Source organism: Lithobates pipiens, unplaced genomic scaffold (genome assembly GCF_037356315.1).
Source record: "Lithobates pipiens isolate NorthernLeopardFrog02 unplaced genomic scaffold, aLitPip1_a1.2 Scaffold_23, whole genome shotgun sequence".
Classification (NCBI taxonomy): Eukaryota; Metazoa; Chordata; class Amphibia; order Anura; family Ranidae; genus Lithobates; species Lithobates pipiens.
In genome coordinates, this window is record NW_027507785.1 from 20,499,151 (window position 1) to 20,571,239 (window position 72,089).

The 72,089-nt window shown below is 45.2% G+C and overlaps 4 protein-coding genes across 4 annotated transcripts in view; 3 read left to right on the top strand and 1 right to left on the bottom strand.

Annotated features, from left to right (window-relative positions):
* Positions 1-5,088: 5,088 nt before the first annotated feature.
* Positions 5,089-16,714, top strand: LOC143926879 (olfactory receptor 1L6-like). The gene is made up of 2 exons (XM_077450919.1): positions 5,089-5,166; positions 15,678-16,714. Exon 2 carries the CDS (start codon positions 15,763-15,765, stop codon positions 16,693-16,695), a length of 933 nt encoding a protein of 310 aa, XP_077307045.1. The 5' UTR covers positions 5,089-5,166; positions 15,678-15,762; the 3' UTR covers positions 16,696-16,714.
* Positions 16,715-35,060: 18,346 nt separating this feature from the next.
* LOC143927242 (uncharacterized) lies at positions 35,061-39,527 on the bottom strand. The gene is made up of 2 exons (XM_077451243.1): positions 38,221-39,527; positions 35,061-37,631 (listed from the first exon to the last, which is right to left on the bottom strand). The coding sequence occupies exons 1-2, from the start codon at positions 39,184-39,186 to the stop codon at positions 37,572-37,574; spliced, it is 1,026 nt and encodes a 341-aa protein (XP_077307369.1). The 5' UTR covers positions 39,187-39,527; the 3' UTR covers positions 35,061-37,571.
* A 17,812-nt stretch (positions 39,528-57,339) lies between these two features.
* On the top strand, positions 57,340-58,615 carry LOC143926880 (olfactory receptor 1f45-like). The gene has a single exon (XM_077450920.1). It carries the CDS (start codon positions 57,424-57,426, stop codon positions 58,354-58,356), a length of 933 nt encoding a protein of 310 aa, XP_077307046.1. The 5' UTR covers positions 57,340-57,423; the 3' UTR covers positions 58,357-58,615.
* Positions 58,616-65,612: 6,997 nt separating this feature from the next.
* Positions 65,613-72,089, top strand: part of LOC143926881 (olfactory receptor 1f45-like) — a 15,508-nt gene continuing 9,031 nt past the window's right edge. Inside the window, exon 1 of the mRNA XM_077450921.1 lies at positions 65,613-65,697. The gene's annotated coding sequence lies outside the window, so the exon portion shown is untranslated. The remainder of the gene's footprint in view (positions 65,698-72,089) is intronic.

Here is a 72,089-nt window from a genome sequence, read left to right on the forward strand (position 1 = left end):
CCGAATTTCCGATCGTGTGTACGCGGCATTACACATTCCCCATTATCTCTAAACTAGATTATGTTATTGAGAAGGATTATATTCACATTGTTTTTGCATCTGCAAAATTGACTCTGTAATCCTCCTCTGTAAAACTTTCCTATCCATTCAAACATTAAAGTGGATCTTTACTCTCCCAATCAACATTGATTATTTTTAATACTAATGCTGCTCGCATTAGAGAATAGATAGGAATGAATATATTTATATAAAAATAATATATTTTTTTGTTTTACATTTTTTTTTTTTTTTTTACATTTCTTGTTACTTCTTGATTTCTTGCCAAAGCATACATCTTCAGGAGTGGAGGAGAAGAGGGATTTTCTCATCTAAGCACACACTTTTGTATTTATGCTTGAGCTAAGGGCAGATAGACTCCAGGAAGTTGATGCTACATGAATCATTTGCCCTGACTCTAGATGGCCACGGACAGAAATGCTAGGGGAGGGGGGGTTCAAAGTGATTTCTCAGTAAAATAAACCATAGAGACATGGATGGATTTGGTAGGGGGTTTGCTTTGAATAATAAAGATGAATTAAAGTGGTTGTACACCCAGTTACACCACTTTTACCTACAGGTAAAAGGCTTACTTGTAGGCACTGGAATGGTTTAGGAGACATTTACCATATACACACTGAAGAAAGGGCACCATCATCGATTCTAAAGGGCTTGTGCCGGGATCGGCGGCTTCAGCACGTATTTGTGGGAGTGACGTCACGTGACTCCAGTCTCCAGTTACAGAGCCAGAGTCCACGGCCCTGGAAGGAAAAGGGGTGAAGATGGTTGCGGCCACCAGTGGGGACATTGCGGGCTTCATTTGAAGGTAAGTGCAACATAATGGGCTATATGCTTTTACTTTTGTCAGAAACCCTGAAATCAGACCGAGACAGAAGTACAGTTAAATTACACTTGTTTAATAATAAAATATAAATAGAACAAACGTATTCATAGCCAAAGTTCAGGAACCTGGAACAGATAGTCAGACAAGCCAAATGTCAGGGAGCCGGAGATGAGCGTAGTAAAACAGCAAGTAGGATCTGGAGCCAGAAGAGATGTCAGCCAAGCAAGTCTTTTAGCAGGAATGCAGGAAAGCATCTCCGTGATGTTGACCAAGGCGAAGGTAGAGATCCACTGGGCTGGACGGCTTGAGTAGACAGGACTGACGAGCAGGATATCATCAATAGCTGAGTACCTGTGGACAGATAGGAGCTGGCAATTAGCCGACAGAGAAGGAGAAGGAACGGCTGAGCCCAGCCTTGACAACTTTGCAGAGGAAAAAATAGGAAGTAAAACGCATCAGGGTTTACTTACGCTTTAAATAGTGTTTTTGGATAGTGGTGCTCAGATGCAGTGAAGATCCGCTTTAAGCTTGACCGGCTACATCTCAGATTTCCAGCTAGACCTTTATCTCCAACCAATGCTCTTCTATCATGGATTGTTCTAGAATGGACGTCTCAGAGCTACTATCCAGGTCAAAACATTTATATTACACTCAAGTCCTGCACAGTGTACAAAGTTATTACCTAGACCAAAATATCTCAACCAAAGTTCTCAAACCATAGTTTATAACAAAATGAACAATGAACATCTTGAACTAAAGCAGATTTCGCCAACATCTGACACTACAATACCTCCCACAACTGGCATCATAGACACCCAAACATTGTCTTTCATAACTTCTTGCAGAACTGATATTTTAAGATTACCAGACAGGACTTTTCCTGCAGCTCTGACATAAAGTGGAGTAGAAATTAAATGAATCCATGCACTTGAGTAGAGGCTTTATTGAGATTGTCACATTATAGTACAGGAAAAGTCTTGATATGTTTTGCACAAACTCGCTTAATCGTAAGACTAAAAAACTCCACACAAGGACCAAGGTTATTTTTTTTCTCTATATGTTCTATCAAAGAAAAGCAACTCAAGGTTGTTTAAAATCAACAACCAATAACATAAAGTTACATCACTCATTTACTTATATTCTTAGAAAATGCCTCCCCTGAGTCCTGAATAGTCACTTTAATGGCACGTACACACGATCAAACAATCGGGTGGAAAAGTCCGGCAAACTTAAGTCCGCCGGACAATCCCCCCATGTGTAGCCTCCGGCAGACTTTTTTTACCCGAAAGTACGGCGGACTTAGAAAGTAGTTTTGCACTCCAATCTTCCCGTCGGACTTGCATTTTCGGCGGACAATCCGGCCGTGCGCATGCCAGTCCCCCGTACTTTTGAAATGAATGGACTTTTCCCGCCCGGAGAAAAGTCCGCTCATTTTGAGCACATCTCCAGGTAGGCGGAGCCCGTGAAGGATGCGTCGCTGGCCCCGTCACCTGGTATGGACTTAAAGGGGAACCCCAATGCCGAAAAAAATTGGCTTGGGGTCCCCCCAGGTCCACATCAGACCCTTGTCCGAGCACACTACCCGGCCGGCCAGGAAAGGGGGGGACGAGCGAGCGGCCCCCCTCCTGAGCCGTACCAGGCCGCGTGCCCTCAACATGGGGGGGTGCCTTATCGGAATACCCCCGGGCCCCCGGATACTGGCCCCCCACCCTATGTGAATGAGTATGGGGTACAATGTATCCCTACCCATTCACCTGTAAAATAAAGTAGAAAAAAAAACCACAACACACAAGGGTTAAAATAGTTTATTGCACAGCTCCGGGGGTTTTCCGTCTTCGGGGGTCTTCTCGCCAGACTCCTTCGCTATCTTCTGCTAGCTCTTTTACTAGTGGAGGAGCCCGGCATTCTTCTTCACCGCCGCCCTCTTCTTCCGACTTCGGGGGTCTTGTCCCCCTCTTTGGTTCTTCTTGCCGGGCCACCGCGCCTTCTTCTAGCTCTTTTACAGACGGTGGCCTGGTCTTCTGTCGCCGCCGCCGCCGTCGTCGTCGTCGCCGTCGTCGTCGTCGCCGTCTTCTGTTCTTCTCTTCTTCTGTTCTTCTGTTCTTCTCTTCAGATGTTGCCTCGTTGCTCTCTCTACTAACAATGACGGGGACCGGGCGTGCGGCGACTTATATAGGGACATCACTGGATAATGTCCCCGCCCAGTATGATGTCACAGTCCCAGAGGATGCTGGGAAGAGGCCCTTCTCCTCATCACTATGGAGACAAGGTGCTTTGGGGTGGGGGGGCCACACGGCCCCCCTTCCCTAAGGCACCCCCCCATGTTGAGGGCACGCAGCCTGGTACGGCTCAGGAGGGGGGCCGCACGCTCGTCCCCCCCTTTCCTGGCCGGCTGGGTACCGTGATCAGACAAGGGTCTGATGTGGACCTGGGGGGGACCCCCACGCTGATTTTTTTCAGCGTTGGGGTTCCCCTTTAAGTCCATACCAGGTGGCGGGGCCAGCGACGCATCCTTCGCGGGCCCCGCCTACCTGGAGACGTGCTCAAAATGAGCGGACTTTCCTCCGCGTGTGTGGGCGAGTCCGTTCATTTCAAAAGTACGCCGTATTAGTCCGCTGAAAAAGTGCTGTGTGTCGGCGGGAAGTCCGGCGGACTTAGTCCGCTACGTGTGTACGTGGCATTAGATGAAAAGTGCAGCAATCCCCGACCATTGGATGGATGAATCAGGTAGGCGCCCATGTCACATCCGTTTATATTTGTATAGCCTGCCAATCTTTTCAGGCAGGTGTGGATGGTCAGGACATATCGGGAGTCTCCTGGCTGTCATTCAGCCTTTGCAGTCATTGATGGATGGTAGAGGCCAGAAGTCTGTATAGCCTGTGTCCTCTCACTGTAGAAGAATGCTTCGGAGGGGCATTAATATGATCAGTGGCCACAGGGAAGGGGGACATAGTGGCCATCAGTCTTATGAAACAGAAATCAGGGTGATTAACCCAGGGAAATATTCTTTGGCTGCTTCAATAATTGAACAGTTGAATATTTACTTAAAATTGCAAAGTAGGAGATCTCATTCATAAAAGTGCTTTTACATTTCTTCCCAGAGTTTGGCTTTGACCATAACTAACGTGAGTCAATAGCAATCTATAGATAAAAGCAACTTTTTCAGCATTCTATTACTAGCACATTTTGAGAAAATTACCTTAGAACGAAGTCCTACAGTGCTGTGATGTCACCGCCTTGATGGCTGACATCTTCCACCGGCTTTCCTTCCAGGCTTGCTGCCTCCGGCTACATGAGTGGCCGGGAGCGCGATGACTTCACACTTGCGCATGCACACGGGAGCCACCATTTCCAGCACGGGCTCTGAAGGTCCAGCACTGGTCTGATGATGCCATTGGCTGCATGCACTCTGAATATTTCCTAAACTGTGCAAGATTAAGAGATAATCACAGTACCTACAGGTAAGCCTTAATATATGCGTACTTGTAGGTACAAGTGGTTTAACAGAGTTTACTGCCATTTTAACAGGTACAAATAAACATTACACTATACTTTACTACTTCAATATAACATATCTTACTCAAGGACATTTATGAGGTCAGGTTCTGATGTTGGATGAGAAGACTGGCTCAAAATGGGTGTTCTAATTTTTCCCAAAGGTGATCAGTAGGGTTGAGGGGTTGAGGTCAGGGCTCAGTGCAGGACACTTGAGTTCCTCCACACCAAACTGGTCACACCATGCCTATATGGTGATGGCTTTGTACACAGGGGCTCAGTCATGCTGGAACAGAAAACAGCATTCCGTAAACTGCTACTGCAAAAAGATGTCTAAAATGTCTTTGTATTCTGTGGCATTAGCTATGAAAATATGGAACTCAATCATTTGGAGGGGGGCCCACATAATTTGCCATTATAGCATTTCTATTGATATTGATCAAGGTTCAAATCATTATCATATTCAAAATAATGAAACTTTTCTGAAGAAAAAATAAACCATGATAATTTAAAATTGCATAATAATAATAATAATAATGAAATTATTATAATTTTTAGTATTCATAACAATTCTCCTTGTAAAAACGCAAGAGAATTCGGAAAACATAATTAAGAAAAGCAACATTCCCTTGTGACTCCCAGTTCTCTGAAATGAAGAAGCCGTGTATTATATATGGTATATGGAGAGCTGCCCATGACTAGCAGATCTCTGCCTTGCTCCGTACACTGAGAAAAGAAAGGGTGAGATTGCGCTATGGAATGATAGTGGAGTGATACTAGGATAATGATAGGTAAGAGCTGCCTCTACTTGATACGCCCCCCCCCCCCCCCCCCCCACAGTCAGATGAGGCCTATTGAAGTGTGAAAAGAAAATTGGGTAGAATTGGCGCTATACCTTTTAAATCAACTATAAATTTCAACTCACAAAGTCCTATAATCATTGGTGCTGTGAAATTGCTGCTGTGTGAAATATTTAAAAGTTATTAAATTATTAATATATACATGCCCTTTAGCAAGGGCTCCCTGCTAATATAAATTTCAAGTGCACCTTGTGTAAAAAAAATAAAAAAATAAAATGTATATAAAAAAATAATATATATATATATATATATATATATATATATATATATATATATATATATATATATGCGTATGTGAATTCCTAAATGTTATAAACCATTAATCAACATTTATAACCCGTGCCAGTGATTGTGCCGAAAACCAAATGAAAGAATAAAAATAAAAAATTTTTTTTTGTAAACACCACCTCTGACAGTAGGAAATGAGATGCCGCTCTGTGCAATATCCTTGCACAAAGCAGGTAAGTATAACATGTCTATTATTTTAATAAGAAAAGAAAAAAAAAACGTAATAGCTAAATTTACTATATCCTACTTTTCTCAACTTAACGTTTTCTGATGATTTTTTTTCTTCATTTTTTTAAACCATAATATTTAAAAGTTTTTATTATTTTTATTAATTTTTTTATTTTTTTATTTTTTTTTAGTGAGGCATTAAACATTATTTAATTTAATTTGTAAATAAATCCTCCATGCTTTGTACCAAATAATATTATAATAATGTAATAAAAAAAATTACATTTCAAGGCAGATCACCAATTCTGTACTTATTTATTTTTTTTTTTAAAGATTGGCATGAAAATCTGAAGCTGTTTTGCTTGAAGCCTCAGCAAAACTTGCTTCCCTTCCAACATGTTTTATGTTCAGATGAGGCATATTATAGCAAATGGTATATAGGCAAAGAACAAATAAAGAATTAATAAGCAAGAAATGATTGGTTAAACTGAGAAGTGCTTTTTCTTACCACTACTTTTTCAAAATTACAAATTAAATATTTAACACGCTAGATGAATGGTTTGGTCCTGTAAAACACTTTTTTTTTATAAAACACCTATTTTTTATAGTTGTCTACACATCAAAGCAAAATGAGGGATAACGGAGGGTAAGTTGCTCATTTCATCTCAGCCCTTGTACACACGGTCGGACATTCTGACAACAAAATCCGTCGGATTTTGTCCGACAGATTTTGTCCGAAACTTGTGTTGCATACACACGGTCAGACAAAGTTGTCAGACAATCCGATCGTTGATGACGTTATTTCGTTACGACGGGACTACGTTCAGGCTAGTAGCCAATGGCTTTGGTCTAGGAATTTGATCTGAGCATGCGTGGCACTTTGTCCGATCCGAATTCTCTACACATGATCGGTCAAAGTCCGATCGGATCATGTTGTCGGAAAATTTTATAGCCCAGCTCTAAAACTTTGTCGGTCAGATATTCCGACGGAAACAGTCCGATGGAGCCCACACATGGTCGGATTATCCGACAACATGGTCCGATCGGTCATCTTCCGTTGGAATGTCTGACCGTGTGTACAAGGGCTCAGAATCGGAGAGCAAGGGACAGTATACTGGCCCAATCACAGGCTGGAGGTGAATAAGGTTTAATCATTACTTGCAAAAAAGTGGGCTGTGCTGTCTAGAAAGCAGTAAAAAAAACAAAAAAAACAAAAAACGGGCTTAATGAGCATCTCAATCTTGAAAGACACGATTGAAATTTAAGTATAGGTGATGTTTGTTTCTGTCCAGCCAGTCCCGATTTTTACAGCTTGCTAGGCAGCACCCCACTTTTCTTTACCGCAACTAAGCAATACAGCTTTGACACTTTCAGAATCACTGCCTCTTATTGGATGATGGCTCAGCATATTGAAAAAACAAGATTTAACATCCATAATCCTTATAGGGAACAATTAAGTTGATTGCCAAGACAAACAAAAAAATAAACAAAATGGCACCACCCCAATTTATAATTAGCTTTTATAGTAAGGTACACATGGAAGAACTTTTTTTTTTCACTAGCTGATAGGCAGGCCTGGACTGGCCATAGGGCTCACAGGGCATTGGCCTGGTGGGCCTGGGTTGCCAGGCTGAATGTCCCAGGGTCGAGACCAGGGCTAATGCAGGGTGATGTGCTGTGATGGTATGCTATGGGTGCTGAGCGGTGAGGCCGGAGGTGCTGGAGAGGTGAGTGGCTGGGCAGTGAAACTGTGAGGCTGGATTGGACCAGGAGGAGAGGGGGCATCACAGCGGGTGTTCGGTGAACATCTTGACTGTGACTGTCAGTGGTGGAGGAGAGTGTGGATCGTGGATGATGGAGAAGATATCCCCATTGGAGAAGATGAGATCGCAGCTTGAGGAGAGGAGATTGTGGCTGGAGGAGAGGAGATCATGGCTGGAGGAGAGGGGATCAGGGCTGGAGGAGAGGAGATCATGGCTAGAGTAGAGGGGAGATTTAGGCTGCAGGAGAGTGAGTGGGCATTGCAGTGGGAGCCTTGTGGACATCTCTCCTTTGCATTGACATAAAGAAGGTGGGGGAGAAAGCAGCACCTCCAGAGGTAAGCGCAGCAAGAGTTGGAGGGATGCAGCAGACAGCTGTCACCTTCACCGATGCAGAAGCTGCACTGAAGGAAACCAACAAACTTAATTGAAGTGCACTGATAGGCAGAATTGATGGGCACTGAGAGGCACTGATAGGCAGCACTGATGGGCACTGATGGGGCTGCACTGATAATCAGAGCAAGGGGGCATGGTTCCTGTAGCTCTGGGGCTGCTCAGCCTAAAATGCCCAGGTCTATTTTTTGTCCCAGTAAGGGCCTGCTGGTAGGGAATTTGATCAAATTAGCTCTATATATGAGGGATGCAGCAGACAGACAGTTAGTGTTAGGTACCACAGATATTGGGGTGCCTTGACGGGGCTCTGTGGCTTACGCATGCATTTGCAAATGCGTGCAGACTAAACCCCTGTTTTTAACGCATACTGTTAGACAGGTTACTTGGTGATCTGTGGGCTGGTGGTAAGAAAAGCTTGGTTTTAACTCGGTTTATCCTTGGGTTTGTTTGTATCTCTTGCTAGCCTCCCAAGGTTCTTACTGATAGCCCGCTATAGGTGTGAGCGGGTGGCGTCTTTTTGCGTCACTTTAGTGTTTTTTGGTCAGGCATCTCACTGACACCTGTGTTGCCATTGTGCTGGGTGTTCAGTGTGCTCCTGTACCTTTAAGAAGGGGTGGCTCCCCTTCAGTCCACCTACTCTCACCTAGCCATCAGAATGCATGTGCCTCCACTGTGGGGACACTTACAAGTTAGTGTTAGGTTCCACAGATATTGGGGTGCCTTGACGGGGCTCTGTGGCTTATGCATGCATTTGCAAATGTGTGCAGACTAAACCCCTGTTTTTAACGCATACTATTAGACAGGTTACTTGGTGGTCTGTGGGCTGGTGGTAAGGAAAGCTTGGTTTTTCCTCGGTTTATCCTTGGGTTTGTTTGTATCTGTGTCTAGAGGCAACAGTGCTGGTCGTGGACACAATACATCCTCATCAGCACGCTTGTCCTTATTTTCGGCAGCTGGACGCGTTGATCCGCAACATGTCAAAGACTTTGTAGAGTGGATGACCAAGCCATCCTTATCCTCCTCATCTTCTCTCACCCAGGCTCAGGGAACTGGCAAAGCAGCTGCCAACGTGGCCTCTTCCCTCAGCTCAATGGCATCAGTCACTCCTTCCCTAGCCCCACCATGTCCTCCATGAGGAGTCCCCCGATCTGTTTGAGCACAGTGTTGGGTACATGCTCCATGAGGATGCCCAGCGTTTTGAAGGCTCTGATGATGATACCCAGCTAGAGGAAAGCAGTAACATGAGCCCAGAGAGAGGGGATGCCCAACAAGGACAGCAATCTGGCAGTCATGTTCCCCCAGCTGCAGCTAACTGCCAGGTTTGCTCCAGTGATGAGGAGGGAGGGGATGATGAGGTCACTGACTTTACATGGGTGCCTGATAGGTGAGAGGAGGAGGATGAGGCACATCTCCAATGAGGCAGGATGCCCCCCAGGGGCCAGCTTAAGGGAATCACACCGACTGCATCACATCGCAGAGCTCCGCATGTGTAGGGTGCTGCCTCTGCGTGTTATTCCAAAAGTTCCTTGATGTGGGCTTTTTTGAGACAAGGGCATCAGATCGCACCGCTGCTATTTGCAACATATGTCTCAAGCATATCTCACGTGGCCAAAACATCAGCTGCTTGGGCACCACATGCTTGACCAGACATATGTCGACCTGCCATGCAGTTCATTGGTAAGCATACCTAAAAGACCCACACCAAAGAACAAAGCGGACCTCTCCTTGCTCCTCATCAGCTGGGATCTCCAACCCCACTAGACCTTCAGTCCTCTCTGAAACCTGCACTGAGAGGAATGAAGGTGTAGAATTAGGTGTGTCACAGCCAAGTACTTGCGGGCAATCTGCTATCGGTACACCGACGTCTGATTGTACCAGGCAAATTTCCCTGCCCCAGTTGCTGCACCGTCGAAAGAAGTTCACTCCCAGCCATCCACATGCCCAGCGGTTGAATGCTAGCTTGGCTAAATTGCTAGCACTTCAACTGCTGCCTTTTCAGTTGGTAGACCCTGCCCCCATCTGGGAAGGATGCAGGACAAGGTGCAGCAGTGTTGGAGGTTGTTCCACCACCATGCCTGCAAAATGCTACTACAATTCTGACACACCTCTCTCCTCTACCCCTTCCTCTTATTCTTCCTCAATGGCCTCTTCCTGTGCTTTGTCCTCGGAACCAGCGGTGCTCCGTAGGCATTCAAGGGGCTACGCAAGTAGTCAGTAAAAAAGATGCCATGCGGTGCTTGCACTGGTGTGCTTGGGGGACAGGAGCCACACTGGGGCAGATATTCTGTCAGCTCTGCAGGGACAAGCTGAGAGGTGGTTGACGCCATGGCAGCTTAAGCCAGGAATGGTGGTTTGCGACAATGGCAGCAACCTCCTCTCCGCCTTCTGACAGGGACAACTGACCCATGTGCCCTGTGTGGCTCACATCTAGGCATGAGCCAAGCACCCCCCGGTTCGGTTCGCACCAGAACCTGCGAACGGACTGAAAATTTGCGTGAACTTTAAACTAATTTTTTTGTTCTGCAAATGTCTATGATGTATCCTCTGCAGCATCCTAATTCTTACCGTGCAGTATTCTAATCCTCTTGTACTCTTTGCTTATTTTGTTGTAAAATCATATGTTCATTTGAACACTGTATTTCAATTATTTCTAGCCCTCTCCTATAAATCTAAATGATCTTGAAGTTTGTAAATTTACTTCTCCAGGGAATGTCTTATTTATTTACTGTATGTACTGTATGTACAGTGGGGAAAATAACTATTTGATCTCCAGCAGATTTTGTACGTTGCCCACTTACAACGAAATGAAGAGTCTCTCATTTTTATTATAGGTGTAATTTAAATTATAGAGACAGAATATCAACCAAACATTAAGAAAAAACACAAAAATGCTATAAATTATGTTGCAGTTCATTGAGTAAAATAAGTATTTGATTCCCAAGCAAAACGTGACTTACCGGTAGTACTTGGTGGAGAAACCCTTGTTGGCAAGCACAGAGGTCAGACTTTTCTTGTAGTTGGTGACCAGGTTTGCACACATCTCCAGAGGGATTTGGGTCCACTCTTCTTTACAGATCTTCTCTAAATCCTTAAGATTTCTTGGCAACTCCAAGTTTCAGCTCTTTCTAATGCCCCGTACACACGAGCGGACTTTTCGACATCCAAACTCCGACGGACTGAGTCCGGCGGACTATCCGATCGTGTGTGGGCTGCAATGGACTTTAGCGAAGCTAAAGTCTGACGGAATTTAGAAATGAAGCATGCTTTAAATTTTCCCGACGGAACTCCGCCGGACCCGGTCCCCTTTGAAAAATCCGCTCGTGTGTGTGCTACTCCGACGGACTAAAACCGACGCTAGGGCAGCTATTGGCTACTGTCTATGAACTTCCTACGTCGAATCCAGTCGTACGTCATCACGTTCGACTCCGTCGGAGTTTGGTGTGATGGTGTGTGGTCAAGTCCGTTCGGTCGAAAAGTCCGCCAGAACTCCGTCGGAACTCCAGCGGAACTCCGGCAGAACTCCTTTGGAGGTCTGTCAGACTTAATTCCTCTCGTGTGTACGGGGCATAAGAATTTTCTATAGGATTAAGGTCTGGAGACTGACTAGGCCATTCCATGACCTTAATGTGCATCTTCTTGAGCCACTCCTTTGTTGCCTTGGCAGTATGTTTTGGGTCATTGTCATGCTGAAAGACTCATCCATGTTCTATCTTCAGTGTTCTGGCTGAGGAAAGAAGGTTCTCATCCAAGATTTTACAATAGATGGCCCTGTCCAATGTGCCCTCAAAGTGTCTCCTTTTGTAACTTTATAAGAAGATTCTATAATGTCCAATGTGTCTCTAAAAAGAGTATATAATGTCCAAGTGTCTTCTTTTGTAACTTTATTGTGGAAAATATCTTATTTACAGCGCCGCTGGGCGCTCAAGTGATCCACTAGAGCTCTTCTTCCCCGCTCCAAGAACTGCCGAGGGAGGGGCCGAGATGCCCGCTGACGTCAGCCCCACTCCAAGCACTGCAGAGTGAGGGGCTGCTGACATCGGCCGGGAGGAGAGGAGAAGATCTCCGGCGGGTCATGTGAGTGCCCAGCGGCATCGTAAATAATTTTTCTTTTCGGCAATAAAGTTACAAATGGAGACACTTGGACATTATATACTCTTTTTACAAAACAGATTATATATTTTTTCAAGGACTCACTAGGGCTTATTTTTGGGGTAGGGCTTATTTTCAGGGGAAACACAGTATGTGAATATCCCCACACATTTATTCCTTGACCTCTGGGACACATAGTCACTATGCCCTGTGAGTAGCACTGCTGTGTCAAAAACTTCACAGAGCCTGCCTTCTGACCCACAGAGGTGCTGAGAGGAGATGTTTCAGGAGGCCAGGTCAGCACAGGAATCGCTGCTTGCAGACAGCCAGGTACCATGGGATATGTAGTCCTTAGAAATGGAGGAGATGTTGCAAAGCATGCAGGGAATCCAGAAAGTTGTGGAAAGAGATGGCCAGCAGACAGGCAGAGTTCACATGAAATGCGATTTTTCAAGTAAGCTTACATTGGTTTGTCAAATATAACTATTGTTTTTATTGGTATTACAATGCTGGTGTTATAAAATGAAAGAGTATGTTGTGACCAAAGAACTACTTATTATTTAAAGTGTTATGCCGCATACACAAGAGCAGATTTTCTGTTGGAAAAATCTCGGATGATTTTTCCAACCGAATTCCGCTCAAGCTTGGCTTGCATACACACGGTCACACAAAAGTTCGCTGAACTTTCGACTGTCAAGAATGCACAACACTGCGACGAGCCGAGAAAATGAAGTTCAATGCTTCCGAGCATGCGTCAAATTGTTTCCGTGCATGTGTAGGAATTTTGCGTGTCGGAATTGCTACAGATGATCGGAATTTCTGATCAAAACCTTTTCCGACTGAAAAATTGAGAACCTGCTCTCAATCTTTTGCTGGCGGGAATTGGGCCAGCAAAAGTCCGATGGAGCATACACGTGGTCGCATTTTCCGACCATAAGCTCTTATCGGTCTTTTGCTGGCCGAATTTTCGATCATGTGTACGGGGCATTACTAAACCCAGGACTCTGCATTCTTATATCTGGTCTCCCCCAGTACACAGAACATGGAAATGCAAATATTTTAGTAAATACAAACTGCTAAATACATTTTCTCATCAGCAGTTAGAGCAGTTTTCTGGCTTTTATCAGTGTCTGGTTAAAGCTTGTAGGAGGCGTTTTCATTCTCCTCTGTCTGATCTATGAGGCTGCAGAACCTCTGACCCTCTGTCTGGACAGAGCTGATTGGCCCTGTACCAATCACATGCACTCGCCAAAGGAAAAAAAACCTCTCTAGCAATACACACCAAACTGAGCATGTACAGAGTGACTCCAAAGGCTCTGTCTTATCAGGAGATGGATTGGGGACTGTGGAAGAAAAGGAGGATCAGAGAAGACAGGATCAAACCACCTTTTACACAATGCGGAGGATTAACCCCTTAGGTTCCACAGTGAGTATAACAAGCATGCTTTACTGCATATACACACTGATTTTACTGTTGTGGGTTTGGTAGCACTTTAAAGAATAAGAGAAGGTAGTAGGCAGAATAGTAGATGGGGGATCTATGTAGTGGAATGCAGTCTTGGTATATCTACTTGTCAAGCCATGTAGATGCATTTGCATAAGTTGAACAGGCACACCTCTCAACTTGACTTTTTTTTTTCACGCTGGTTCACTTCTATGTTTTTTTTTTAAGGCTATTTGCACACAGGTCATGTTAGCATTAAGAAAAAAATAAGAATAAAAAAATGCCCTTCAGGTCTGGTATGGATTTTAAGGGGAACCCTGCACCAAAAAAAAAGGCATGGGGGTCCCCCTCAAAATCCATACCAGGCCCTTCAGGTCTGGCATGGATTTTAAGGGGAACCCTGCCCCCCCAAAAAAAGGCGTGGGGGTCCCCCTCAAGGCCCATACCAGATCCTTATCTGAGCACGCAACCTGGCAGGCTGCAGAAAAGAGGGGGGGACGAGAGAGCGCCCCCCCTTCCCGAACCGTACCAGACCACATGCTCTCAACATTGGGAGGGTGCTTTGGGGTACAAGGGCCTCATCCACACAACCCTAGCCGGTGGTTGTGGGGGTCTGCGGGCGGGGGGCTTATTGGAATCTGGAAGCCCCTTTTAACAAGGGGACCCCCAGATCCCGGCCTCCCCCTGTGTGAAGTGGTAAGGGGGAACAAAAGTACCCCTACCATTTCACCAAAAAAGTGACAAAAGTGTTAAAAATGACAAGAGACAGTTTTTGACAAGTCCTTTATTAAAGTCTTCTTCTTTCCATCTTCTTCGGGTCTTCTTCCTTCCTTCATCCTTCGGTTTCTTCCTCCATCTTCTTCTTCCTCCATCTTCTTCTTTCTCCGATCCTCTGTTTCTTGCTCCAGTGTTCTCGTCCGGCATCTTCCTCCAGGGCGTCTTCTTCCCCGCTTCATTCTTGGGCCGCTCCGCATCAATGGAAGGCTCCCGTTGTGTGACGCTTCTCTTCTTCTGACAGTTCTTATATAACGGAGGGCCCGGTGACCAGGCCCCATCTGATGCACAGTTCCGTTATATAAGTGTCAGAAGAAGAGAAGTGTCACACAGCGGGAGCCTCCCATTACGCGGAGTGGCCCGAGAACGAAGCGAGGAAGAAGAGACGCTGTGGAGGAAGATGCCGGGCGAGAACACCGGAGCAAGAAGCAGAGGATCGGAGGAAGAAGAAGATGGAAGAAGAAGAAGGTGGAGGAAGAAACTGAAGGATGAAGAAAGGAAAAAGGAAGAAGACCCAAAGAAGATGGAAAGAAGAAGACTTTAATAAAGGAATTGTCAAAAACTGTCTCTGTGGCCCTAAAGCAAATCTTGGCTCCATGCTGTGCAGTGTGTGACATTAGATCCCCATCCCCTGCCTTCTGGAGTTTAGAAATGTTGAATAACTTATCTACTTTGAATGGTTGTAGAAGAGAGGGGGTGAAGATAAACAGGTAAAACATATGTAGGAGGATTTGATACATCTCTGTGAATCACCTGAGGCCAGTCACTTCACTGGGTATGTGTAAGGGTTTACAATCACCAAGGTAAAGGTACCTCTGGGACTTTCTATAGCAGTGGTTCTCCTGTGGAACTCCTGTCCTCAGGGCCCACTAACAGGCCAGGTTTGCAAGATAACTGAAATACATCACAGGTAATATCATTTGCTGCTCAGTGATTGCAGTATTCTAGTCTCCATCCTCCCAAGGTAATACATAAATCTGGCCTGTTGGTGGGTCCTGAGGACAGGCGGTTAGAACCACTGCTTTATAGTCCTGGGTCTCTCTATATTGCAACCAGTGACTGGCTTAAGTGGTCATTGTCTTAAGCCTAATGTACTGTGACTAGTGGTCTCACCATCTAATAATAAGACAGAAGGAGGGAGGCCACAGCCAATGACAATGGAATCAGAATCTGAATACTTTATAAATATAAAGAGAAATGATTGAATTAGACACAAGTTACAGAGCTTCTTGGGCTTCAGGGGTCCCCAGGCACTTTCTTGGACTCCAGAACTTGGAAGTACCTGCAGTTTGGGATGACTTGTAGTGTACTTTTTGTTTTTGGTCCATTAGTTCACTTTAATGTCACTGCATAAGGCACAAGGATGATGTAATGTAAAAATGTAGATACAAATGTGGATAGATTTTCCAAAGAAGCTGCATATCGCTGATAAGACAGATTGCTCCCTAGGTGTTTAATGCATTTTAAAAGAGTAAAAAAATAAATAAATAACAATGTAAAATACTGTACCCAATGTCCATTTCCAGGAATGGCATAACAGAGAAATCTGCAAATACAACAAGTAGAATCGGATTATGTGAATTTGGTATCATCACAAAGAACATTTTAGTGATGGATACAGTAAATCTTACCTCCGGTTTTGTTTTTCTGGCCTTCTCAGACCTTCACTACAACCATGCTCTTCTCTTCTCCACCCTTCTGGTCATATACACCCTCACATGGACTGCTAACATACTTTTAATAAGTTCTATTATACTTTCTGCACAGTTGCACACACCAATGTACTTTTTCTTAGGGAACCTGTCGGTAGTGGACATCTCCTTCTCTACAGTGACGGTTCCCAAGCTTCTGTCCTGCATTCTTCGAGGAGGAACCTCCATCTCCTTCCTTGGCTGTTTCCTGCAGATGTACTTCTTTGTGCTCCTGGGCACCAATGAATGTCTTCTCTTGTCAGCCATGGCATTTGATCGATATTTGGCTGTTTGTATCCCCTTACACTACGTACCATTGATGAATGATAGAGTTATGAACATGATGAATATCAGTTGTTGGATGGCATCATCTCTACATTCATTATTGCACACTTATATTCTGTCACAATTAAAATACTGTGAGAACCGACTAATCCACCACTTCTTCTGTGATGTGACATCGCTCCTCAAACTGTCCTGCTCCAGTACCACCCTAGCGGAGCTCCTAATATACACCGAAGGTTCTATGGTTATTACTATTCCGTTCCTTTTGATACTTATTTCCTATGTGAGCATTGCATTGTCTATAGTAAAAATAAAGACCAGTAGTAGCCGAAGCAAAGCCTTTTCCTCCTGTTCTTCTCATCTCATGGTCATATCTTTGTTCTATGGCACCATAATATTTATTTACATCCGCCCATCATCAGACTACTCCTCCCAGTATGATCGCATTGTTAGCATGGCTTACACCATCATTACTCCTATGTTAAATGCTTTTATTTACAGCCTAAGGAACCAAGATGTAAAACAGGCTATGAAGAAACTCATCATGCAAGGCTTTTCTCGTAGCTAAGCTGAAAAAAATGTCTGTTCATGTTCTCTGATACTGAGTAGAATTTGTATAACTTACACATTCCCCATTATCTCTAAACTAGTTTATTTTATAGAGAAGGATTTTGGAATTTAATAAAAATAATCACATTGTTTTTGCATCTCCAAAATTGACTTTCTAAACCTCCTCTGTAAAACTTTCCTGTCCATTCAAACATTAAAGTGGAACTTTACTCTCCCAATCAACATTGATTATTTGTAATCCTCATGCTGCTAGCATTAGTGAATAGATAGGAATCATCATCATATTTATTTTTTTTACTTTTTTTTTTTTACATTTCTTGTTACTTCTTGGTTTCTTGCCTAGGCATACATCCCAGGAGTCTTCAGGAGAGGAGAATAGGAGGAGGGATTTTCTCATCTAAGCACACACTCCTGTATGCATGCGTTTCGCTAAGGGCAGATAGATTCCAGGAAGTTAATGCTACATGAATCATTTGCCCTGACTCAAGATGGCCACGGCCAGAAATGCTGAGGGGGGAGGGGGGTTCAATGTGATTTCTCAGCAACATAAAACATAGAGACATGGATGGATTGGGTAAGGAGTTTGCTTTGAATATTAAAGATGAATTAAAGTGGTTGTACAACTAGCTACACAACTTTTACCTACAGGTAAAAGGCTTATCCTTTAGTTTTTTTTGGGTACTACCAATAAAGCTTTTGAAAATGAAAAAAAAAAGGCTTACCTGTAGGTACTGTAAATATCTCCTAAACCTACATGGTTTAGGAGATAGTTACCATATACGCACTGAAGAAAGGGCACGATCATTGTTTCTAAAGGGTCCGTGCCGCGAGCGGCGGCTTCAGCACGCATGTGTGGGAGTGACATCACGTGATTACGGACAGTCACAGAGCCGGAGTCCCCGGCCCTTGAAGGAAGAGGGGTGAAGATGGATGCTGCCACCAGCGGGGCCTTTGTTTGCAGGTAAATGCAACATAATGTGCTAGTATGCAATGCATACTAGCCTATTATGCTTTTACTTTGCAGAGGAAAAAAAGAGGAAGTAAAACCCACCAACTTTAAATAGTGTTTTTGCTTTGTGGTGCTCAGATGCTGTGAAGATCCGCTTTAAGCTTGACCACCTACATCTCAGATTTCCAGCTGGACCTTTAGCTCCAACCAATGCTCTTCTATCATGGATTGTTCTAGAATGGACGTCTCAGAGCTACTATCCAGATCAAAACATTTATATGACACTCAAATTATTACCTAGACCAAAACATCTCAACCAAAGTTCTCGAACCATAGTTGACAACACAATGAACATGTTGAACTAAAGCAAATTTCCCCATAAAGAGATGAAATGAATCAATGCACCTGAGTGGGAGGCTTTGTTCAGATTGGCACATTATAGCAGAGGAAAAGTCTTGATATGTTTTGCACAAACTCGCTTAATCATAAGACTAAAAAATTCCACACAGGGACCAAGGTTATTTTCCTCTATATGTTCTAGCAAAGAAAAGCAACTCATGGTTGTTTAAAATCAACAACCAATCAAATAAATTTGATCTCCAGTAAGCCTTTCTTCACTCATTTACTTATATTGTGAGAAATTGCCTCTCCTGAATAGTCACTTTTAGATAAAAAGTGCAGCGATGCCCGACCATTGGATAGATGAAGCAGGTAGGTGACCATGTCACATCCTTTTATATTTGCATAGCCTGCCAATCTTTTCAGTCAGGTGCGGATGGACAGGACATATCGGGAGTCTCCTGGCTGTCATTCAGCTTTTGCAGTCATTGATGGATGGTAGAGGCCAGAAGTCTGTATAGCCTGGGTCCTCCCATTGTAGAAGAATGCTTCGGAGGGGCATTTACATGATCAGTCGCCACAGGGAAGGGGGACATAGTGGCCATCAGTCTTATAAAACAGAAATCCGGGTGATTAAACCTAGAAAGGAGAATATGACAAGAGAAATATTCTTTGGCTGCTTCGGTAATTGAACAGTTCAGCTCCTTGCAGAGATGGAAAGGGCTGCAAGGGCTGGGACAGTGATAATAATGGGGGATTTTAACTACCCAGAAATTGACTGGAGTAATTGCTCTGCTGAGACAGTTAAAGGGCAAACAATTATAAACCTATTACAGGATCATTTTATGGCCCAGTTTATTGAGGTCCCAACTAGCAATGAAGATCTGTTGGACCTGGTAATCTCAAACCATGCAGAGCTTTGTCACGATCGTCCTGGCGTTCCGGTCGCACACGGGAGACTTACCCGCAGAAGCCTGTCGTTGAGAACCCGTCGTTCCCCTTTGACGCGCGCTAAAGCAAACGGACGCACTCGCATCGGCACGAACGAGCGCACGCGTGCACATGGGGTCACGAACGGGCGCACGGCCACCCGCGGGGGCACGCTGACTCGTCGTGCGACCGTTTTGGCGCCCTAAAGGCTTCTTAAGGTCCTTGCTCCATTCCCTTCTTGCTGTCCAGTCTACAGCGTGTTCGGAGATCCTGCTATTCAGTACCTGTACCTGTTACCTTGGTTCCTGTTACCCGGGTAGTTCTTGACCTTGATCCGTTGCTGCCTGCCTACGACTTCTTGCTTGTCTGACCACGTCTCTGGCTCATCCTCTTGTACTGCGTTGACCGCTTCCTGCTGACCCGGCCTGCACCCGACTCCGCTGCTCCTGCCTACCCGTTTGGATTTCCTGTGACTGCTGTCTCCGCTGACGAACGTCTGCCTGCCAGTCTACCCACTTGTGCCTGCCTACACCAGCCGATTACCATCAGCCCTATCTACTCGCTGTCGGTGTTCTGCTGCTTATCCGGACCTGCCTCTATCTGACAGGCACTTGTGCCTTCTGAACTTTTGAATTCCTGTTACCACCTCCAGGGGTTCATTAGCCAGGGGTTAAGAGGGGCCGCTCCCTGCATTCCGGGCTCGTCTACTAGGTGCGTGACAGTACTGGACAGCCATGTACGAGCCTGCGCAGGGATCCTCCCCCATGGATGAGCTTTGCCGCCACCTGGCTGGCCTTACCCAGGCAGTAAAGAGTCTACAGGAAGGCTACGGCAGACTGGAAGAACAAGTCCAGGCGCTATCTGCTTCTTCGCCAGCTGCTCCGGGGGTCCATGCCCCACCATCAGTGGTGATGATGCCACCCGAACCCAGGGTCCCAACTCCGGAACGATTCACGGGAGACCGGCACAAGTTCAGAGCCTTCCGCAACTCCTGTGAGCTCTATTTCGCTCTGCAACCGAGGACCTTCTCCCTTGAGGCGACCAAGGTGGGGTTCGTCATTTCCCTTCTGACGAACGAACCTCAGGCCTGGGCACATCGTCTGCTGGAACGAAAGAATCCGTCCTTAGACACCATGAACACTTTCTTCCTGGCGATGTCTAGACTCTATGAGGATCCCCAACTCGCTGCGACCGCAGAAGTAGCCTTACACGCTCTGCAACAAGGTCGCAGGCCTGTGGAGGATTATGTGTCGGAGTGCCGACGTTGGAGCGCTGACACGGACTGGAAAAACGCGGCCCTGTGATATCAGTTCCGCATGGGTCTGTCCGAGCCTCTGAAGGATGAGTTGGCACGTGTGGGCATTCCCGAAACTCTGGAAGCTGATAGACATTTCAGTCCAAATTGATAGGCGCCTGAGAGAGCGCCGCCAAGAGCGTTCTACCGCAGCTACTCGCCCGGTCTGGATGTTACCACGGGTGCCTAGCTCCGCCCACCCAGCTCCTTCTGTTCCTGCCGCAGCCACACTGGATCCCCCGGAACCTATGCAGCTGGGGCTACTCCGTCCATCCCTGACTCCAGAGGAACGCCAACGTCTCCGGGTCAACAACCTCTGCCTGTACTGCGGAGAACCAGGGCACTTTGTTCGCACTTGCCCAGCTAAGATGCGTAAGTGCCTCCTTGTTCCACCTGTCCCCTCACCTGTGTTGTCTGATAACACCTCTCACCTGGCTGTTCCTGTTCTTTTGCAGCTTCCAGGAAGGACTATTCCAATCAACGCAGTTATTGATTCCGGGGCGTGCAGTGGCTTTGTAGACTCGTCCTTCGCCCTGAAGAACAGGATTCCCCTTAGACCGAGAGAGAAGGGGCTCTCGGTATACCTGGCCGATGGGTCTACTTTGGAATCAGGACCAGTGACTCAGGAGACTAGTCCCCTATCTGCTGTCATCGCCGGGACTCACCAAGAATTCCTATGCCTAGACGTCATCAAGTCTCCTCTGTTCCCCATCATTCTAGGTATGCCTTGGTTGAAAGCACACAACCCACGCATCGATTGGGCCACTGGAATTATTGAGTTTCCTTCGGTCTACTGTCTCCAGCATTGTTGTCCAACAGTTAACGGGGACTCTTCGGCCCTCCTCTGTTTGGAAGCAGACGATGAAACCCGACAAGCTATGCCCAAGGAATATCATGACTTTCTAGATGTTTTCAGTAAGAAGGGGGCCGAGACTCTACCACCTCATAGGCCATATGACTGCCCTATTGAACTACTCCCGGGGGCAGAGATCCCCTTCGGAAGAATCTTCCCTCTATCCGAGTCTGAACTGAGTACCCTGAGGTCCTACTTGGATGATAACCTTGAAAAGGGATTTATCCGACCCTCTACCTCCCCGGCTGGCGCTGGGATTTTCTTCGTGGAAAAGAAAGACCACTCCTTACGTCCATGTGTGGACTATCGGGCGTTGAACAAGATCACCATTAAAAATCGCTACCCCCTGCCATTAGTACCCGAACTTTTTCAGAGACTAGGTTCTGCTAAGTTGTTCTCCAAGCTGGATCTTCGGGGTGCCTACAACCTCGTCCGTATTAGGAGGGGTGACAAGTGGAAGACTGCCTTCCGTACCCGCTTTGGGCACTTTGAATACTTGGTGATGCCGTTCGGGTTGTGTAACGCCCCAGCCACATTTCAGCATTTTGTCAATGACATTTTTAGAGATTACCTCGATCTGTTTGTAATTATTTACCTTGATGACATCCTAATTTTTTCCCCCACTTTAGCCGACCACCGGGAACATGTCAAGAAGGTCCTGACTCGTCTCCGCCTCCACGGCTTGTACGCTAAACCCGAGAAATGTGTCTTCGAACGGCAGAGCATCCAGTTTCTCAGCCTGGTCATCTCTGTAAGAGGAATCGAGATGGATCCCCAGAAGATCTCCGCAATTCAGGACTGGCCTGTCCCCTCTGATAAGAAGGGAGTTCAGTGATTTGTGGGGTTTGCAAATTTTTACCGCAAGTTTATTAAGGGATTCTCTTCTGTTATCTCTCCCATTACCGGATTGACCAAGCAGGGTCAGAAGTTTCGTTGGACCCCCGAAGCACAAGAGGCCTTCAAGACCCTGAAGGATTTGTTTGTATCGGCCTCTGTCCTGAAACACCCCGATCCCGCTCTACCATATATCCTCGAAGTTGATGCTTCAGAAATAGCAGTCGGAGCGATACTTTCCCAGAGGCAGGGGCCCAAGTCCTTACTCCACCCGGTTGCCTTCTTTTCCCGCAAATTGTCGGAGGCAGAGAAGAACTACGATGTCGGAGATCGTGAGTTACTGGCAATTAAATCTGCACTCGAAGAGTGGCGCTATCTGCTGGAGGGAGCCATCCATCCGATCCTGGTCTATACTGACCACAAAAACTTGGAGTACCTTAAGACAGCAAAGAGACTGAAGCCCCGTCAGGCCAGGTGGGCACTCTTCTTCTCCAGGTTTTCATTTCACATCACATACCGTCCCTGATCCAAGAATACCAAGCCAGACGCTCTATCCCGCATGTACAGTCAACCGGAGAGCCTGCCACCTACTGATACCATCCTGTCTACGGGGAACTTTCTTCTGCTCCAGGGGGATGTGGTGTCCCAAGTTAAGCAGGCTTCCATAGGCACAACACCTCCATCCGGTATCCCGTTATCTTCCAGTAATGACCTTCTGTGGCATGAGGACAAGATTTTTGTTCCCCAGGAAGTTCGGACTCTGGTTCTGGCCTCCTGTCATGACCACCCATTGGCTGGCCACTTTGGGGTATTCAAGACTTTGGAATTGCTCCGACGCACATTCTGGTGGCCACGAATGAAGGACGACTGCAAGAGGTATGTGGAGGCTTGTGTCACCTGTATTCGGAGTAAGGGCAACAAGTCAAGAGCCTGGGGTCTGCTAAAACCGCTGCCTGTTCCTGATAGACCATGGAGGATGATCTCCATGGATTTCATCGTCGAACTCCCTCCTTCGGAGAACTATTCAACGATCTTCGTCATAGTCGATAGACTCACCAAAATGGCCCACTTCCTGCCCATGAAGGGCACCCCCTCAGCCACAGAGACAGCCAACATCTTCATTAAGGAGATTGTAAGACTCCATGGCATCCCCGCCAACACCACATCTGATAGGGGGGTGCAGTTCACCTCAAGATTCTGGAGAGCACTCTGCGGAGCTATGAAAATCGACCTTTGCCTGTCCTCTGCCTACCACCCGCAGACCAACGGCCAGACCGAGAGGACGAACCAGACACTGGAGCAGTACCTTCGTTGTTTCTCGTCCTTCTCCCAAGATGACTGGGTCTCTCTCCTACCTATGGCTGAGTTCGCCTACAACAACACAGTCCACTCTGCCACCAAGCAGTCCCCTTTTTATGCGAACTTTGGCTTCCATCCATTGTTCTTGTCTGGCAATCTCCCCGAGTGTTCGGTACCAGCGGTACAGGAGAGTCTTAACTTCTTTGAAGTAAATAACAAGCTTCTACAAGAAACCCTGACCAAGTCACAGGAGCACAACAAAGAAGTTTTCGACAGGAAGAGAAGGGGGGAGCTGGATCTCAAGGTTGGGGATCAGGTCTGGTTGTCCACCTTGAACCTTAGACTGTCTTGCCCCTCCAAGAAGTTGGGCCTGAAATTCGTGGGTCCCTTCCCGATCAAGAGGAAATTAAACAACGTGGCTTTTGAGCTCAAGCTTCCTGAATCCTTCCGGATCCATCCAGTCTTCCATGTGTCACTTCTCAAGCCCGTAGTCCCGGATCCTTTCACTGACAGAATTGCCAGTCCTCCAGAACCCGTGATGGTCAATGGGGAAATTGAATTCGAGATTGAATCCATACTGGACTGCAGGAAGAGACAGCACCAGATTCAATTTCTGGACAAGTGGAAGGGGTACGGACCTGAGGAGAACTCCTGGGAGCCAGAATCTAACATCCACGCCAAGAGACTCATCCGTTCCTTTAAGAATTCCCACCCGAGTAAGATGGCTCAGTTGGGCATCCGGAGGCTGCCCCTTGGGAGGGGGCAATGTCACGATCGTCCTGGCATTCCGGTCGCACACGGGAGACTTACCCGCAGAAGCCTGTCGTTGAGAACCCGTCGTTCCCCTTTGACGCGCGCTAAAGCGAATGGACGCACTCGCGTCGGCACGAACGAGCGCACGCGTGCACGTGGGGTCATGAACGGGCGCACGGCCACCCGCGGGGGCACGCTGACTCGTCGTGCGACCGTTTTGGCGCCCTAAAGGCTTCTTAAGGTCCTTGCTCCATTCCCTTCTTGCTGTCCAGTCTACAGCGTGTTCGGAGATCCTGCTATTCAGTACCTGTACCTGTTACCTTGGTTCCTGTTACCCGGCTAGTTCTTGACCTTGATCCGTTGCTGCCTGCCTACCACTTCTTGCTTGTCTGACCACGTCTCTGCCTCATCCTCTTGTACTGCGTTGACCGCTTCCTGCTGACCCGGCCTGCACCAGACTCCGCTGCTCCTGCCTACCCGTTTGGATTTCCTGTGACTGCTGTCTCCGCTGATGACCGTCTGCCTGCCAGTCTACCCACTTGTGCCTGCCTACACCAGCCGATTACTATCAGCCCTATCTACTCGCTGTCGGTGTTCTGCTGCTTATCCTGACCTGCCTCTATCTGCCAGGCACTTGTGCCCTCTGAACTTTTGTATTCCTGTTACCACCTCCAGGGGTTCATTAGCCAGGGGTTACGAGGGGCCGCTCCCTGCATTCCGGGCTCGTCTACTAGGTGCGTGACAAGCTTATTATTAATGTTCAGATAAAGGAACACCTGGGTAGCAGTGACCATAACATGATTTCATTTAATGTTAGCTGTAAGCAAGAAATACATACAGGAAGGATAAAAACACTTAATTTCAAAAGAGCAAATTTTCCAAGGATGAGGGCTGCTCTCCAGGACTGGGAGGGAATATTGTCATCGATAAACACAGAACAGAAATGGGAATTCTTCAAAAAGACAGTTTGGGACCTCGCTGCAAAGTATATTCCCATGGGCAATACGTTTAAAAGACTAAAAATAATACCTATGTGGCTCACGGTCAAAGTTAAAAAAGCTATAAACAATAAGAAAAGAGCTTTTAAAAAATATAAAAATGAACACTAGTGTCATTTAAATGTTACAAAGAATTTAACAGAACATGTAAAAAGGAAATCAAGGATGCAAAAATTCAAAACGAATGATAGAATGCAAAAAGATAGTAGGACAAAACCCCAAAAAATATTCAAATATATTAATAGTAAAAAGTTCAGGTCTGAGCATGTAGGCCCTTTACAAAATAATCTAGAGTGGGTGACTGGGGACAAAGAGAAGGCTAATTTATTAAATACTTTCTCCAGCTCTGTGTATACAAAAGAGCATGGGGGAGCTCGTGTCCATAATGGGGGTGGTAGGGACACAGCCCTGAATGATCCACAATGGCTCAAAAGTGATATGGTCCAGAAATATTTAGACAGAATAATGGTGGATAAAGCACCTGGCCCTGATGGCATCCACCCACGGATCCTAAAATAATTGAGCTCTGTAATTTCAAAGCCATTGTATCTAATTTTTAGGGACTCATCAATGACAGGAATAGTACCACTGGATTGGTTCAGGGCGGATGGCAAGTCTTTACCAAGTAACTATAGACCTGTTCATTTAACTTCTATAGTTGGGAAGATAATGGAGCATGTAATAAACGACCACATAGACGAGTTCTTGTTGGAAAAAAAACATTTTAAGCAACAGATGGCATGGATTCATGAAAGACAGAAGTCAGACAAACCTGATTTCTTTTTATGAAGAGGTAAGTAAAGCCTTGGACAGAGGGGTGGCGGTGGACATGGTATACTTGGACAGAGGGGTGGCGGTGGACGTGGTATACTTGGACAGAGGGGTGAAGGTGGACGTGGTATACTTGGACAGAGGGGTGGCGGTGGACGTGGTATACTTGGACAGAGGGGTGGCGGTGGACGTGGTATACTTGGATTTTGCAAAAGCGTTCGACACTGTTCCGCACACATGGCTCATGTGTAAGGTAAAGTCTACAGGTTTGGAAATATCAGTTTGTAAATGGATAGAAAACTGACTATGAGATAGAATTCAGAGAGTCGTGGTTAATGATTCTTACTCTGAATGGTCTAAGGTTATCAGTGGTGTACCCCAAGGTCCAGTGCTGGGACCCTTACTTTTTAATATCTTTATAAATGATATTGGGTCTGGGATCAAAAGTAACATTTCTGTCTTTGCAGATGACACCAAGCTATGCAGCGGAATAACGTCCTTACAGGATGTCTCCAATTTACAAGCCGACCTCAATGCTCTGTCTAATTGGGCGACTATGTGGCAGATGAGGTTTAATGTTGATAAATGTAAAGTTATGCACTTGAGGGCTAAGATTATGCATGCATCATTCATACTAGGGGGAGTACAACTGGGGGGATCCATAGTGGAGAAGGATCTGGGTGTTTTGGTAGATCATAAGCTCAATAATAGCATGCAATGCCAAGCTGCGGATTCCAAAGCGAGCAAAGTCCTTTCCTGTATTAAGAGAGGTGTGGACTCCAGAGAGAGAGATATAATTTTGCCCCTGTTCAAATCATTAGTAAGCCCTCATCTGGAATATGCAGTTCAGTTTGGGGCACCAGTTCTCAAAAAGGATATCGGGGAACTGGAGAAAGTGCAGAGAAGGGCAACCAAACTGACAAGAGGCATGGAGGAGCTCAGCTATGAGGAAAGATTAGAGGAACTGAATTTATTCTCTTGAGAAGAGGAGATTAAGGGGGGATATGATCAACATGTACAAATATATAAGGGGTGCATATAGTGAACTTGGTGTTGAGTTATTCACTTTACGGTCAACACAGAGAACACGGGGCACTCTTTACATCTAGAGGAAAAAAGATTTCATCTCCAAATACGGAAAGGTTTTTTCACAGTAGGGGCTGTTAAAATGTGGAATAGACTCCCTGCAGAGGTGGTTTTCGGCCAGCTCAGTAGATTGCTTTAAGAAAGGCCTGAATACTTTTCTGAATGTACATAATATAACTGGGTACTGACATTTATAGGCAAAGTTGATCCAGGGAAAACCCGATTGCCTCTTCAGGAAGGAATTTTTTCCACTGCTACAGCAAATTGGAGCATGCTTTTCTGTTTTTTTTTGTCTTCCTCTGGATCAACTGTGTGTATAGAATTGGGTATATTGGATTGTACGATATTGTTTTAATTTTTTTTTTTTTTTATTGATTGAACTGGATGGACTTGTGTCTTTTTTCAACCTGACTAACTATGTAACTATGTAACAGTTGAATATTTACTTAAAATTGCAAAGTAGGAGATCTCATTCATAAAAGTGCTTTTACATTTCTTCCCAGAGTTCAGCTTTGACCATAACTAACGTGAGGCAACAGCAATCCATAGATAAAAGCAACTTTTTCAGCATTCTATTACTAGAACATTGTGAGAAAATTACCTTAGAACAAAGCCCTACAGTGCCGTGATGTCACCGCTTAGAGGGCTGACCTCTTCCACGGCTTTCCTTCCAGGTTTGCTGCCTCCGGCTACATGAGTGGCCGGGAGCGCGATGACTTCACTCTTGCACATGCACACGGGAGCCGCCATTTCCAGCATGGGCTCTGAAGGTCCAGCACTGGTCTGGTGATGTCATTGGCTGCATGCACTCTGAATATTTCCTAAACTGTGCAAGATTAGGAGATATTATCCACAGTACCTACAGGTAAGCCTTAATATAGGCTTACTTGTAGGTACAAGTGGTGTAACAGAGTTTACTGCCATTTTAAAAGGTACAAATAAACATTACACTATACCTTACGACATTAATATAACATATCTTACTCAAGGACATTTATGAGGTCAGGTCCTGATGTTTGGATGAGAAGACATGGCTCACAATGGGTGTTCTAATTTATTCCAAAGGTGATCAGTAGGGTTGAGGGGTTGAGGTCAGGGCTCAGTGCAGGACACTTGAGTTTCTCCACACCAAACTGGTCACACCATGTCTATATGGTGATGGCTTTGTACACAGGGGCTCAGTCATGCTGGAACAGAAAACAGCATTCCGTAAACTGCTACTGCAAAAAGATGTCTAAAATGTCTTTGTATGCTGTGGCATTAGCTATGAAAAAAAAAATCAATTATTTGGAGGGGGGCCCACATCATTTGCCATTATAGCATTTCTATTGATATTGATTAAGCTTCAAATCATTATCACATTCAAAATAATGAAACTTTTCTGAAGAAAAAATAAGTCATGATAGTTTGTAATTAGATGATAATAATGATAATTATATTATAATGATTTTGAGTAGTCATAACAATCCTCATTGTTAAGTAAAAACTCAAGAGAATTCGGAAAACATAATTAAGAAAAGCAACATTCCCTTGTGACTCCCAGTTCTCTGATATGAAGAAGCCGTGTATTATATATAGAGAGCTGCTCATGACTAGCAGATCTCTGCCTTGATCCGTACACAGGTAAGTGACACTGGGAATCCAATATGGGTTAAAGAAATGTATGCATTACTGAAGAGTACTAGTGCCCCCCTACCCCCATTATTAATAAGGCATTAGACCCAGCTCTTTACACCATAGATCGGGCTTCACAGGCTGGAATAGGGAAAATTATGAATTATTGCAACTCATCTAAACTGACTGGTAGAACTCTACTGCTGGTATGTCTAAGATAATAAAAGGACATCATTTTTTTTTATCATTTTTTTTTTTAGAAAAATGTTATGTCACATTTATGGAAGCCTAACGATGACCTGTTGGTTCTCTTGCATATAAGAAGAGAAAATAATAAGAGGCCTTTGTTGCTATTGTAAAAGACGCACAACAAAATATTTGTGAGCCCAGAGCTTCTTTCAGTCATTACTCGCAGGACTGTTTGGTTCAAACTTAATATTTGCAAAAAATGGTTCAATACAAAACCACTTTAAAATATACAACTTCCCACTGCTAAAGGCTGCATAGAGTATTGGAAAATATTGTAAAAAACAAAACAGGCAGACAGGAGACAAGAAATACAATCTCAGCGAAGTTGTAGTGTATCCGTTGCACTTTTTTTCTTTTTTTTTCAATTATTTTTATTAACTTATTATACACATATAAAACCTTCCATATCTTTCCAAAGAAAATTCATTTTGTGGTCTCTATAATGGGTTTTTATAGTAAATATAAATAAACTTGTACCTTCATCCAGAATTTCTTGGAATAAAAAGATGGAAACCTGGTCCACAACCAGGTCACCACAAAGGACATGTGGGCAACAGGGCTGGACTGGGACAGAAATTTGGCCCTGGACGTCATCCAGACCGGCCCACTTACGTTTTGAGTGTCCCATCACCATCCTCTTTACATCAGATTCTCATCAGCAGCCCCCTTACATCAGAGTCCCACCACCAGCTCCTTACATCAGTGTCCCACCACCAGCTCCTTACATCAGAGTCCCACCACCAGCTCCTTACATCAGAGTCCCACCACCAGCTCCTTACATCAGAGTCCCACCACCAGTTCCTTACATCAGAGTCCCACCACCAGCTCCTTACATCAGAGTCCCACCACCAGCTCCTTACATCAGAGTCCCACCACCAGCTCCTTACATCAGAGTCCCACCACCAGCTCCTTACATCAGAGTCCCACCACCAGCTCCTTACATCAGAGTCCCACCACCAGTTCATTACATCAGAGTCCCACCACCAGCTCCTTACATCAGTGTCCCACCACCAGTTCCTTACATCAGAGTCCCACCACCAGCTCCTTACATCAGAGTCCCACCACCAGCTCCTTACATCAGAGTCCCACCACCAGCTCCTTACATCAGAGTCCCACCACCAGCTCCTTACATCAGAGTCCCACCACCAGCTCCTTACATCAGAGTCCCACCACCAGCTCCTTACATCAGAGTCCCACCACCAGCTCCTTACATCAGAGTCCCACCACCAGCTCTTTACATCAGAGTCCCACCACCAGCTCCTTACATCAGAGTCCCACCACCAGCTCCTTACATCAGAGTCCCACCACCAGCTCCTTACATCAGTGTCCCACCACCAGTTCCTTACATCAGAGTCCCACCACCAGTTCCTTACATCAGAGTCCCACCACCAGTTCCTTACATCAGAGTCCCACCACCAGTTCCTTACATCAGAGTCCCACCACCAGTTCCTTACATCAGAGTCCCACCACCAGCTCCTTACATCAGAGTCCCACCACCAGTTCCTTACATCAGAGTCCCACCACCAGCTCCTTACATCAGAGTCCCACCACCAGCTCCTTACATCAGAGTCCCACCACCAGCTCCTGACATCAGAGTCCCACCACCAGTTCCTGACATCAGAGTCCCACCACCAGCTCCTGACATCAGAGTCCCACCACCAGCTCCTGACATCAGAGTCCCACCACCAGTTCCTGACATCAGAGTCCCACCACCAGTTCCTGACATCAGAGTCCCACCACCAGTTCCTGACATCAGAGTCCCACCACCAGTTCCTGACATCAGAGTCCCACCACCAGTTCCTGACATCAGAGTCCCACCACTAGTTCCTGACATCAGAGTCCCACCACCAGTTCCTTACATCAGAGTCCCACCACCAGCCCCCTTACATCAGAGTGTCCCCCTCCCACATGTACTCACAGTTCTAAAGGCAGCCTCTCTTCTTCCTCTCTCCAGTCATGTGATAACAAGCGATAGGGGAGAGAGGAAGGAAAGTCTGCTGAACGTGTCTATCTCCCCCTGAAGGCTGGAGGGAGCAGAAAGCCTAATGCTCTCTCCAGCATATCTCGGAGACTGCTCCTCCTGACAGGAGTGAAATTGCGATCACTCACTGTCAGAGAGGAGCGGCTCCAGGACTGCACCAGACCGGCCCACTGTGCCATCGGCCCACCGGGAATCTCCCGGTAGTCCCGATGGCCAGTACATGCCTGGTGGGCAATGTGGACTATCACGGTACAGTAAAATAATTAAATGGAGAATCAATAACAAGTATACAGTTAAAAAGAGATTTAATAATACAGAAATCATAATTTTATTTTTGACATTGTTTGTCCAACCCCCCCCCCCCCCTTTAGGTGATTATGGCATGGGTGGCCTGGTTCACCTAGGTCGCCACCATTTGCCATCTGACCGCAGCATAGCATATTGTGGGCGCAGGCTAATAGTTTTTCCTCAGCTGCGCAACCTTTTCTGGTATCCTCAAACTTGATGCATCCATACTACCAGGTATCATTATGACCCTCACTGATCTCTGAATCTTTTATCTCTTCACTTTTTGTCACAGTTATTCCAACATCAGTTCACTCACCTTTTATGGTTAATGGAATATCTTCCCATTTTCTCTTATTTATTCCCATTTCACGGCTTGCTTCACCCTTTTCACCTTGCTTCTCACAACCGATCACCTCTCACTGGTTCACAAATTTATGGCTCTGAGGGTCCATACCATATTTACCTTTTGCTTACATTTTATCTTCTTAGACTCGGGTCCATTATGTTCTGTAGCTCCCCCGAGTCGCCGTGGGAGACCCCCTCTTTGGTGGTTATGCCCTGCGATCGGGTCATGTTGGGACAAGGGTAAGCAGTCCTGCCCCCTTTTTTCCCCCCTCATGGATTTATTATTTGTTTAAACACCATGATATAATTTTTCTTTTTGTCTTATGGTTTTATATTGTTTTTTTATTTATTGATCCGCAGATACTTTCCTGATGAAGCGGCTATGATCCGCGAAACTAGTTGAGCTGTATTCTGTGATGAACTGTCCCTATGAATTATTGTCATGTGTAATTGATTATGATTTTTGTATAATTAAATCTCTTTTTAACTGTATACTTGTTATTGATTCTCCATTTAATTATTTTACTGTACCGTGATAGTCCACATTGCCCACATGTCCTTTGTGGTGACCTGGTTGGGGACCAGATTTCCATCTTTTTATTCCATATCTTTCCAAAGACACATATACAAAACTTTCAAGAAAAATTCAAAAACACACAAAAACACAAAAATTGATCTATCCTATAGCACCTCTCGGAAGGCCAAATTTTGAAAGTTCTCCAAAAAATTGAAATATTACACCATCAACCCCCCCCCCCCCCCTCCATTACAGCCGTGCATACACTTGGTGTAGGGTGCTGTAGTGTATTGGTACCACCAAGCAATAACAACAAAATAAAGATCTTCAGCATACCTTGGTATAGTGGTAATCTTGTTCCTTTGGCACATAAAACAGGCATTGGCTCCTACTGCTGTCATTTAAATTCTATAAAGAAGGAATGGGAGGGGCACCCGTGCTGTGTGTGTCTATGGACCCAGTCCAGCATGGCAGTGCATCCACATATGTACTACCATAGGAAATGGCTTCTTATGGGGGCACCTAGAGAAAAGGTGGAGTATACACAGCCGGTGGGGGGGGGCAGTCCCCCTTGGGGGGGACCCCAGAATAGGAAATGAGAGGCCGCTCTGTGCAATATCCTTGCACAAAGCAGGTAAGTATAGCATGTTTATTATTTTAATAAGAAAAGGAAAAAAAAAACCTAAGTGCTAAATTTACTCCATCCTACCCTTCTCAACATAACGTTTTCTGATGATGGTTTTTTTTTTTCATTTTTTTAAACCATAATATGTAAAAGTTTTTATTATTTTTATTGATTTTGTCTTTTTTTTGTGATGCATTAAAAATTATTTAATTTAATGTTTAAATACCTTCTCCATGCAAATGGAAAAATAAATGGCAAATAAAAAAATACATTTCAAGGCAGATCACCAATTCTCTTTCTATTTTTCTTTAAAGATTGGCATGACAATCTGAAGCTGTTTCGCTTGAAGCCTCAGCAAAACTTGCATACCTTCCTACATTTCTATTTTCAGATGAGGCATATTATAGCAAAAGGTGTATAGGCAAAGAACAAATAAAGAATTATTAAGCAAAAAATGATTGGTTAAACTGAGAAGTGCTTTTTCTTACCACTACTTTTTACTGGCTTTTCAAAATTACAAATTATAATCCTTATAGGGAACAATTAAGTTGATTGCCAAGACAAACAAAAAATAAACAAAAATGGCAACCACCCCAATTTATTATTAGCTTTTATAGTAAGGTACACATGGAAGAACTTTTTTTTTCACTAGCTGGTAGGCAGGCCTGGACTGGCCATAGGGCTCACTGGGCATTGGCCCGGTGGGCTTGGGTTGCCAGGCTGCATGTCCCAGGGTGGAGACCAGGGCTAATGCAGGGTGATGTGCTGTGTTGGTATGCTGTGAGTGCTGAGCGGTGAGGCCGGAGGTGCTGGAGTGGTGAGTGGCTGGGCAGTGAAACGGTGAGGCTAGACATGAACCAGGAGGAGAGCGGGCATCCCAGCGGGTGTGCAGTGGACATTTTGACTGTGACTGTGAGTGCTGGATGAGAGTGGGGATCATGGATGATGGAGAGGATGTCCTCACTGGAGAAGAGTAGATCGCAGCTTGAGGAGAGGAGATCGTGGCTGCAGGAGAGGGAATCATGGCTGGAAGAGTGGGGATGAGAGCTGGAGGAGAGGAGATCACAGCTTGAGGAGAGGAGATCGTGGCTGGAGGAGAGGGGATCAGGGCCGGAGGAGAGGAGATCATGGCTAGAGTAGAGGGGAGATTTAGGCTGCAGGAAAGTAAGTGGGCATTGCAGTGGGAGCCTTGTGGACATCTCTCCCTTGCATTGACATAGAGAAGGTGGTGGAGAATACAGCACCTCCAGAGGTGAGTGCAAGAAGAGTTGGAGGGATGTAGTGGTCCCGCCAATGCAGAAGGAGCAATGACCATCGCTGCTGTTGGGGTTTGTTGGAGATTGTGTTCCTCTGTGCATTTAAGATATATAGCAGAGATGTCAGGCTTGAACTAGCACCAGGATATTGGGGTGGAGAGCTAAATTGCATGGGGACGGGGGCACTGATAAACTGCACTGAAGGGAACCAATAAGCTTAATTGATGTGCACTGACAGGCAGCACTGATGGGCACTGATTGGCACTGATGGGGCTGCACTGATAATCAGAGCAAAGGGGCTTGGTTCCTGTAACACTGGGGCTGCTCAGTCTAAAATTCCCAGGCCTATTTTTTGTCTCAGTAAGGGCCTGCTGGTAGGTGTGTGGGGAAAAGTACAATGAAAAGGGAATTTGATCAAATTAGCTCTATATGTGATAGTACATGACTGTGCTGGTGAAAAGCATCATTGTAGTATTACTGTATCACAGTCTTAATGCTGATATGCATATAAATAAATAATACAATTCCTTAGCAAAACAAAAAAGTATAAAGTACTTGGATCAAGCAGTTTGCACCCATGTGTCCTCAAAGAGTTAAGATTACTTAATTATAATCCATTATTTCTAAATTTAGAGGGTTTTTTTACTAGCTGTCATGATGCTAATGGCCTGGTAGAAAAGCAAAATGGTACATCATAATTCAACAGGATTACATATTCTGGCGTTATATTGTGAGGGTTCTTAGAAAAGAACTACAAATAAAATAATAGACAACATTCATCTATAGAGGACAGATTGTGTAACATCTTCTCGCTATTTCTAAGGTAGTAAACAGAATATTGAATGGAGGGGTTATATAATGAAATATAATCCTTGTAGATCTCTCTAATATTTAAGCAGACCTCGATGTGCTGAATGATTGGGTAACCGCATGGCAAATGGGGTTCAGTGTTAAATACTGTAAATGTGGATAAACATTTGTGCACTAAAAATATGCAAGAGGACTTGTAGTAACAGATGCACAGACAAGAAAAATAATTTTACTCCCAATCAAAGCCTTTCTACCTCCCTATCTTCAGCATTCAGTACAGTTTTGGGCACCAATTCAAAAAATAAAACCACTTAAGAGTCTAAAGTCTAAATATGAGATGAGAGTGTTATATAGTCACTTTATATAGAATTAGGGGCCTGTAACATACAGTTGTAGGTAGGTGCAGTTCGGCCTCCCTGCACAGGCTGCGCTACTCAGCAGCTGCTATGCAGACAGAGAAGAGTGTTAGGTTGCTCGTCTTCTTAATAATACCAGTTACCCCTGGTTGCCTAGGCTAGGATGGAGGAGCGGAGATCCCGTTTCACCGGTGGACAGACATCACACATACACGATTTGTACGTGAATAATGGCTGCTAGGTTTATTAACTTACACATAGCCTTTTATGCAGTAGGAGAAAAAGACCCTGCCCCTTAGAAGGCATTACACATAAACATACGTCAGCATTATACTTCCTCAAACAATAGTCCTTGTTAATAAATATAGACCAAAGGTTAGTTAGCTCGTTACGCTTTGCACATCAGTGTCTGCTGACTGACCCCAAATATGTCAAGAGTTCAGCAAAACCATTCTCAACCAGCATTACCTCACCATGCAGTTGGTATCACAAGTTGAAACAGACAATTGATGCTTGTATAGAAACTTGAGACTGACCTTCTGGTCAGACTTGAGTAATCATCTTCTTTCTGTCACGCTACTAATTATCACGTTATCAGTAGTCTGTTACGTACACATAACCCAGGCTTTATAAAATTAAAGTAAAGTATAAATAAAAAAAGGTACCTTATACCTTATAATCCTCCCTTTGGCCATTCTGTACTATACAGAATGGTCAAAACCTAATCAAGGTTCATGTTCCTGATTCTCATACCAAATATTTGAACTATTGGGAATGGCGGTTAACTTTAGGGTCTCCTGATTTGATACAGTCCCCTTAGCAGAACAAAGACATCCTACAATTCTATAGCAAGCGTATAAAAATAAAATAAAAAACAATATGATCACAATAGTCATGGCTGTGTTTTTTAACCAAGAGGTTATATTTCCAAGACTAAAATTGGCTAGAGGGTCCCATGTTATTGCAATATTCCTAGCCTCGTCTTGGAGTTTATTTACTTCTTTTCTGTGTTGTGCAATTATATTATAGTAATCAGGTATTTCAATGCTAGTATTATGAATCCAGGTACAGCACTCATAGTCTTCCGTAACTTCACAAAGCCCTGTGAGTGCTGCACTCATACTTTCTATGGCCAGTTCATGTAGTTCTAGCTGTTTCCTTATTGCCCTAGTTTCTATGTTTAATTTAGTGATATCGTCGGAATTCTTTTCCAAGATCTCATCAATAATTCCAGTATAATTATTCAGTCTCTTCATTAAATCTATTCCCCATCCTGTCCAGGATGGGAACCAGGCCCATGCCATATCTTTTTCTAGGAATACCTTTCTCTTATTACGATGTTTAAGGGGATATCTGGGATGAACACTGGCTTCAAGAAGGTGACTCCCTTCTTTATCCCCCAACACACCCATAATGGGGGCTAGTGCTGCGAGATAACACCATCCCTGGGGTTTTGTGGGGATCCAAGGGTGACAAAGCTTCCCACAACAGATATAAGTATTATTCCCCAAGGCTATGGGGCGCTTGAGGAACACTTTATACAATTTGTCGGAATAGCTAGAAAATGTAAGAGTTGATAAGAGTTGAGCCATAGGGGAAGTGGTGCTGGTATTTAAGAATTGGTATAATGTGGTGTTTAAGGTGGTGTCTTGAGTTCTATAAAAGGTCTCGTTTAATGCTGTCATTGAAATATTAAGCTTTGATTGCTTACAAATTTCGGCTCCCTTGGTAGTATTTCCCAACTTAAAACACCAATCTGGATAATGGCTTCTACCTATGATCTGAAAAGTGAGGGTTTTGTTAGAAGCTTTTCTTGTAACATCGGTAAGAACTATTGGGGGTGTGCCTTTAAGGAGAAGGGTGAAATTTAAAGGTATGGCCATCAAAGGAATCCTAGCAGTACTAGGGTGAAGCTTACTACATATCCAGCATTTATCAAAACCTGATTTTTGGGCATAACTGTATTTAAATTTTAATAACAACATTTTATCAGTGAACTCTTGGGGAGGTTCACTTCTTTTGTGTCTAACAGCGGGTGTGTTATTTGTCTTGGGGGAGGGAGTCCCACAAATCCCTTTTAATGGTCCCAAATCTTCTGGGTGGTATATACAGTTAGCTATCAACCAGGTTGGTAGGAACACTACTAGGGTAATACAGCATAAGAGGCACAAGGCCTTCCCTGACACTGATGGAGAAAGCATCTTTGTTTTTTAAAGTTCTGATTATTTGTTATCTAAGAGTTCTGTTCTTCTTCTTCGTTTCTCATCCCGGCAGTTGTTGGCTCTGTTTTGTCCTTCTGAGGGGGTGTGGGATCTTCCAGGGAAATTTGTTCTATGCCTCTCTGAACTTCTTGTAGATCTTGTTCTTGGGAGTTGCTGCTCTCTGTCACTGCCAGGGGCTCTGGAGTCGAGGGAAGCTGGGGACACTTCTTAAGACGGCTGGCGTGGATCCAGGTGTTTCCTAGGTCTGTTAACACTGCGGTCCTGGATACCTTTTCCACCTTCCATGGTCCTGAGAAAGCCGGTCCGATACTCTTTCTTTGTGCTAATTGTTTGATCAGCACTTTATCCCCAGGGATGAAGGGATGCGTTGGTTCTGTGGGAAGAGGGAAAAAGGTGACAGAAACTTGTTCGTTCATTTCATGAAGCATACTTACCAGGTTTTTCACGTACATTTCCTGTTGGGAATAAATGTCAATATCAGTGTCTTGGTCTAATGGGGGTAATTCTATGTTTGCGGGGATTCCCATGAGGACCTCAAAGGGTGATAATTTTGTTCTTGCATGTGGTGTGGTCCTAATTTGGAACAATACAGCAGGCAGATGGTCAAGCCATCCTTTCAACGTGCCTCCTGTGGCCTTTTTTAGTTTATCTTTGATATTCCTATTCATTCTTTCCACTACTCCTGCACTTTGTGGGTGATAGGGGATGTGCAATTTCCATTGCAACCCCAAAAGTTTGGCTACAGTCTGGGTCACAGAGGAACTGAATGCGGGTCCTCTGTCTGACCAAATGGATGTAGGTATGCCGAACCTACAAATCCAGTGATTGAGCAAACACTTTGCTGCTATGTTGGCCGTCTCACCTGTACAGGGGATCGCCTCAACCCATCCTGACCATTTATCCACGATAACGCAGAGGCATTTCAGATTGCCTTTCTGCTTGGGCATGTGAGTGAAATGCAAACCATGTCTCTTCCCCTGGACATTGTTTTGGGCACAGGTTAGACAACTCCTAGTCAGGAGCTTGACCTGTTTGTTCAGATTATTTGTACAAAAGGATTTCATATATATATTGATCAAAGGGGCAGCCCCTATATGTCCTGGACCATGGAGATATGAGAGTATAAGTACACAGTTTGTTTCGGGTATGCCCAGGATCTTCCCCTCTTTTGACCAAAGACCCTCGGGGTCTTTGGTCAATCCTGCAGCGACCCAGAAACGAACGTCCTGGTCTGTGGCCATTGTTTGTATTTGTGCTACAATTGTTTTGAAGTTAGATGAAGTGAAATGCTCTTTAAAGAAAACTGTTGTGGGGGCAGGGGGGTTAGGGGAGGAGGCGGCAGCCTGCTTTGCAGTCCTATCGGCTAGGGCGTTACCCTTGGATATTTTACTGTTATCCGAGGAATGGGCTTTTACCTTGATAATAGCCACGTCCTTTGGGAGAAGGATGGCCTGGAGAAGAGCCATAATATGTGTTGAATTGGCAATTAGTCTATTGTCTGCGGTTTTGAAACCTCTATTAGCCCATATCACACCAAAGTCATGCACCAATCCGAAAGCATATCTACTGTCTGTGTAGACGTTCACCTCTTTACCGGTGAATAGAATGCAGGCCCTAGTGAGGGCTTCTAACTCTGCTACCTGGGCTGAAGAAGGAGGTAATGATTTTGCCTCCAGTACGATGTCTGGTAGTTGAACAACTGCATAACCGGTTAAAAAGGTGGAGTCAGAGGGACGGGAGCAACTACCGTCCACAAAAACATCGTCTGCATTGGTAATCGGTACGTCGGTGAGGTCTGGTCTTGGTGATGTGATAGACTCCACTCGTGTTATACAGTTATGAAACTGGTCTGGGTCTTGTGGTAGGCGTAACATGGAGTGCAAGAGACGGACGGCAGGGTTGTTGGCGGGAACATATTTGAGAGACAGATTGTCTGTGTTCATGAGGGAAATCTCATATCCACTGAGTCTTTGTGAGGTCATGTGTTGGGTGTTCATGTTCTGTATGAGGTGGGTGACAGAATGTGTGGTGTAAAGCGTCATCGGGTGTCCCAAGACCATTTTGTTGGCATCTTGTACGGCCATAGCACAGGCGGCTAAATTCTGAAGGCATGATGGCATGCCTTGAACCTGAAGGGGGAGTTTTTTAGATAGGTAGGAGACAGGGCAGTAGCCTGTTCCATGCTGTTGTGTCAAGACCGCGGCAAAAGATTTCCCTGAAACTACACAGTACAGCTGAAAAGCTTTACCATAGTCTACCAATCCCAGGGCGGGTGCACATGACAGACTGTTTAATAGAGCTTGAAAAGCTTGTAGTCTGTCTTCAGTCTAATCTATTAATTTAGGGGCTGTCGAGCCAGTAGCCTCTCTTAGGATACTATCATAATGAGAACAGTCAGGAATCCATTGGCGGCAATATACCATTGCACCCAAGAACGAGAGTAGGGCGGCTTTGTCTTTTGGGGGACTGAGAGCTCGAAGGGCTGCGGCACGTTTGGGGGACACTAGTCTTGTCCCTTCCTTTAGAATGCACCCTAGGTATTCTACCTGTGGCTGGCACCATTGTATTTTCTTCCTTGAGGCTAGATGCCCGGCGTGAGCTAGGTGTTGTAACAGTGATGTTGAATCGACCGCACAATCTTCAGCAGTTCGACTGCACAGGAGCAGGTCGTCCACATACTGTATTAGTACCGACCCACGCTCAGAAGTCCAAGACTTGACAGTCTCGTTGAGTACCATAGAGAAGGCGGCTGGACTGTCTACATACCCTTGCCAGGTTAGTTGGCCCCCGGCCCAGGAGAAAGCAAACATAGGTTGGGCTTCCTCTGCAATGGGAATGCTAAAGAAAGCATTCGCTAAATCAATTACTGTGTAGCATAGAGAGTCTGCCGGTATGCATGAGAAAATAAAAGTGATGTCTGAGACTAGGGGTGGGAGGGGAATCACTTGTTTGTTTACTGCTCTGAGGTCTTGGACGAGTCTCCACTCGCCACTGGCCTTCTTTACAGGGTAAATGGGTGTGTTCCAGGGGCTAATGATTGGTTTTAGGATGCCTTTAGATATGTAGTCATCGATCTGGGGGGCAATGCCTTGGGTCTTTTCGGGGGGCAGGGGGTATTGTTTGTGATATTGTGCTTCTGCGTCAGGGCGCATCTGAGGCGAGTAAGGCGTACAGTTAATGAAACCTACGCTACCTTTGTTTTCCGCCCAGATAGCATGTGTTTCAAGAGAGGCGGGGAGTAGCATAAAGAAGCCTCTGTGTGCATGTCGCTTAGGGCCATGTAAGTCACATAATGGTGAACTAGCGGTAAGGGAACCTTCTCTATTAAACTTAATGGTAATACACAGTTGTGCCAAGAGGTCCCGTCCCATAAGGGGCACAGGGCATGAGGACAAGACGGCAAAAGTTTGGGTACATAATTTCTGTCCTTCTGGAGTGGCTACAGTCAGTGGTGGAGTGATGGGATGGGTGACAGGTGTCCCATTAATACCAACAGAGTTTCCCTCGGTGCATTATTTGTGGCTGTGTAGGATATTGGGGTAGTGGTTGACGAGGGTTCTGGTATGGCGGATAACGGGGATACTGTGGGCGGGTCTGGGGGTTAAATCCCCTGCCTCTGCCTCTTGCTCTAATCTGTCCAGTCCTATAAGGGCACTGGGATTTCCAATGTCCTTGCTGTCCACAATTGCCTATATTTTCCAAGGCATTTGTTCCATGCACAGAAACAATCCTTCATGTATTGTGGGTCAGCCCCTTTGCAGGGAGGATAAGAATGCTTATGTACCTGACAAATTTTACTGACTTCTTGCCAGTCTTCCTCTGAACAAGGACCTTGGGGTCCTGGGTCATGGATTCCCAATTGGTGACACCTTTCCCGGACTTGTGTCCAAAATGGTTCTACCTGGGGGCCAGGGATCATATTACTGACAAATTCATAGGGTGATGGGGTGGCCATGGCTTGGGTTGCTGCAGAATTCCCCATCTAGTAGTCTGGGCAGTGTGTGTCTAGTGGCAGGACACAGGTGATAACACCTGGTTTGTCCAACAATCCGGTCTCTGGTCTGGGAGTAGGATCCCTGATCTTTTTTGGGGCAGATGGACTTATATAAAACTATGAAGATTTACCCTTAATATACGATGAAGGGTAAATCTTTCCTGGTGGCGGGATATACCCCTCTTACACCAAGTCTGCAAGAGAACCCCCCTGGTCTGGTGGTCAGTAAAATCCACTTGTCATCTATTCTTAGGAAGAGTAGACCTAACGTGCAATGGGGGCAGGCGGATGCTATGTCACTACAAGAGGGCTCCTCATACTCTGCACTCATTTAAACAACAACAATTATTTTCCTTATACTCTATATTAAAACTTATACTCTATATACTTACACACGTACCTAGAGAGAAACAGACATATTCTTAATATACTTTAAGACATGAAATAACCGTATTGCAATACATTTATCAATTTATAGTGCACTTTTTAAAAAAAAATTTTTCAAATGGGCGTCCACTCCACCAATCCCTTTGTCACGGGCGTAATCTACTACTTCCCGTGTTAAAAATACTATCACCAATAGTTTTAAGTCAGACCAACCTAGTCGGACTCCCCTAAACCTATAAATTCCTTGCGAGCCCTTTTAACCTTCCGAGGGACCAGCCTAGTCCGCCGCGAAGGCACAGTTATTTCTTTTAAATTAAACTAAGTTCATGGCGACCATCTGGACAGAGTAAGTATTCACACCATTCACCTTTTAGGCAAAAAGGAGTAAAGTGACTTACCTGCCGCAAGATGACCCCACTTCTGGTACCAAAACTGTTAGGTTGCTCGTCTTCTTAATAATACCAGTTACCCCTGGTTGCCTAGGCTAGGATGGAGGAGCGGAGATCCCGTTTCACCGGTGGACAGACATCACACATACACGATTTGTACGTGAATAATGGCTGCTAGGTTTATTAACTTACACATAGCCTTTTATGCAGTAGGAGAAAAAGACCCTGCCCCTTAGAAGGCATTACACATAAACATACGTCAGCATTATACTTCCTCAAACAATAGTCCTTGTTAATAAATATAGACCAAAGGTTAGTTAGCTCGTTACGCTTTGCACATCAGTGTCTGCTGACTGACCCCAAATATGTCAAGAGTTCAGCAAAACCATTCTCAACCAGCATTACCTCACCATGCAGTTGGTATCACAAGTTGAAACAGACAATTGATGCTTGTATAGAAACTTGAGACTGACCTTCTGGTCAGACTTGAGTAATCATCTTCTTTCTGTCACGCTACTAATTATCACGTTATCAGTAGTCTGTTACGTACACATAACCCAGGCTTTATAAAATTAAAGTAAAGTATAAATAAAAAAAGGTACCTTATACCTTATAAAGAGGACAGGGGGAACTCATGTTCCTTTGAGGCCTCTATAGGTATCATCAGAAGGGCAAGTGTCTGATTGGACTCTGCTTCACTGGATGACCTCAACGGCCATCTTTAATGTGAGCAATGCTAATAAATAACATTGTTCCCCTTTAGTTAGCGTGCATTTGAAAAGTGGCCAGGTTAGGTACAGGAACCTGCTGGCCAGGGACAGTGTGTCTAGCAAAGGGAAAGGTTCCAGTTGAGGAGGAACAGATTAGGGACTGCTCGCCTGTGTCACGTGCCGTGTGTGCCATCTCCTCTGTCGCATGTTGCCAGGCATTATACGTTTTTTTGGGGGGTATTCTCTGCAAACTCCCTGTAAGTGCTGCTGGGCCAGTTTGCCGTGTTACACAGACTCTGTTGACACCTTGTCAAAACATTAATGTTAATACACTTTACTGCAATCTTTGGCCTCCTTGTGCATTCTCTCCTCTACAAATAGCCAAATGTTTAGCCCCACCAACATGATGAAAAGCTGTGTAGGGGGTGACCATTCCCTCCACTCAGGTCCCAAATTACACTTAACTCCTTGCTCTATGCTCTTCAGTGTGTGACATCAGATTCCCACTCCCTGCCTTATACCCTCCCCCCGCCCTCTGCGAAAATTCTGTACTTTGAATGGCTGTAGAAAAGAGGGTGAACAGAAAAGTTAATAAAAAACAAAATTTTATTAAATACAGTAAATTTTAAAACCATATAGACATTAGCTGCATCACACAGGCAAGCAATCTGTGTCCTTCAAATGAGGTCTACGCCCTTTGAAGAACAAAACAGTTTTTTCAGGACCCGCAAAGGTTTTTTTATGTTCAGAGAGCTTGTTCCCAATCATAAAAAAAAACACAAATCTACAGAAAAAAAAAACAGAGAAAGCAATATAAAAAAATAAATAATAAACTATCAAATTAACATGTTCGATAGGTACAGGACTGGTCACATTTTACATGATATAGGCAGATAGATATATCAGTACCAACTGAAAAGAAAAAATATATACATATTTCACATAGGTTTATATATTCCTCGTGTAAGATATAAACAGAAACCCCCCCCCCCCCCCAAACACCCCATACTAATTAATATTGTAAAATTTCTTACCCTAAAAAGGATAAGGGTATGTGCAGAGGTATACGGGGAAGAGTCAACATCTTTCAATGCCTGCCGTCCCATAGGAGGATATGCCTCGAGTATATATAGTGTATGCACCAAACAATAGTCCAAAAGTATGGCTTCTTATGTGGACTATACCCACTTTAGCCATAGATGACCATCAACTGGGAATGAGCTTCATGTTCGAGTCAAACCCATGTTTGACTCGAACATTGTCTGTTCGTCCGTTCGTCGAATTCCATACATTATGGGCCGTTCGCGCCAAATTTGAGTGGCGCAGCGCGGCCCATAACTCATTGCGCCATTGCAGTGCAGTGCTGGCTGATGGTTGGCCAAGCATGCACTATGAACCACATGCTTGGCCAATCACATCGCGGAAAAAACAGAGAGCCGTAATTGGCCTGGCTTTAGCCAATTATGGCTCAGAGGGTTTAGTACACACCCCACACTATATAAGGCCACCTGTGCAGCGGCCTTGTGTCGTGTGTTGCGGCGGTGGAGAGAGACAGTGTGATTTCATTTCATTTGAAGCTGTTGCAAATACAGTTGGTGTATTGTGCCATCTGCACAGTGTACACCTAAAGCTATCCCAATTGCTGGTGTTCTGCTGATCCTATCCGCAGGCAGCTGTAGCAATTACAGTCAGTGTATTGTTCCATCTGCACAGTGTACGCCTAAAGCCACCTCAATTGCTGGTGTTCTGCTGATCCTATCTGCAGGCAGCTGTAGCAATTACCATCTGTGTATTGTTCCATCTGCACAGTGTGCACTTAAAGCTACCCCAATTGCTGGTGTTCTGCTGATCCTATACCTCAGGCAGCTGCAGTAATTAAAGTCAGTGTACTGTGTCCTCTGCACAGTGTGCACATAAAGCTACCCCAATTACTGGTGTTCTTCTGATCCTATACCACAGGCAGGCAGCTGCAGCAATTACAGTCTGTGTATTGTGTCCTCTGCACAGTGTGCACATAAAGCTACCCCAATTGCTGGTGTTCTGCTGATCCAATACCACAGGCAGCTGCAGTAATTACAGTCAATGTACTGTGTCATCTGCACAGTGTGCACTTAAAGCTGCCCCAATTGCTGGTGTTCTTCTGATCCTATACCACAGGCAGGCAGCTGCAGTAATTACAGTCAGTGTACTGTGTCATCTGTACAGTGTGCACATAAAGTATCCAAATTGCAGGTCTTCTGCTGATCCTATCTGCAGGCAGCTGTAGCAATTACAGTCGGCGTATTGTGCCATCTGCACAGTGTGCACCTAAAGCTGCCCCAATTGCTGGTGTTCTGCTGATCCTATACCGCAATCAGCTGCAGTAATTACAGTCGGTATACTGTGTTATCTGCACAGTGTGCACCTAAAGCTACCCCAATTGCTGGTGTTCTTCTGATCCTATACCACAGCCAGGCAGCTGCAGTAATTACAGTCATGTATTGTGTCATCTGCACAGTGTGCGCCTAAAGTTACCCCAATTGCTGGTGTTCTTCTGATCCTATACCACAGGCAGGCGGCTGCAGTAATTACAGTCAGTGTATTGTGTCTTCTGCACAGTATGCACATAAAGCTACCACAATTGCTGGTGTTCTTCTGATCCTATACCACAGGCAGGCAGCTGCAGTTATTACAGTCGGTGTATTGTGTCATCTGCACAGTGTACACCTAAAGCTACCCCAATTGCTGGAGTTCTGCTGATCCTATACCACAGGCAGCTGCAGTAATTACAGTTGGTGTACTGTGTGCTCTGCACAGTGTGCACATATAGCTACCCCAATTGCTGGTGTTCTCATACTAATAATACTACAGGCAGGCAGTTGATTCTGCTAGCTGCAGTTTGTACTCAGAGTCACTCTGTGGATGATGAGGAAAGGAACAAAGAGCAACAAGGAAAAAAGACCTGAAGTGTGCCAAAGGTCACGTGGTCAGTATGCCTAAAGGGGGCATACCCAAGTATGAAAGGTAAAGAATGACATTAAAAGAAAAAGGGGAATGGGTGGGTGGGATACGAGACCCGACGTCCAACGAGAAGGAGGCAGAGGAGGGCAGGCTTTATGCAGCCTGACTCCTCCTACAAATACAGGCTTACCCTGCGGTCAGCCTTACACTTGTACTCAGAGTCACTCTGTGGATGATGAGGAAAGGAACAAAGAGCAACAAGGAAAAAAGACCTGAAGTGTGCCAAAGGTCACGTGGTCAGTATGCCTAAAGGGGCCAAAAAATAACACAGTAGGAAAAAAAGCTCAACAACCAGATGACCCAGTGAATAACGTCTAACCTTGAGTGGTGGCAAATGAGTTATGCCTTTGCCGCAGAGAAGGAAACGCTAAGGAAGGCAGTAGCCCCTCCCCTGGCTTCAGGAATCACAAGGCCAGCTAAAGCACCCCCTTGAGCCCAACCCAGCGACCAACACAAGATAAACCTGAGAGTACGTGAACGTCATAAAATGAAACCCACCATGGAAAGTCAGCTAAGCACAGCAGGGAGTCCCCACCGCTGGAGACCTGGATGGCTTCAAACGGAAAAGCCGAAAATAAACAACCTGACAGATCATTCAACATGAAATGCTGGGACTTAAACTGGATACGCCCAGAAAGTGCTGAAGGCTGATACAAGCTGGAGGAGGCAAAAAAAGGAAACTAAAACAAAACAGAAAAGCAAAGGGAACTAGACGTTTCACCATCAGGACTGGAAACCTAACCTGGAAACATGCCAAGCAGTGTCATGGGCTTTCCTGGAATTTAAAACAAAACCCAATGATCAAGGCTGCAGTGCCAACCAAATGGAAAACCAATCTACCACAACTGGAACTGACAAGAAAGTGCGTCACTGGAAACCTGCTTCTGAGACCCGAGCCTACAGATACTAGCCCGGGCCCCGTGATCCACGAAAGCCCCTGAGCCAGTAGAAACCGTGGATCAGTGAAAACCTGACTAACCAAACTTCCATACCCCAGGACAACTCCTGGCCGGAGACGCAGCTAGGAAATTAAAGTAAAAAGTGAGGAATGGCACCCAACTGATCAGGAACACAACTAGCGAGAGAATCGTGATCAAACAAAAAACCCTGCGACAAAAACGAAACCTGCGATAAGGGAACGTGACTGAACGAAAACATGAGAAGCGTGAACTGATCACCGTGAGCGGCTTAAGAACCGCGGCTGCTAGAAAACACGACCTGCCTAGGAAATGCAGGCTTCACAAATTGATGAAAAACACAAAAGACAACCCTGGGGGGTACACAAGAGAAAAGAAAAGCATAAGACACAAAACGTGCGGCATATCGGAATATGTAAGAACACGAGAAAAGGCAAGAAAACACGAGAAACAAAAGAAACATGGGAAACGCAAGAAGATGCATGAGACACGTAAATAGCATCAGACACGTACAATACATCCGACACTAAGAAGCATGAGGAACGTAACAAGCCTGAGAATCATGAAACTACACAAGGGTAATGACATGAAAGGCATGAGACATGAAACGTGCGGCACATGGGAAATACGGAAGGAAACACCGGACAACACGTAAGGAAACATGTGAATACGTCAAAACCATGGAAATACATCAGAAAATGCTAGAAAAACATGGGGAAACGTCAGAAACAAGGGAAACACAAGGAGTTGCATCACGTAAATAACAGCCATGAACAATACATCCGATACGTGAATTGCATGAGAAACGTAAAAAACCCTGATAACCAAAAATTTATGAGCACCATAAAAGCGCAAGAACTGTAAGTCGTTTAAAAACCGTCAACTGCCAGCAAAACACACGAGAACGCAATTGTATGAGAAACTGTAAAATTGCATGGAAAACCATCAAATGTATGAGAAACACCAACTTCATATGTAAATCACATGAGACCTAAATCACATGAAAAACAAAATTGCGTAAGAACCGTAACTTCAAGAAACACCAACTGCATGGAAACCGTGAATTGCATAAACTGAAATGCCTGGGAAAATGGCAATTGCATGTAAAACCGTACAACGAGTGAGAAACGTGCGTGAAAACAAAGCATGAGAACGTCAAATCGAATGAGAACATAATCGCATGAGAACGTAAAACGAAACGAGAACATAAAATGCATGAGAACGTAAACTAAACGAGAACATGAGTGTATGAAAATGTTAAAATGAAACAAGAACATGGGTGCATGAGAACGTAAAACGAAACGAGGACATGAGTGCATGAGAACGCAAAACATGAAATGCCAAAAAAACATGAAACGCAAAATGCATAACGCTGGAAAGCGATAGAGAAACCTGGAAAGCGATAGAGAAAACCTGGAAAGCGAGAGAAACCTGGAAAGCGAGAGAAACCTGGAAAGCGAGAGAAACCTGGAAAGCGAGAGAAACCTGAAAAGCGAGAGAAACCTGGAAAGCGAGAGAAACCTGGAAAGCGAGAGAAAACCATAAAAAAGCATGAGAAACCGTAGTTGCATGAACCATCAACTGTACCACGGGAATACGTCAGAACCACCGGAAACGTCAGAAAATGCTATAAAAAACATGGGGAAACGTCAGAAACATGGAAAACGCAAGAAGTTGCGTGAGACAGGTAAATAACATCTAACACGTAAATTGCCTGAGAAATTTACCATGCCTGAGAACCATAAATTCATGAGAACCATAAATGCGTAAGAACTGTACATTGTTTAAACCGCCAACCGCCTGCAAAACGCACGAGAAACGCAATTGCATGAGAAACCGTAAAATTGCATGGAAAACCATCAATTTTATGAGAAACAACAACTTCATAAGAAAAGTAAATCACATGACAGACCCAAATCGCATGAAAAACAAAATTGCGTAAGAACCGTAAGCAACGTGCTTGAAACCAACAAGCATGAAAACGTCAAATTGAATGAGAACGGAAAACGAAATGAGAACATAACTGCATGAGAATGTAAATGAACGAGAACATAACTGTATAAAAACGTAAAACGAAACAAAACATAACTGCATGAAAACGCAAATGCAAGAAACGCAAATGCCTGAAGATGCAACTGCCTGAGAAACGCAACTGCTCGAGAAAACGCAACTGCTCGAGAAAACGCAACAGAAAGACACGCAACTGCAAGAAGATGCAAATGCATGAAAACGCAAATGCATAACAACGTAACTGCTTTGAGAACGTGACCGCTATGAAAACGTGAACATGAATGGCACGAGAATATTATTGCAGCAGAACGCCACGGAGCTCAGGCGGGGGGGGGGGCACGCCACGTGGAGCTCAGGCGGGGGGGGGGGCACGCCACGTGGAGCTCAGGCGGGGGGGGGGCACGCCACGTGGAGCTCAGGCGGGGGTTGGGCACGCCACGTGGAGCTCAGGCGGGGGTTGGGCACGACACGTGGAGCTCAGGCGGGGGTTGGGCACGCCACGTGGAGCTCAGGCGGGGGTTGGGCACGCCACGTGGAGCTCAGGCGGGGGTTGGGCACGCCACGTGGAGCTCAGGCGGGGAGGCATATATAACAAGTAATCAAAAAAAATTAAAATAAAGGCTTTTTTTTTTTTTTTTCAGGACAACAAAACATTTTAGTAATGTTCCGTGGTGACAGGTTCCCTTTAATCCATAAGCATAATATTTGCACAAACGATATAAGCCTCATTTAAATTGATTTCCTCAGTTAAGGTGGTGTAAGAAAATTCACATAGTATTGTATTGTGGTGAGTTTGGGTTTATTTGTGGTTAGCTTCAAAACCATGTCCAGGATTTTACCACAAGCAACCCCTGTACCACCCCCCCCCTCCCAGAAGAACCATACCATGCCTTAAAAAAGTAGTTTTGTTTTCCATCTAAATTCATACTTCCAGAACTCCCCCTTTAAGCACTGGTCAGCTAAGAAACCGACCAATAACATCTGTACTCAGCCAGGCCGGAACACCTGTGAGGGGAGAGGGGAAGCCGCCGGCGGTCGATCCCTCCCCCCCACCAGGAGAACCGGCCGGTACACTGCCCATGTGAGGGGGGGGGAGGGGAGCCAGCGACGGCCGCTCACCTCCCCCCCGCCAGGAGAAACGGCCGTCACTCTGCATATGTGAAGAGGGGGGGGGGAGCCGGCGACGGCCGAATGCCTCCCCCTCAGGAGAAACGGCGGGTGCCCTGCATATACGAGGGGGGGGGAAGGGGGAGCCGGTGACGGCCGAATACCTCCCCCTCCCCCCGCCAGGAGAATCGGCGGGCACAAGCCCCCCAGTGGATAAGCGCTACTGCAAAAATACACGGAGGAAGCCTGGGACAGAAACCTCCCTCCCCTCCAGCCGAGGCGGGCGGGAGAAAGCCTCCCCCGTGCAGACAGCCGCCGGCGGGTGAAGCGCCCCCTCCGCAGCACCACATGGGGGAAACCTGTGGCTGGCACAGCGGGAGGAGGCGGGTGGTCGGCACCTGGAGAAAGAGGCGGGCAGAAAGAAGGCTCTCCCGTGCAGACAGAAGCTGCCGGCGGGAGAACCCCTTCTTCTTCATCTATGGCCTCTTCTTGTGCTTTGTCCTCGGAACCAGCAGTGCTCCGTAGGTGTTCAAGGGGCAATGCAAGTACGCAGGCAAAAAGATGCCATGCGGTGCTTGCGCTGGTGTGCTTGGGGGACAGGAGCCACACTGGGGCAGATATTCTGTCAGCTCTGCAGGGGTAGGCTGAGAGGTGGTTGATGCCACTCCAGCTTAAGCCAGAAATGGTGGTTTGCGATAATGGTACCAACCTCCCACCCACAGATGCCCATAAAACGGAGCCGGCGGGGGGCCACAAGCACCCCCGTCCATGAACACCAGAGCAGCATAATCTCCTCCTCCGACCCGCCGGAAGTGACGTCAGCCATACGAGACCCGACGTCCAACGAGAAGGAGGCAGAGGAGGGCAGGCTTTATGCAGCCTGACTCCTCCTACAAATACAGGCTTACCCTGCGGTCAGCCTTACACATATCAGTATATACATCCCTGCTTTGTGCAGCTACATCTCCCTGCAGGCCATTAGTATGTCTGGAAGGCCAACAAGGAGAGGCAGATAGTCGCAAGCCAATAAAAGAGGGCAAGCAGGCTCTGTGTCTAGAGGCAACAGTGCTGGTCGTGGACACGGTGCATCCTCATCAGCACGTGACCATGGGACACACTTGTCCTTATTTTCGGCAGCTGGACGTGTTGATCCGCAACATGTCGAAGACTTGGTAGAGTGGATGACCAAGCCATCCTCATCCTCCTTATCCTCTCTCACCCAGGCTCAGGGAACTGGCAAAGCAGCTGCCAACATGGCCTCTTCCCTCAGCTCAATGGCATCAGTCACTCCTTCCCTAGCCCCACCATGTCCTCCAGAGGAGTCCCCCAACCTGTTTGAGCACAGTGTTGGGTACATGCTCCATGAGGATGCCCAGCGTTTTGAAGGCTCTAAAGATGATACCCAGCTAGAGGAAGGCAGTAACATGAGCCCAGAGAGAGGGGATGCCCAAGAAGGACAGCAATCTGGCAGTCATGTTCCCCCAGCTGCAGCATACTGCCAGGTTTGCTCCAGTGATGAGGAGGGAGGGGATGATGAGGTCACTGACTCCACGTGGGTGCCTGATAGGAGAGAGGAGGAGGCACATCTCCAATGAGGCAGGATGCCCACCAGGGGCCAGCTTAAGGGCAGCACACCAACTGCATCACACCACAGAGCTTCACATGTGTAGGGCGCTGCCTCTGTGTGCTATTCCAAAAGTTCTTTGATGTGGTCCTTTTTTGAGACGAGTGCATCAGATCGCACCGCTGCTATTTGTAACATATGTCTCAAACATATCTCACGTGGCCAAAACATCAGCTGCTTGGGCACCACATGCTTGACTAGACATATGTCGACCTGCCATGCAGTTCGTTGGTAAGCATACCTAAAAGACCCACACCAAAGAACAAAGCGGACCTCTCCTTGCTCCTCATCAGCTGAGATCTCCAACCCCTCTATACCTTCAGTCCTCTCTGAAACCTGCACTGAGAGGAATGAAGGTGTAGAATTAGGTGTGTCCAGGCAAGTACTTGCGGGCAATCTGCTATCGGTACACCGACGTCCGATTGTACCAGGCAAATTTCCCTGCCCCAGTTGCTGCACCGTCAGAAGATGTTCACTTCCAGCCATCCACATGCCCAGCGGTTGAATACTAGCTTGGCTAAATTGCTAGCACTTCAACTGCTGCCTTTTCAGTTGGTAGACCCTGCCCCCTTCCGTGAGTTTGTGGAATGTGCGGTTTCTCTGTGGCAGGTTCCCAAATGCCACTTTTTCACAGGGAAGGCGTTTCCGGCTCTCTACCGGAATGTGGAAGGCAATGTCTTGACCTCCCTGGACAGGGCGGTCAGTGGTAAGTTGCATATTACTGCTGAATCATGGTCCAGCAGCCATGGACAGGGAAGTTACCTATCTTTCACGGCGCATTGGGTGACTCTTCTGGCAGCTGGGAAGGATGCAGGACAAGGTGCAGCAGTGGAGGAGATTGTTCCACCACAACGCCTCCAAAATGCTACTACTGGTGATTCTGACACACCTCTCTCCTCTAACCCCTCCTCTTCTTCTTCCTCTATGGCCTCTTCTTGTGCTTTGTCCTCGGAACCAGCAGTGCTCCGTAGGTGTTCAAGGGGCAATGCAAGTACGCAGGCAAAAAGATGCCATGCGGTGCTTGCGCTGGTGTGCTTGGGGGACAGGAGCCACACTGGGGCAGATATTCTGTCAGCTCTGCAGGGGTAGGCTGAGAGGTGGTTGATGCCACTCCAGCTTAAGCCAGGAATGGTGGTTTGCGATAATGGTACCAACCTCCTCTCCGCCTTCTGACAGGGACAATTGACCAATGTGCCCTGTGTAGCTCACATCTGGGATGAACCGAACACCCGCCAGTTCGATTCGCACCAGAACGTGTGAACGGACCGAAGATTTGCGTGAAGTTTAAACAAATTTTTTCGTTCTGCGCATGTCTATGATGTATCCTCTGCAGCATCATAATTCTTACTGTGCAGTATTCTAATCCTTCTAAGCCTGTAATCTTTGCTTGTTTTGTTGTAAAATCATATGTTCATTTGAATACTGTATTTCAATTATTTATAGCCCTCTCCTTTAAATCGAAATGATCTTGAAGTTTGTAAATTTACTACCGTTTTTACTCTGAAAATAAGACTGGGTCTAATATTAATTTTGGCTACGAAAAATACACTAGGGCTTATTTCCAGGGGATGTCTTATTTATTTACTGTATGTACAGTGGGGAAAATAACTATTTGATCTCCAGCAGATTTTGAACGTTTGCCCTCTTACAATGAAATGAAGAGTCTATCATTTTTATTATAGGTGTAATTTAAATGAGTCCTTAGAAATGGCATTGCAAAGCATGCAGGTAATCCAGAAAGTTGTGGAAAGAGATGGCCAGCAGTTGTGGAAAGTTGTGGAAAGAGATGATCCTCATACAGTGAGGATCGAAAGTTTGGGCACCCCAGGTAAAAATGTGTATTAAAGCGGTAGTAAACCCGCATTTTTTTTTTTTTTTTTTTAAACCTGCAAAGCAAAAGGCATAATGAGCTAGTATGCACCGCATACTAGCTCATTATGAAATACTTACCTTAGAACGAGGCCCCGACATCTCGCCCGATCCACGCCGAGGAAGCCGACATGCTCCCTCGGCGTCTCTTCCGGGTATCGCGGCTCCGGCGCTGCGAGTGGCCGGAGCCGCGATATCGTCACTCCCGCGCATGCGCGCGGGAGATTTAAATCCGGCCGGACGAGCGCTGCCGGATTTTCGCGGAGAGAACCCCCTTGTGCGCATGCGCCGCTGCAGTCAGCGGCGCATACCGAGGGGAATATCTCCTAAACCGTACAGGTTTAGGAGATATTTTTTTTACCTACAGGTAAGCCTTATTATAGGCTTTCCTGTAGGTAAAAGTTAAAAAAGTGGGTTTACTTCCACTTTAATGTGCATAACAAAGCCAAGGAAAGATGGGAAAATCTCCAAATGGTATCAATTTACAGATTAGACATTCTTATAATATGTAAAAAAAAAACGTTAGATTTTATTTCCATCATTTACACTTTCAAAATGACAGAAAACAAAAAATTGGTGTCTGCAAAAGTTTGGGCACCCTGCAGAGTTAATATCTTGTACTGCCCCCTTTTGGAGATTATCACAACTTGTAAATGCTTTTTGTAGTCAATTCTTGTTTGAGGTATCTTTGCCCATTCTTCCTTACAAAAGTGTTCCAGTTCTTTGAGATTTCTGGGCTGTCTGTCACGCATTGCTCTTTTAAGGTCTATCCATAGATTTTTAATAATGTTGAGGTCAGGAGATTGTGAAGGCCATGTCAAAACCTTCAGTTTACGCCTCTTGATGTAATCCCCCGTGGATTTTGAGGTGTGTTAAGGATCATTATCCATTTGTAGAAGCCATCCTCTCTTTAACTTCAGCTTTTTCACAGATGGCATCAAGTTACCATCCAAAATTTGCTGAAATTTTATTGAATCAATTTTTCCTTCTACTTGTGAAATGTTCCCTGTGCCACTGGCTGCAATACAACCCCAAAGCATGATTGATCCACCCCCATGCTTTATATTTGGACAGAGGTTCTTTTCATTCAATTCTGTGCCCTTTCTTCTCCAAACGTACCTTTGCTCATTCCGGCCAAAAATTTCTATTTTAACCTCATCGGTCCACAGAACTTGTTCCAAAATGCCTCAGGCTTGTCTATATGTTCATTTGCAAAGTTTAAACGCTGATTTTTGTAGTGAGGATGTAGAAGAGGTTTTCTTCTGATGACCCTTCCATGAAGACCATATTTGTACCTCTTTATAGTGGAATAGTGTACCACAACTTCAGTGTCTGCCAGATCTTTCTGGAGGGATCGTGCAGTCAAACGTGGGTTTTGAATTGCTTTTCTCACAATCCTGCGAGCTGTTCTGTCTGATATTTTTCTTGGTCTTCCAGATCTTGCTTTAACTTCCACTGTTCCTCCATGCCAAATTTGGTAAAGAGTATCGAGCAGTATGGAGACTTATCAAACTTTAAAATAAACTCAAAGAAAACTGAGGTTTTAAATGTCAACACGAGCAATAGGGAAGAACAGGATATTAAGGGTGAATTTCCCTTCCTATGGAAGAAGGAAATTAAATATCTAGGTATAAAGTTGGCAGCCTCATTAAAGAAAATCTATGAGATAAACTATACCCCCCTACTGGATGAAGTAAGAGAAGACACGAAAAAAATAATGATGAAACCATTGTCCTGGTGTGGCCGGATAAATACCCTCAAGATGATCATACAACCAAAAATATTATACAAGTTACAGATGTTACCGATATATATCCCTCCAGTTTATTTCAATACCATTAAACATTTAATAATCAAAGTCATTTGGAAAAATAAGAAGCCTAGAATAGCCTTAAAGGTATTACAATTGGGAAAAGAGAGGGGAGGTTTAAAGGTACCGGATTTTAAGAAATACTATGAATCTATAGTATTAACACGGGTGGTGGAGTGGACAAAATTAGATAATGAAAAGAGATGGGTGGCAATAGAACACAGCACTGCAGAGACACGACTAGAAAAGGAAATTTGGATACCCCCAAAACACTGATCACTAGGACCAACAACACTTGCACTCACAAAAAATGTCTTTAGAATATGGGATGGAATTCACAAACATAATAAGTGGAAATACAACTCCCCATTAATGGCATTAAAAGAAAATAATTTATTTCCACCGGGGAAGAGCACTATGGGAGGACATTGGATTAAAAGAGAAGACATTCAATTAAGACACATAATAAACGCGGGTAAAATAATCACTTCAGAAACACTACAGGAGTATATGGATATAGATGGATGGCGGTACCTCCCAGCTCAGACATTTTGTCTCATCATTGCCACAACCATTGAGAAGTGGAGAAGATCTTAATGTTTTAGAGCGGATGTGTGAAAGGAAAATAAAAAGAGTAAATATCGCACAGATATATAAGATGCTGGGAGAAATGGATGAGATGGAGGTACCTATATATATAAAAAAATGGGAAGAAGAAATAGGACCACGAGGGGAGAAACAGAATATAGAAAAAATCTTGCACCTAACACACGGGACATCGAAAAATCTTAACACAATAGAAATGATTTACAAAAGCCTTGCTAGGTGGTATAGGACACCAGACATGATGAGGAGATACCAGGAAGAGCAACTCGGGACGTGCTGGAGAGGGTGTGGACAGCAAGGGAGTGCGACACACATCTGGTGGGATTGCCCAAAAATTAGAAAGTACTGGAGGGAAATAATTAGCTCTAATAAAAATAATAACAGGAACTCAGGTACTAGAAAACGCTTGGACATGTCTCTTTCATGGTACAGACACCCCAACCCAAAAGTATAAAGAGGCCCTCATAGGAAATTTAATAAATGTAACAAAGAGCTTGATCCCAAAAAATTGGAGACAGGTGGAAGCCCCAAAACTGAGGGAATGGATAGGAAAAGTAGAGGATATGTATAGAATGGAGGGATGGGAAGAGGACGAGGAGAGTGGAAAAAAGAAATTCTGAAAGAAATGGGAACAATGGAAACTGTTTAAATTAACGAAGAAATATAATGAGGTAGTAGGGCTATAGGAGGGGGGGGGAGTAGGGTGCATATATATGTATATTATGTTTTATACTTTTTGTATGGAATAAAAATTTTAATAAAGATAAAAAAAAAAAAAACTTCCACTGTTCCTGATGACTGCCATTTCTTAATTACATTCCGAACAGAGGATATTGACATCTGAAAATGCTTTGCTATCTTCTTATAGTCTTCTCCAGCTTTGTGAGCGTCAACTATTTTCAGTTTCAGTTTTCTAGACAACTGCTTAGAAGAACCCATGGTGCTGATTGTTGGGGCAAGGTCAGATGAGTCTGGCCATTTAAAACCTTTGAGATTGACATCACCTGGTCTTCCCAGACGATGATTGAGAACAATCCATGACACTGGCAGGTCTCAGCTTTGCAAAGGGGGCAGTGCATGCTATATATTCTGCAGGGTGCCCAAACTTTTGCAGACGCCATTTTTTTGTTTTCTCTCATTTTGAAAGTGTAAATGATGGAAATAAAATCTCACTTTTTTTACATATTATAAGAATGTCTAATCTGTAATTTGATGCCATTTGGAGATTTTTCTATCTTTCCTTGGCTTCGTTATCCACATTAATACACATTTTTACCTGGGGTGGCCAAACTTTCGATCCCCACTGTATGTCCGTGATCACGCGAATCAATTATTATACACTTAACGGGATTTTTTTTACCAAAAACATGTAGCAGAATACATTTTGGCTTAAATTTATGACTAAATTTGATTTTATTGGATTTCTTTCAAAATAGAATAAAGAAAATATATATTTCTTTAAATTTTCCGCAATTTTTCCGCTTTTATCGCAAAAAATAAAAAACGGAGTCATGAATAAACACCACCAAAAAAAGCTCTATTTGTGCGAACAAAATGAAAAAAAATGTATTTGGGTACAGCATTGCATGACCGCGCAATTCTTATTGAAAGGTGCAAGAGCGCCGAATATTGGTCTGGGAAGGAAGGGGGCGAAAGTGGCCAGTATTGATGTGGTTAATGTCACTGCATAAGGCACAAGGATGATTTATTGTAAAAATATAGATGCAAATGTGGATAGATTTTTTGATTGCTGAAAGACAGATTGTTTCCCAAGTGTTTAATGCATTTTAAAAGAGCAAAAAAAATGAAAAATGATGTAAAATACTGTACCCAATGTCCATTTCCAGGAAGGGCATAACAGAGAAATCTGCAAATACAACAAGTAGAATCAGTGAATTTGGTATCATCACAAAGAACATTTTAGATCACAAGTGATGGATACAGTAAATCTTACATCCAGCTTTATTCTTCTGGCCTTCTCAGACCTTCACTACAACCATGCTGTTCTCTTCTCCACCCTTCTGGTCATATACGCCCTCACATGGACTGCTAACATACTTTTAATAAGTTCTATTATACTTTCTCCACAGTTGCACACACCAATGTACTTTTTCTTAGGGAACCTGTCAGTAGTGGACATCTCCTTCTCTACAGTGACGGTTCCCAAGCTTCTGTCCACCATTCTTCGAGGAGGAACCTCCATCTCCTTCCTTGGCTGTTTCCTGCAGATGTACTTCTTTGTGCTCCTGGGCACCAATGAAAGTCTTCTCTTGTCAGTCATGGCATTTGATCGATATTTGGCTGTTTGTATGCCCTTACGCTACGTATCATTGATGAATGATAGAGTTATGAACTTGATGAATATCAGCTGTTGGATGGCATCATCTCTGAATTCATTATTGCACACTTATATTCTGTCACAATTAAAATACTGTGAGGACCGACTAGTCCACCACTTCTTCTGTGATGTGACATCGCTCCTCAAACTGTCCTGCTCCAGTACCACCCTAGCGGAGCTCCTAATATACACCGAAGGTTCTGTGTCTATTATTATTCAGTTCCTTTTGATACTTATTTCCTATGTGCGCATTGCAATGTCTATAATAAGAATAAAGACCAGCAGTAGCCGAAGCAAAGCCTTTTCCTCCTGTTCTTCTCATCTCATGGTCTTATCTTTGTTCTATGGCACCGTAATATTCATTTACATCCGCCCATCATCAGACTACTCCTCCCAGTATGATCGCATTGTTAGCATGGCTTACACTATCATTACTCCTATGTTAAATGCTTTTATTTACAGCCTAAGGAACCAAGATGTAAAACAGGCTATGAAGAAACTCATCATGCAAGGCTTTTCTCTTAGCTAAGCTGAAAAAAAATGTCTGTTCATGTTCTCTGATACTGAGTAGAATTTGTATCACTTATGCCGCGTACACATGATCAGAATTTTGGTCAGAAAATGCTCTGATGGTTTTCCCTACAGAATTCCGATGGGATTTCGCTCAAGCTGTCTTGCTTACACACTGTCAGGGCCGTTTTTAAGGCAGGGCAAAAGGGGCAGCTGCCCTGGGTCCTGTCATTGTTGTGGGGCCCAAAGCAGCTGCCTCATACTTGCCAACTATCCTGGTTTAAATTCCCTTGAGGTTTTAATCCTGTGCTGTGTCCCAATATCTCAGTGTGAAGTGCTGCTACTAAAGCTGCCCAGCTCTGCCCTATTGTTGTGTACAGATGACTCAGCTGCAGACCCTGTGTTTACATGTAAATTACCGGCACTCATATGTAAATAGCGGCTGCCGGCAGCATTGATATGTATATCATGGCCCCCTGAGGTCATATCCACAGTAATCTCTAGCAACCAATCAACAAGCAGAAATCGTGCTGTAACCTCTAGTAACTAATCTGTGAGCCTTAATGTGTGCTGGAACCTCTAGCAACCAGTCAGTGAGCGGTAATGATACACTGTAACCTCTGGCAACCAATCGCAATAGCTGCCTGATCTGATTCAGTAAACTGATTTTGAGACTAGCTGTTTATTGTATGTCTCAGAGCAGATGGCGAGCAAAACTGCATGGGGGGGGGGGCAAGAAAAGTTTTGCCCAGGGTCCAATCAATATTAAAGACAGCCCTGCGCACCGCCACACCAAATTCCAACCGTCAAGAACGCGGTGACATACAACACGTACGATGGGACTAAGAAAAGGAAGTTCAATAGCCAGTAGCCAATAGCTTCGATCTTGTAGTTGAATCTGAGCATGCGTGAGTTTTTGCGCGTTGGAATTTCATACACACAAACAAATTTTCGGATAGGAACTTTTTAGGAACGAAAAATTGCGAACATGCTCTCAATCTTTTGCTGGCCGAAATTCGGCCAGCAAAAGTCTGATGGAGCATACACACAATCACATTTTCTGACCAAAAGCTCTCATCTGTCTTTTGCTGGCCGAATTTCCGATCGTGTGTACGCTGCATTACACATCCCCCATTATCTCTAAACTAGATTATGTTTCTGAGAAGGATTATATTCACATTGTTTTTGCATCTGCAAACTGTAATCCTCCTCTGTAAATCTTTCCTATCAATTCAAACATTAAAGTGGAACTTTACTCTCCCAATCAACATTGATTATTTTTAATACTCATGCTGCTCGCATTAGAGAATAGATAGGAATGAATATATTTATATAAAAATAATATATTTTTTTGTTTTACATTTTTTTTTTTTTTACATTTCTTGTTACTTCTTGATTTCTTGCCAAAGCATACATCTTCATAAGTGGAGGAGAAGAGGGATTTTCTCATCTAAGCACACACTTCTGTATTTATGCTTGAGCTAAGGGCAGATAGACTCCAGGAAGTTGATGCTACATGAATCATTTGCCCTGACTCTAGATGGCCACGGACAGAAATGCTAAGAGGAGGGGGGGGTTCAAAGTGATTTCTCAGCAAAATAAACCCTAGAGACATGGATGGATTTGGTAGGGAGTTTGCTTTGAATAATAAAGATGAATTAAAGTGGTTGTATGCCTAGTTACAGCACTTTTACCTACAGGTAAAAGGCTTACTTGTAGGCACTGGAATGGTTTAGGAGACATTTACCATATACGCACTGAATAAAGGGCACGATCATCGATTCTAAAGTGCTTGTGCCGGGATCGGTGGATTCAGCACGTATTCGTGGGAGTGACGTCACGTGACTCCGGTCTCCAGTTACAGAGCCAGAGTCCATGGCCCTGGAAGGAAAAGGGGTGAAGATGGTTGCGGCCACTAGCGGGGACATTGCGGGCTTCATTTGGAGGTAAGTGCAACATAATGGGCTATATGCTTTTACTTTTGTCAGAAACCCTGAAATCAGACCGAGACAGAAGTACAGTTAAATTACACTTGTTTAATAATAAAATATAAATAGAACAAACGTATTCATAGCCAAAGTTCAGGAACCTGGAACAGATAGTCAGACAAGTCAAATGTCAGGGAGCCGGAGATGAGCGTAGTAAAACAGCAAGCAGGATCTGGAGCCAGAAGAGATGTCAGCCAAGCAAGTCTTTTAACAGGAATGCAGGAGAGCATCTCTGTGATGACCAAGGTAAAGGCAGAGATCCTCTGGGCTGGACGGCTTGAGTAGACAGGACTGACGAGCAGGATATCATCAATAGCTGAGTACCTGTGGACAGATAGGAGCTGGCAATTAGCCGACAGAGAAGGAGAAGGAAAGGCTGAGCCCAGCCTTGACAACTTTGCAGAGGAAAAAATAGGAAGTAAAACGCATCAGGGTTTACTTACGCTTTAAATAGTGTTTTTGGATAGTGGTGCTCAGATGCAGTAAAGATCCGCTTTAAGCTTGACCGCCTACATCTCAGATTTCCAGCTAGACCTTTATCTCCAACCAATGCTCTTCTATCATGGATTGTTCTAGAATGGACGTCTCAGAGCTACTATCCAGGTCAAAACATTTATATTACACTCAAGTGTACAAAGTTATTACCTAGACCAAAATATCTCAACCAAAGTTCTCAAACCATAGTTGATAGCAAAATGAACAATGAACATCTTTAACTAAAGCAGATTTCCCCAACATCTGACACTACAATACCTCCCACAACTGGCATCATAGACACCCAAACATTGTCTTTCATAACTTCTTGCAGAACTGATATTTTAAGATTACCAGACAGGACTTTTCCTGCAGCTCTGACATAAAGTGGAGTAGAAATTAAATGAATCAATGCACCCCTGCCGCGGTGAAGCTTTTATTTCCAAACAATCGGGTGGAAAAGTCCGGCAAACTCAAGTCCGCTGGAAAATCCCCCCCCCCCCCGTGTGTAGCCTCCGGCGGACTTTCTTTTACCCGAAAGTACGGCGGACTTAGAAAGTAGTTTTGCACTCCAATCTTCCCGCCGGACTTGCATTTCGGCGGACAATCCGGCCGTGCGTATGCAGTCCGCCGTACTTTTGAAATGAACGGACTTTTCCCGCCCGGAGAAAAGTCCGCTCATTTTGAGCACGTCTCCAGGTAGACGGGGCCCGCGAAGGAATGCGTCGCTGGCCCCGTCACCTGGTATGGACTTAATGGGGAACCCCAACACCGAAAAAAATTGGCTTGGGGGTCCCCCCCAGGTCCACATCAGACCCTTGTCCGAGCACGCTACCCAGCCGGCCAGGAAAGGGGGGGACGAGCGAGCGCCGTGCGGCCCCCCCACCCCAAAGCACCTTGTCCCCATGTTGATGAGGACAAGGGCCTCTTCCCGACAACCCTGGCCGTTGGTTGTCGGGGTCTGTGGGCGGGGGGCTTATTGGAATCCAGGAGCACCCTTTAATAAGGGGGCCTCCGGATACCGGCCCCCCACCCTATGTGAATGAGTATGGGGTAAAATGTACCCCTACCCATTCACCTGTAAAATAAAGTAGAAAAAAAAACACAACACACAAGGGTTAAAATAGTTTTTTGCACAGCTCCGGGGGTTTTCTGTCTTCGGGGGTTTTCTGTCTTCGGGGGTCTTCTCGCCGGACTCCTCCGCTATCTTCTGCTAGCTCTTTTACTAGCGGAGGAGCCCGGCATTCTTCTTCGCCGCCGCCCTCTTCTTCCGACTTCGGGGGTCTTGTCCCCCTCTTCGGTTCTTCTTCCCGGGCCACCGTGCCTTCTTATAGCTCTTTTACAGGCAGTGGCCTGGTCTTCTGTCGCCGCCGTCGTCGTCATCGTCTTCTGTTCTTCTCTTCTTCTGTTCTTCTCTTCTTCTCTTCAGATTTTGCCTCGTTGCTCTCTCTACTCACAATGACGGGGACCGGGCGCGCGGCGACTTATATAGGGACATCACCGGATAATGTCCCCGCCCAGTATGATGTCACAGTCCCAGAGGATGCTGGGAAGAGGCCCTTGTCCTCATCAACATGGGGACAAGGTGCTTTGGGGTGGGGGGGCCGCGCGGCTAGTCCGCTACGTGTGTACGCGGCATTAGATGAAAAGTGCAGCGATGCCCGACCATTGGATGGATGAATCAGGTAGGCGCCCATGTCACATCCGTTTATATTGGTATAGCTTGCCAATCTTTTCAGGCAGGTGTGGATGGTCAGGACATATCGGGAGTCTCCTGGCTGTCATTCAGCCTTTGCAGTCATTGATGGATGGTAGAGGCCAGAAGTCTGTATAGCCTGTGTCCTCCCACTGTAGAAGAATGCTTTGGAGGGGCATTTATATGATCAGTGGCCACAGGGAAGGGGGACAAAGTGGCCAACAGTCTTATGAAACAGAAATCAGGGTGATTAACCCAGGGAAATATTCTTTGGCTGCTTCAGTAATTGAACAGTTGAATATTTACTTAAAATTGCAAAGTAGGAGATCTCATTCATAAAAGTGCTTTTACATTTCTTCCCAGAGTTCTGCTTTGACCATAACTAACGTGAGTCAATTGCAATCCATAGATAAAAGCAACTTTTTCAGCATTCTATTACTAGCACATTATGAGAAAATTACCTTAGAACGAAGCCCTACGGTGCCGCGATGTCACCTCCTTGACGGCTGACATCTACCACCGGCTTTCCTTCCAGGCTTGCTGCCTCCGGCTACATGAGTGGCCTGGAGCGCGATGACTTCACACTTGCGCATGCACACGGGAGCCGCCATTTCCAGCACGGGCTCTGAAGGTCCAGCACTGGTCTGATGATGCCATTGGCTGCATGCACTCTGAATATTTCCTAAACTGTGCAAGATTAAGAGATAATCACAGTACCTACAGGTAAGCCTTAATATAGGCGTACTTGTAGGTACAAGTAGTGTAAAGCCGCGTACACACGTGGCGGACTGTTTGGCCAACTTAGTCCGTCAGACAATCCGACGGACAGTCCGTCATACTTTCGAATGAATGGACTTGCCCACACACGGCACTTTTTGAGCGGACTAATACGGCGGACTAAGTCCGCCATACTATCCGCCCTACTTTTGAAATGAACGGACTCGCCCACACACACGGAGGAAAGTCCGCTCATTTCGAGCGCGTATCCAGGTAGGCGGGGCCCGCGACGGAGACGTCGCTGACCCCGCCGCCTGGTATGTACTTAAAGGGGAACCCCAACGCCGAACAAAATCGGCGTGGGGGTCCCCCCAAGCCCACAACAGACCCTTGTCCGAGCACGCTACCCGGCCGGCCAGGAAAGGGGGGCGAGCGAGCGCCCCCCCCCCTCCTGAGCCGTACCAGGCCGCGTGCCCTCAACATGGGGGGTGCCTTGGGGAAGGGGGGCCACGCGGCCCCCCCACCCCAAAGCACCTTGTCCCCATGTTGATGAGGACAAGGGCCTCTTCCTGACAACCCTGGCCGTTGGTTGTCGGGGTCTGCGGGCGGGGTGCTTATCGGAATCCGGGAGCCCCCTTTAATAAGGGGGCCCCCGGATACCGGCCCCCCACCCTGTGTGAATGAGTATGGGGTACAATGTACCCCTACTCATTCACCTGTGAAAAAAAGTACAAAAAAACCACAACACAGGGTTAAAATATTTTATTGCACAGCTCCGGGGGTCTTCCGTCTTCGGGGGTCTTCTCGCCGGACTCCTCCACTATCTTCTTGTAGCTCTTTTGCTAGCGGAGGAGTCCGGCTTTCTTCCTCGCCGCCGGCCTCTTCTCCCGACTTCGGGGGTCTTGTCCCCCTCTTCGGTTCTTCTGCCGGGCCACCGCGCCTTCTTATAGCTCTTTTACAGGCGGTGGCCCGGTCTTCTGTCGCCGCCGCCGCTGCCGCCGCCGCCGCCTTCCGTTCTTCTTCTTCTTCTTCTTCTCCAGGAGATGTTGCCTCGACGATCTCTCCGGCCGGAATGCCAGGGACGCGCTCCGCTGCCACTTATATAGGGACAATGGGGCGGTGTCACATGGCTTTATGTCACATGGGTTGGTCACATGGGTTGATGTCACATGGGGACTATGACATCGTAAGGGGGCGGGGTCACCATGTGACCAACCCATGTGACATAAAGCCATGTGACACCGCCCCATTGTCCCTATATAAGTGGCCGCGCAGCGCGGCCCTGGCATTGTGGCCGGAGAGATCGTCGAGGCAACATCTCCTGGAGAAGAAGAAGAGGAAGAAGAAAAAGAAGATTTTTTTCGGTGTTGGGGTTCCCCTTTAAGTCCATACCAGGAGGCGGGGTCAGCGACGCCTCCGTCACGGGCCCCGCCTACCTGGATACGCGCTCGAAATGAGTGGACTTTTCTCCGGGCGGGAAAAGTCCGCTCATTTCAAAAGTAGGACGGACTGGCACACACACGGGCGGATTGTCCGCCGCAATGCGAGTCCAGCGGACAGTATTTCCAACATTCCGAAATACTTAGTCCGCCAGACTGCACGCTGAAAAAGTCCGCTGAAGCTCACACTCGAGCGGACTGTCCGCTGAAATGTGTTTCGGCGGACTAAGTAGGCCAGACAGTCCGCCCGTGTGTACGCGGCTTAACAGAGTTTACTGCCATTTTAACAGGTACAAATAAACATTACTCTATACTTTACTACTTCAATATAACATATCTTACTCAAGGACATTTATGAGGTCAGGTCCTGATGTTGGATGAGAAGACCTGGCTCACAATGGGTGTTCTAATTTTTCCCAAAGGCGATCAGTAGGGTTGAGGGGTTGAGGTCAGGGCTCAGTGCAGGACACTTGAGTTCCTCCACACCAAACTGGTCACACCATGTCTATATGGTGATGGCTTTGTACACAGGGGCTCAGTCATGCTGGAACAGAAAACAGCATTCCGTAAACTGCTACTGCAAAAGATATCTAAAATGTCTTTGTATTCTGTGGCATTAGCTAGTTATGAAAATATGGAACTCAATCATTTGGAGGGGGGCCCACATCATTTGCCATTATAGCATTTCTATTGATATTGATCAAGGTTCAAATCATTATCATATTCAAAATAATGAAACTTTTATGAAGAAAAAATAAACCATGATAATTTAAAATTACATAATAATAATAATAATAATAATGAAATTATTATAATTTTTAGTATTCATAACAATTCTCCTTGTAAAAACGCAAGAGAATTCGGAAAACATAATTAAGAAAAGCAACATTCCCTTGTGACTCCCAGTTCTCTGAAATGAAGAAGCCGTGTATTATAAATGGAGAGCTGCCCATGACTAGCAGATCTCTGTCTTGCTCCGTACACTGAGAAAAGGAAGGGTGATTGTGCTATGGAATGATAGTGGAGTGATACTAGGATAATGATAGGTAAGAGCTGCCTCTACTTGATATTCCCCCCCCCCCCCCCAGTCGGATAAGGCCTATTGAAGTGTGAAAAGAAAATTGGGTAGAATTGGCGCTATACCTTTAAATCAACTATAAATTTCAACTCACAAAGTCCTATAATCATTGGTGCTGTGAAATTGCTGCTGTGTGAAATATTTAAAAGTTATTAAATTATTAATATATACATGCCCTTTGCTAATATAAATTTCAAGTGCACCTTGTGAAAAAAAAATAATAATTTTTTTTATATATATAAATATATATATGTATATATATATATATATATATATATATATATATATATAGATATATATATATATATATATATATATATATATATATATATATATATAAATGTATGTGAATTCCTAAATGTTATAAACCATTAATCAACATTTATAACCCGTGCCAAAAACCAAATGAAAGAATAAAAATAAAAAAAATAAAAAAATTTTTTTTGTAAACACCACCTCTGACGGGGGACCCCAGAATAGGAAATGAGAGGCCGCTCTGTGCAATATCCTTGCACAAAGCAGGTAAGTATAACATGTCTATTATTTTAATAAGAAAAGAAAAAAAAAACGTAATAGCTAAATTTACTATATCCTACCCTTCTCAACTCAACCTTTTCTGATGATTTTTTTTTTCTTCATTTTTTTAAACCATAATATTAAAAAGTTTTTATTATTTTTATTATTTTAGTATTTTTTTTTATTTTTTTTTTAGCGAAGCATTAAACATTATTTAATTTAATTTGTAAATAAATCCTCCATGCTTTGTACCAAATAATATTATAATAATATAATAAAAAAAATTACATTTCAAGGCAGATCACCAATTCTGTACTTATTTATTTATTTATTTTTTTAAAGATTGGCATGAAAATCTGAAGCTGTTTTGCTTGAAGCCTCAGCAAAACTTGCATCCGTTCCAACATTTTTTATGTTCAGATGAGGCATATTATAGCAAATGGTATATAGGCAAAGAACAAATAAAGAATTAATAAGCAAGAAATGATTTGTTAAACTGAGAAGTGCTTTTTCTTACCACTACTTTTTCAAAATTACAAATTAAATATTTAACACGCTAGATGAATGGTTTGGTCCTGTAAAACCCTTTTTTTTATATATAACACCTATTTTTTATAGTTGTCTACACATCAAAGCAAAATGAGGGATAACGGAGGGTAAGTTGCTCATTTCATCTCAGAATCGGAGAGCAAGGGACAGTATACTGGCCCAATCACAGGCTGGAGGTGAATAAGGTTTAATCATTACTTGCAAAAAAGTGGGCTGTGCTGTCTAGAAAGCAGTAAAAAAACAAAAAAAACGGGCTTAATGAGCATCTCAATCTTGAAACACACGATTGAAATTCAAGTATAGGTGATGTTTGTTTCTGTCCAGCCAGTCCTGATTTTTACAGCTTGCTAGGCAGCACCCCACTTTTCTTTACCGCAACTAAGCAATACAGCTTTGACACTTTCAGAATCACTGCCTCTTATTGGATGATGGCTCAGCATATTGAAAAAACAAGATTTAACATCCATAATCCTTATAGGGAACAATTAAGTTGATTGCCAAGACAAACAAAAAAATAAACAAAATGGCACCACCCCAATTTATAATTAGCTTTTATAGTAAGGTACACATGGAAGAACTTTTTTTTTCACTAGCTGGTAGGCAGGCCTGGACTGGCCATAGGGCTCACAGGGCATTGGCCTGGCGGGCCTGGGTTGCCAGGCTGAATGTCCCAGGGTCGTGACCAGGGCTAATGCAGGGTGATGTGCTGTGATGGTATACTATGGGTGCTGAGCGGTGAGGCCGGAGGTGCTGGAGTGATGAGTGGCTGGGCAGTGAAACTGTGAGGCTGAATTGGACCAGGAAGAGAGCGGGCATCACAGCGGGTGTTCGGTGGACATGTTGACTGTCAGTGGTGGAGGAGAGTGTGGATCGTGGATGATGGAGAAGATATCCCCATTGGAGAAGATGAGATCGCAGCTTGAGGAGAGGAGATTGTGGCTGGAGGAGAGGAGATCATGGCTGGAGGAGAGGGGATCAGGGCTGGAGGAGAGGAGATCATGGCTAGAGTAGAGGGGAGATTTAGGCTGCAGGAGAGTGAGTGGGCATTGCAGTGGGAGCCTTGTGGACATCTCTCCTTTGCATTGACATAGAGAAGGTGGGGGAGAAGGCAGCACCTCCAGAGGTAAGTGCAGTAAGAGTTGGAGGGATGCAGAAGACAGCTGTCACCTTCACCAATGCAGAAGCTGCACTGAAGGGAACCAACAAACTTAATTGAAGTGCACTGATAGGCAGAATTGATGGGCACTGAGAGGCACTGATAGGCAGCACTGATGGGCACTGATGGGGCTGCACTGATAATCAGAGCAAGGGGGCATGGTTCCTGTAGCTCTGGGGCTGCTCAGCCTAAAATGCCCAGGTCTATTTTTTGTCCCAGTAAGGGCCCGCTGGTAGGGAATTTGATCAAATTAGCTCTATATATGAGGGATGCAGCAGACAGACAGTTAGTGTTAGGTACCACAGATATTGGGGTGCCTTGACGGGGCTCTGTGGCTTATGCATGCATTTGCAAATGTGTGCAGACTAAACCCCTGTTTTTAACGCATACTGTTAGACAGGTTACTTGGTGATCTGTGGGCTGGTGGTAAGAAAAGCTTGGTTTTAACTCGGTTTATCCTTGGGTTTGTTTGTATCTCTTGCTAGCCTCCCAAGGTTCTTACTGATAGCCAGCTATAGGTGTGAGCGGGTGGCGTCTTTTTGCGTCACTTTAGTGTTTTTTGGTCAGGCATCTCACTGACACCTGTGTTGCCATTGTGCTGGGTGTTCAGTGTGCTCCTGTACCTTTAAGAAGGGGTGGCTCCGCTTCAGTACACCTGCTCTCACCTATCCATCAGAATGCATGTGCCTCCACTGTGGGGACACTTACAAGTTAGTGTTAGGTACCACAGATATTGGGGTGCCCTGACGGGGCTCTGTGGCTTATGCATGCATTTGCAAATGTGTGCAGACTAAACCCCTGTTTTTAACGCATACTGTTAGACAGGTTACTTGGTGGTCTGTGGGCTGGTGGTAAGAAAAGCTTGGTTTTTCCTCGGTTTATCCTTGGGTTTGTTTGTATCTGTGTCTAGAGGCAACAGTGCTGGTCGTGGACACAGTACATCCTCATCAGCATGCTTGTCCTTATTTTCGGCAGCTGGACGTGTTGATCCGCAACATGTCGAAGACGTTGTAGAGTGGATGACCAAGCCATCCTTATCCTCCTCATCTTCTCTCACCCAGGCTCAGGGAACTGGCAAAGCAGCTGCCAACGTGGCCTCTTCCCTCAGCTCAATGGCATCAGTCACTCCTTCCCTAGCCCCACCATGTCCTCCATGAGGAGTCCCCCGATCTGTTTGAGCACAGTGTTGGGTACATGCTCCATGAGGATGCCCAGCGTTTTGAAGGCTCTGATGATGATACCCTACCCAGCTAGAGTAAAGCAGTAACATGAGCCCAGAGAGAGGGGATGCCCAACAAGGACAGCAATCTGGCAGTCATGTTCCCCCAGCTGCAGCTAACTGCCAGGTTTGCTCCAGTGATGAGGAGGGAGGGGATGATGAGGTCACTGACTTTACATGGGTGCCTGATAGGTGAGAGGAGGAGGAGGAGGCACATCTCCAACGAGGCAGGATGCCCTCCAGGGGCCAGCTTAAGGGAATCACACCGACTGCATCACACCGCAGAGCACCGCATGTGTAGGGTGCTGCCTCTGCGTGTTATTCCAAAAGTTCTTTGATGTGGGCTTTTTTGAGACAAGGGCATCAGATCGCACCGCTGCTATTTGCAACATATGCCTCAAGCATATCTTACGTCATGGGGCTTCAAACTATGGCCCTCCAGTTGTTCAGGAACTACAATTCCCATCATGCCTAGTCATGTCTGTGAATGTCAGAGTTTTACAATGCCTCATGGGATGTGTAGTTTCGCAACAGCTGGAGGGCCGTAGTTTGAGGATCCCTGTCTTACGTGGCCAAAACATCAGCTGCTTGGGCACCACATGCTTGACCAGACATATGTCGACCTGCCATGCAGTTCGTTTGTAAACATACCTAAAAGACCCACACCAAAGAACAAAGCGGACCTCTCCTTGCTCCTCATCAGCTGGGATCTCCAACCCTTCTAGACCTTCAGTCCTCTCTGAAACCTGCACTGAGAGGAATGAAGGTGTAGAATTAGGTGTGTCACAGCCAAGTTCTTGCGGGCAATCTGCTATCGGTACACCGACGTCTGATTGTATCAGGCAAATTTCCCTGCCCCAGTTGCTGCACCGTCGAAAGAAGTTCACTCCCAGCCATCCACATGCCCAGCGGTTGAATGCTAGCTTGGCTAAATTGCTAGCACTTCAACTGCTGCCTTTTCAGTTGATAGACCCTGCCCCCTTCCGTGAGTTTGTAGAATGTGCAGTTTCTCAGTGGTGGGTTCCCAAACGCCACTTTTTCACAGGGAAGGCGATTCCGGCTCTCTACCGGCATGTGGAAGGCAATGTCTTGATCTCGCTGGACAGGGCAGTCAGTGGTAAGGCGCATATTACCTCTGACTCATGGTCCAGCAGGCATGGACAGGGAAGTTACCTATCTTTCACGGCACATTGGGTGACTCTTCTGGCAGCTGGGAAGGATGCAGGACAAGGTGCAGCAGTGTTGGAGGTTGTTCCACCACCATGCCTCCAAAATGCTACTACGATTCTGACACACCTCTCTCCTCTAACCCCTCCTCTTCTTCTTCCTCAATGGCCTCTTCCTGTGCTTTGTCCTCGGAACCAGCGGTGCTCCGTAGGCATTCAAGGGGCTACGCAAGTATGCAGTAAAAAAGATGCCCTGCGGTGCTTGCACTGGTGTGCTTGGGGGACAGGAGCCACAGTGGGGCGGATATTCTGTCAGCTCTGCAGGGGCAGGCTGAGAGGTGGTTGACGCCATGGCAGCTTAAGCCAGGAATGGTGGTTTGCGACAATGGCACCAACCTCCTCTCTGCCTTCTGACAGGGACGACTGACCAATGTGCCCTGTGTGGCTCACATCTAGGGATGAGCCAAATACCCCCCGGTTCGGTTCGCACCAGAACCTGCGAACGGACCGAAAATTTGAGTGAACTTTAAACAAATTTTTTTGTTCTGCACATGTCTATGATGTATCCTCTGCAGCATCCTAATTCTTACCGTGCAGTATTCTAATCCTTCTAAGCCTGTAATCTGTGCTTGTTTTGTTGTAAAATCATATGTTCATTTGAATACTGTATTTCAATTATTTCTAGCCCTCTCCTATAAATCTAAATGATCTTGAAGTTTGTAAATTTACTTTTCCAGGGAATGTCTTATTTATTTACTGTATGTACAGAGGGGAAAATAACTATTTGATCTCCAGCAGATTTTTTCCTTTGCCCACTTACAACGAAATGAAGTCTATCATTTTTATTATAGGTGTAATTTAAATCATAGAGACAGAATATCAACCAAACATTAAGAAAAAACACAAAAATGCTATAAATTATGTTGCAGTTCTTTGAGTAAAATAAGTATTTGATTCCCAAGCAAAACGTGACTTACCGGTAGTACTTGGTGGAGAAACCCTTGTTGGCAAGCACAGAGGTCAGACTTTTCTTGTAGTTGGTGACCAGGTTTGCACACATCTCCAGAGGGATTTGGGTCCACTCTTCTTTACAGATCTTCTCTAAATCCTTAAGATTTCTTGGCTGTCTCTTGGCAACTCCAAGTTTCAGCTCTTTCTATGAATTTTCTATAGGATTAAGGTCTGGAGACTGACTAGGCCACTCCATGACCTTAATGTGCATCTTCTTGAGCCACTCCTTTGTTGCCTTGGCAGTATGTTTTGGGTCATTGTCATGCTGAAAGACCCATCCATGACCCATCTTCAGTGTTCTGAAGAAGAAGGTTTTAGCGGAAAACATGGCGGCGGACTGAGGATCTCCAGTGCAGCCCTGAGATGCCAGCCTAGATTATGACCACAAGTAAGAATCCACGATTCAATCATTTTTCAGCTGGTGCCACGAACACTCCACCAGAAAATACAGACAGAGGAATCCCTTAAAGGGACAACACCATATGTCAGGACCTGGGAACTACATACTAAAGGGAAACACCGCCAAAGGATCCTAAAGATCTTTATATACACTGTTACCTTACAGCGGTGAGGTAAGGGGACACCCATCATCAGAATACATGGAACCACGAAGGATATATCCCCCATCACTAGTACCACTGCCCTTCCCATCGCAATATTTTTTCACAAATTATTATGTTGAAGCATTCACACTCTGTGCGATTACAGGAATAATCGCAGCACTTTGCACTTAAAACGGACAT

Coding starts and splice junctions, on each gene's coding strand:
- LOC143926880 (XM_077450920.1), top strand. CDS start 57,424: ATGGATACAGTAAATCTTACATCCAGCTTTATTCTTCTGGCCTTCTCA.
- LOC143927242 (XM_077451243.1), bottom strand. CDS start 39,186: ATGCCATCATGCCTTCAGAATTTAGCCGCCTGTGCTATGGCCGTACAA. Junction 37,632..38,220: donor GGTCAAAAGAGGGGAAGATC/CTGGGCATACCC, acceptor TTAGGACCACAC/CACATGCAAGAACAAAATTA.
- LOC143926879 (XM_077450919.1), top strand. CDS start 15,763: ATGGATACAGTAAATCTTACCTCCGGTTTTGTTTTTCTGGCCTTCTCA.